This window comes from Oncorhynchus clarkii, chromosome 17, assembly GCF_045791955.1.
Source record: "Oncorhynchus clarkii lewisi isolate Uvic-CL-2024 chromosome 17, UVic_Ocla_1.0, whole genome shotgun sequence".
Lineage (NCBI taxonomy): Eukaryota > Metazoa > Chordata > Actinopteri > Salmoniformes > Salmonidae > Oncorhynchus > Oncorhynchus clarkii.
In genome coordinates this window covers 6,735,949-6,804,196 of record NC_092163.1, presented here as the reverse complement: position 1 = coordinate 6,804,196, position 68,248 = coordinate 6,735,949, and the positions used below count along the sequence as shown (strand labels likewise).

Sequence of the window (68,248 nt, the reverse complement as noted above, 5' to 3'; positions counted from 1 at the left end):
TCTCCCATCTCCACAGAGGAAGTCTTGAGCTCTGTCAGAGTGACCATCGGGTTCTCAGTAACGTCCCTGACCAAGGCCCTTCTCCCCCAATTGTTCAGTTTGGCTGGGCGGCCAGCACTAGGAAGTCTTGGTGGTTCCAAACTTTCCATTTAAGAATGATGGCGGCCACTGTGTTCTTTAAGACCTTCAATGCTGCATATTTTCTTAACACTTATTTTTCTTATCTACGTTGTTGGTTAAGGGCTTGTCAGTAAGCATTTCACGTTAAGATCTACACCTGTTGTATTCAGCGCATGTGACAAATAATATTTGATTGTAACTAAATATGAAGTATGTCAGTTTCAATGTTACGGTCTTTGATACAATTATATTTTTGAAACTCAGGCTGTGTGTGTTTATCTGCGTCATTCCTTGATCATTCCTTGTGGTCCTGTAGCTCAGTTGGTGGAGTATAGTGCTTGTAAAACCAGGGTAGTGGGTTTGATTCCTGGGACCATCCATATGATAAGTGTTTGCAAACATGACTGCAAATCCCTTTGGATAAAAGTGTCTGCTAAATGGCAGATATATCCACTGATTATACCAAACATTTCGAACACCTTCCTAATATGAAGTTGGACCCTCCCCTTTCTCCCTCAGAATAGCCTCAATTCGTCGGGGCATGGACTCTACAAGGTGTCGAAAGCTTTCCACAGGGATGCTGGCCCATGTTGACTCCAATGCTTCCTTTGGGTGCAGTGGAGGCTCCTGAGAGGAGGAAGGGGAGGCTCCTGAGAGGAGGAAGGGGAGGACCCTCCTCAGTGATTTTCATAAAAATACAAATGATAAAACATGTAAAAAAGTTTAATCCTTTTTAGATAAAACTATATTAAAAATAATCACGTCACCAAATAATTGATGAAAACATGAAGGTCTACAGTAGCCTCAGCAGCATTCTGTAGGGTAGCACCATGGTGTAGCCTGGAGAACAGCGAGTTTCCGTTTCTCCTCTAATTTGAGTAATTTGACTTCAATACAAACCTACGAGGTTTTGGAAAAGTTTTTTTTCACCTGGTCACATACAGCTGATGTGTTGTGCATTGAAGTCCAGAAGCGAAGGGAGAAGGTGAGAGGAGGAGAGAAGGAATACAACGTGGCTGTAATGAAAGTGAACTGTGTTTACACATGATCAGGGGTGTATTCATTCCGACGATTCTGTTGAAAAACATTTCTTCCCCGGAACAAAACGGGGATAAATATACCTGAATTTGTTTTTAAACAACTCTCGTTTGCAACTGCTGGACTAATGATTACATTCTAGATCAGTAGGCGAGAGTGGTATTGAATGTGTCACTGTCTGTCACCTCAAATTTTTCTCCTGTGTGCACCTACGTTGTAAACTTTCATTCATAGACTAGGTTGTAGCTACCTCATGATGGGTATAGGGAAAATTTTACTATAATGTAGTATCCTAGACCTATCGCTGTTGCATTGAACAGGGTGAATGGAATATGAATGACAGTCATCCAACATGCTGTAGTAGAAATAAGGCCATGCCCATGAAAAACAAAATGGTCCTCCCTCATCTTAAACGGCACTGACCACCACTGTTACGGTGGTGGACCATTCTTGGTACACATGGGAAGCTGTTGAGCTGGAAAAACAAATCACAAATCTGGAACCTACTACCATACCCTGTTCAAAGACACTTAAATATTTTGTCTTCCCAATTCACCCTCTGAATGGTACTCAGACACAATCCATGTCTCATTTGTCTCAAGGCTTAACAATCCTTCTTTAACCGGCCTCCTCCCTTCATCTACACGGATTGAAGTGGATTTAACTAGTGACATCAGTAAGGGATCATACCTTTAGCCTGGATTCACCTGGTCAGTCTATGTCATGGAAGGAGCAGGTGTTCTTAATGTTTTGTCTACCCAGTGTAAAGCACTACAGATAATCAAGTGCTATTTCCATGTGATGCATTTGCTCTATTGTTTACAGGATGATTTGTATCTTATAGAGCGTGGCTTTAAGGGAAGAGTATGGTCACATCTAGACAAAAACGATCGTGAAAAATGAACAGAGAAAATGTGTATTAACACACTTCCTATTCATAGAAGTATTTATTCATCATCTACATATTCATATTACGCTTCTACGTCTGTGTACAGGAAAGTAGTAGTTGTATGACGAAAGAGAAAATATATCAGCTTATTGTTAAATAATTATGACGTTCTTTCCAATACAAAAAGTGTAGTAACTATTGTTTCCAAACTGCGTTACCCACTCCAGCCAGCAGATGGCGATGAGCGTCTTTCAGGTGATGATTCTTGCGTGACGTATAATGGACTGGACGGACGCTTCTTCAGGAACAACAAGGCGCCAACTCTTTCAACCACGTCGGTAGCTTGCTAGCCAACATAAAAGTGAAAGATTGACGCTTTAGACCATCTTAATGTACATTATCTAATCTCAGTGTTTTAAACACAGTTCTGTTGACGTAGTAACTGGTTAACTGTAACCTAATTTGCAAACTTGTTAAAGATTGATGCTGAGCCTAGCACTAGGCTATTCGCTAATGCTAACTAGCTAGCTAACATCCCTGACCATGAGTTCATTAAAGTACTCATCCCCTGCTATAGAAGAGGAGGTCTGCTGTTTGGAGAAAGACGTTCTGGCGCTGAACATTGAAGAAGAGGATGAGGTTACAGTGAAAGAAGAGAAATAACCTTTTGGAATGAAAAAGGAGGAAGAGGAGACTGTTATAGTGAAGGAAGAAGATGCTGTTATAGTGGAAGAACATTTCAGAATGAAAAAGGAGGAAGAGGAGACTGTTATAGTGAAGGAAGAAGATGCTGTTATAGTGAAAGAACATTTCAGAATTAAAAAGGATGAAGAGGAGACTGTTATAGTGAAGGAAGAAGATGCTGTTATAGTGAAAGAACATTTCAGAATGAAAAAGGAGGAAGATGAGGCTGTTATAGTGAAGGAAGAAGATGCTGTTATAGTGAAAGAACATTTCAGAATGAAAAAGGAGGAAGAGGAGGCTGTTATAGTGATAGAAGAGAAAGAACCGTTTAGAGAGGAAGAGGATGCTATCTCAATAAAGGTGAAGGAGGAATACGTTTTTGGAGTGAAAGAGGAGACAGAATATCAGATTAACACCAGTGAGTACTGTCTTCAACAGGGACACAAACTATGCCGTTGTTGAACTAATGTGTGGTTTTAAAGTGGCATTCTACTGAAGTTCTACACTTGAATATGTTGTTCAGTACTGTAGGAATTGTTAAAGTGTCAATCTGCCATTGGTTCATATATTTTAGGGACTTTTCAATTCAATGTATTGATTTCTCCATGTGGTCTACATTAAAGTTCCCCTCATCTAGTATAACAGGCTTTTAAAATTCAATATTGAAGCATAATCTCTACTTAAAATATCAAAGGGACATATTCATGCCTCTTGTAAGACCCTATGATTTTATTAGACGGTTATAAGTTTACTACTCATTTTGATGTTCTCATTAACACAGGAGAGACACATGACTATAGTGGATCCTCTGGGGAGCTTCAACAACATCCTGATGCTGACGAGCCAGAGAAGAGTCTCTCCAGATCAGAACACCAGATGGTACAGCTTGGTCTGGACTAGCAAACAGCTTTCTCTCGCTTGGGGGCTGGGTTTCTGTAAAGCACTTTATGACAACAGTGACATCAGCATCCATAATGATGTGCGTCTGTGTCCCCTCTTTATGGTTACCAGGACAACACTAGCCCTTCCTCCCTCCCGGAGTCCCTGTATCGTGCCTCTCCCGGTAGCACCTTACTGCTGGGTATGAAGAGGTTGTCTGTGCTGCTGGTGGACTGCAGGAAAACAACGGGGCTGAGTGGAACTGTGAGAGGAGGAGAAGAGAAGAAAGGATCAGATTTGACACATCAAAGTAAGTGCTGTAGTTTAGTTTGAACAAATACAATAGATCTGCCCACCGGTATCTGTTACCAGGATAACCAGCAGAGTTATGTTAGTTGACAGGAAGTTAGAGTAGTGTAAATGGATGTAATGAATATCATAACACTGAAAAAGGATTCTGCCAATGAAAAGAGAGAAACCAATTGACCATATAAAACCTTGATGAAAGTTAGCTTTAGAGAGAAACCAATAGACCATATAAAACCTTGATGAAAGTTAGCTTTAGAGAGGAACCAATAGACCATATTGATGAAAGTTAGCTTTAGAGAGAACGTTTCAAGATGATCCAATGTAAGTTGCTTGTTTTACAAAAACTTTTCCTTAAAACATTATGGATGTTACATTGCCTGTCCCAGTCAACCCCCCTATCTTTACTAGACTGTAGAACAGGCAAACTAAACTCAAGACTTTGGTAATTCATTAACTAATACTGGAGGAAAGCTGTGATCAGGCTGCCTACTCAAGCAAAAGCTTCAAACTGTAACCAGTGCCGGCAACCTGGTTCAGGTTATCAATCAACCTACCAGGGTAGTGACAAACAGTAGAGGAATGAAATCATCAACATGGTTTGATCATATCTTTACTAATGCTGCAGAAATGGGTTTTAAAGCAGTATCCAGATCCATCAGATGTAGTGATCACAATATAGTAGCCATGTCTAGGAAAACCACCGTTCCAAAGGCTGGGACTAATATTGTGTATAAGAGGTCATACATTTTTTTGTAGTGATTCCTATGTTGTTGATGTAAATAATATTTGTTGGTCCGTGGTGTGTAATGAGGAGCAACCAGACACTGCCCTTGACACATTTGAAACTGCTTATCCCAGTTACTAATAAGCATGCACCCATTAAGAAAATGACTGTAAAAACGGTTGAATCCACATGAATTGATGAGGAATTAAAAAAATGGTATGATGAAGAGGGAGGCAAAAGAGATGGCATATAGGTCTGGCTGAATAACTGATTGGCAAACCTATTGCAAATTGAGACATCATTTGACTAAACTGAGTAAAAAGAAGAAAGTACACAATGAAACAAAGATAAAATACATGAAGAATGATAGTAAAAAATCTTTGGAGCATCTTCAATGAAATTTTGCGCAAATAAAATCAACAATGACAAGTCACTGGTGTCTGACAACACGGATGGAAAATTGAGGATAATAGCGGCCGATATTGCCATTCCTATTTGCCTTGTCTTTAATTTAAGCCTACTAGAAAGTGTGTGCCCTCAGGCCTGGAGGGAAGCTAAAGTCATTCCACTACCCAAGAATAGTAAAGCTCCCTTTACTGGCTTAAATAGCTGACCAATCAGCCTGTTACCGACCCTTACAATTTTGGGAAAAAAATATTTGACCAGATACAATGCTATTTTACAGTAAACAAATATAGACTTTTAGCTTATAGGGAAGTTCATTCAACAAGCACAGCACTTGCAAATGACTGATTGGCTGAGCGAAATTGATGATAAAAATGGCTTTACACCCCCTGCTATATTGTGGATAAAGAGTTCTTCTTCTTTTAAAATGTAACCTTTATTTAACTAGGCAAGTCAGTTAAGAACAAATTATTTTTTTCAATGATGGCCTAGGACTGCCTTGTTCAGGGGCAGAACGACAGAGTTTTACCTTGTCAACTCGGGGATTCGATCCAGCAATCTTTCGGTTACTGGCCTACCGCTCTAACCACTAGGCTACCTGCCGCCCCAGAGCTACCTGTCTAACGGAACACAAAGAGTGTTCTTTAATGGAAGCCTGTACAACAAAATCAAGGTAGAATCAGGAATTCCCCAGGGCAGCTGTTTGGCACTCACTTTTTTCAATCTTTACCAACAACATGCCAGTGACATTTGAGTAAAGCCCGTGTGTCTATGTATGCGGATGACTCAACACTATACACGTCAGCTACTACAGCGACTGAAATGACTGCAACACTTAACATAGAGCTGCAGTTAGTTTCAGAATGGGTGGCAAGGAATACATATTTCTGATTACCTTAAGTTACATGGCCTACTACGCTAATTCTGTAGCGGTATTGTTAGAGGGGGGTAAATATGAAGATTTTGTTGGGGCGCCAGGCAGGTATTAACACTAGTTATTAAAATTAGTTATTACCTATTATAACATTATTATTATTATTATTATTAAATATTATTAAAACCGAAAGGATGAGAGTAGAATAGATAGAGTAGCGCTTCCAGACACATTCTAAACATGATGGAGACTTAAAGGAGGACTGTAGCATCTAATGATGAAACATTATGGAGTCTTAAAGGAGGACTGTAGCACCTAATGATGAAACATTATGGAGTCTTAAAGGAGGACTGTAGCATCTAATGATGAAACATTATGGAGTCTTAAAGGAGGACTGTAGCATCTAATGATGAAACATTATGGAGTCTGAAAGGAGGACTGTAGCATCTAATGATGAAACATTATGGGGTCTTAAAGGAGGACTGTAGCATCTAATGATGAAACATGATGGAGTCTGAAAGGAGGACTGTAGCATCTAATGATGAAACATTATGGAGTCTTAAAGGAGGACTGTAGCATCATGAGGTAGTCACCGGGAATTAATTTCAATTAATTGCCTTTTTAGAAGTTAAGTTGTGGAATTTCTTTCCCTATAACCTGTTTGGGATAGGGGGCAGTATTTTCACGTCTGGATGAAAAGCGTTCCCAAAGTAAACTACCTGCTACTCAGGCCCAGAAGCTAGGATATTTATATAATTGGTAGAGTCGGATAGAGAACACTCTAATGTTTCTAAAACTGTAAAAATAATGTCTGTGTGTATATCATAACTTATTTGGCAGATGAAACCCCGAGGACAAACCATCCAGGAGGAATTTTTTGTTGTTGAGGTGACTCTGTTTTCAAATGGTTTTGTGTGGCACTTGGTTGCAGTTCCTATTGCTTCCACTAGATGTCAACAGTCTTTAGAAATTGGTTGATGTTTTTCTTTAGAGAAATGAAGAAGTTCGGCTATTCAGAACGAGGGTCCAGCCTAGTGCTCTCTAATGTTTTGATGCGCACTCCAGGTCACGCGCTTCACGTTGTTTTTATCCGGTATTGAACACAGTTTATCCCATCTTAAATTTTCTCGATTATTTACGTTTTAAAATACCTAAAGTTGGATTAGGAAAGTTGTTTGAAATGTTTGGACAGCATTTACAGGTATCGTATTAGATATTTTGTAGTCATGCTGGGCGAGTTGGAACCAGTGTTTTTTTTAAATCAAACGCGCCAAATAAATGGACATTTTGGAGATATAACAACGAAATTAATCGAACAAAAGGACCATTTGTGATGTTTATGGGACATATTGGAGTGCCAACAGAAGAAGCTCTTCAAAGGTAAGGCACGAATTATATCATTATTTCTGAGGTTTGTGTCGCGCCTGGTGGGTTGAAATATGATTGTCGTGGGTTGAAATATGATTGTCATGTGTTTGTTTGATGGGGTGCTGTCCTCAGATAATCGCATAGTTCGCTTTTGCCGTAAAGCCTTTTTGAAATCTGACACGGTGGCTAGATTAACAAGGAGATTAACAAGGAGACTGCGTGAATCAGGCCTTCATGTTCGAATTGCTGCAAGGAAACCACTACTAAAGGAGAAGAAGAAGAAGAGACTTGCTTGGGCCAAGAAACACGAACAATGGACATTAGACCGTGGATATCTGTCCTTGGGTCTGATGAGTCCAAATTTGAGATTTTTGGATCCGAGCGTCATGTCTTTGTGAGACGAGGAGTAGATGAACAGAAGTCACACTTAACCAGCATGGCTTCCACAGCATTCTACAGCTATATGCCATCCCATCTGGTTTGGGCTTAGTCCCACTGTCATTTGTTTTTCAACAGGACAATGACCCAACACACCTCCTGGCTGTGTAAGAGCTATTTGATCAAGTAGGAGAGTGATGGAGTGCTGCATCAGATGACCTGGCCTACACAATCCCCCGACACAATCCCCCACATTTCCAGAGATGGAAGTAATTTTTACTGTACTTTTTGGTACCTTTGAATCTAATGTATTGTATCAAGATGGTTTGGGATGAGTTGGATCGCAGAGGTTGTGTGAACAAACTGCACATTTTCGAGTAGCCTTTAATTATCTCCAGCACAAGGTGCACCTGTGTAATAACCAAGCTGTTCAATCAGCTTCTTGATATGCCACACCTGTCAGGTGGATGGATTATCTTGGCAAAGAATAAATGTTGACTAACAGTGATGCTCATGAAACATCCAACACTTTACATGTTGCGTTTATATTTTTGTTTTTTGTTGTTACTATCAGTTTTAGGAACATTTACCCAAAATATGACATCAGCGATAATCAAAATGTTGAACATCTGTGAATGTATAAGTAAGAAATTGGTCCATTTAAACAGCAATGTGTCGAACCCTTTCAACAACGGGGAGATGTTACTGATGTGCTTTGTATCTGCGACGTAAAAACAAGTTTTGGACTTCCACACAAAATTACTTCTTTAGTTATTTTATGTTTAAGGAAGTGTGTAGGTCACATTCTGTATCATACAGCTATGAAAGTTATATATTTAGAACCACCTGTTCAATTGGAATCCAGCGACGTCTGTGTCTTCAGTGTCCTAGAACTGTCCAGGTTTTTGTGTTCTGACTTGTAAAACAGGATGAATAAAATAAGTAATGTAAACATAGCAGTAATTACCAGGAAGCTCTACATTTGTTTTAAAATCACACTAAGATTGTTAAAACTGGCCTCGGGTTATTGAGAGATCTGATTTAGGATTTACCCTCGTAGCAAGGTTGTTTTATCATGTGGTTTCATTCGGGTCTCTATTTAAAAATAACACTGTCTTTGGCAGGAGAAAGACCAGACTCGGAGGAACCAGAGCCAGGGACGTCCAAACTAGCAAGACGACACCACTGCTCCCACTGTGGAAAGTGTTTCAACCAGAGAGTAAACATGAAACAACATGAGAGAATACACACGGGAGAGAAGCCTTACCACTGCTCCCAGTGTGGAAAGAGTTTCGTCCGTTCGGGGGAGCTGAAAATACATGAGAGAATACACACAGGAGAGAAGCCTTACCACTGCTCCCAGTGTGGAAAGTGTTTTAACCAGAGAGATCACCTGAAACGGCATGAGAGAATACACACAGGAGAGAAGCCTTACCACTGCTCCCAATGTGGAAAGTGTTTCAACCGGTCGGAGGAGCTGAAACAACATGAGAGAATACACACAGGAGAGAAGCCTTACCACTGCTCCCAATGTGGAAAGTGTTTCAACCGGTCGGGGAAGCTGAAACAACATGAGAGAATACACACAGGAGAGAAGCCTTACCACTGCTCCCAATGTGGAAAGTGTTTCAACCGGTCGGAGGAGCTGAAACAACATGAGAGAATACACACAGGAGAGAAGCCTTACCACTGCTCCCAATGTGGAAAGTGTTTCAACCGGTCGGGGGAGCTGAAACAACATGAGAGAATACACACAGGAGAGAAGCCTTACCACTGCTCCCAATGTGGAAAGTGTTTCATCCATTCAGGGGATCTGAAACGACATGAGAGAATACACACAGGAGAGAAGCCTTACCACTGCTCCCAATGTGGAAAGTGTTTCAACCAGAGAGGAAACCTGAAAAAGCATGAGAATACACACAGGGCAGAAGCTTTACCACTCCGCCCAGGTTGCAAAGCTTTTGCCCATTTAGGAAGCCTGAAAGAACACATTAGACTGCACACAGAGGAGAAGGCTTAGAAAAGCTCAGACTGTGGGAAAACATATTACTCATAAGTCACTTAAACGTCATTAGAGAATCCACACAGGAGAGAGAAATTACTTCTCTTAGCGTGTATATTGATATTTCACATCACATTGACTTAAAATTCATCAGAGAACATACACAGTGCTCCCGTTGTCTTATATTGTTGACTGACAATGTGTTTACCTGTCTTTACCAGATGAAATTAAATGGTACAGGGTATACTCAAACATATATTTGTTTGTTTTTATTAGAAAACATGAATTGAATATGGAGTCTGTCAGTTTGAAAATAGAGTAGATCAGATTCCATGTGTTTAAATGGTCCTTTTTTAAACTCTTTGTGCGTTTATCTGGGTGTGTCATTCCTCCAGCACTACAGATAATCAAGTGATATTTGGATGTGATGCATTAGTTCCATTGTTGACATTTGCATTGTAGCCCACTGATGATTTAATGAAATGAAAATGTTCAGACTCTGTAATGGAAAATGTTTGTGTGTCCACATAACTGAGTATGTGACTAACCTTGTGAAACTGTCCTATTATAAGCTCCTGTTTTTGGGACTATCATCCTGTGTTGCAAACCAATTTGCACCTGTGTCCTTGTATGAATAAAGTCCCGCCCAGGAACAGGAAACTATAAAGATATTTGCTAATCACTCAATGCTTCAGGAATTCAGACTGTCTACACTGCGCTGTGACTCTGTTATTCTCTCTGAGCTCAGAAATAAAGAATCTTGGTTTGACTTGGACTCCAGCAGATCCTTATTTTATAATATCCACCACAACTCTCCCAAGGATTGCTGTTTATCATTGTCTCAAAGAAGAGTTCCTCGTTCCACTTTCCTGGGGGAATTTACAAGCCTCCCACTGATTGAATAAACATTGTTTCCACAGGTAACATTTTGTATTTCACCCAACCAGCAACCGATATCCAATGACAGGTAACATTTAGTGTTTCACCCAACTTGCAACCTAAATCCAATGACAGGTGACATTTTGTGTTAATTTCGTGTTGAATTCACTTTAGTTGAGGACTCAAAGAAATGTAAATAGAAACTAGATGTTGAACTGACGTCTGTGCCCAGTGGGCTGGTTTGAATAAGCAGCAGGTGTTGGATCGATATCCACCTTAGTAGCTAAGTTTCCATGTCATTTGAGACAGATTTTCATGTGAATATTCTCAAATCTGCATAAAACAATATATACATTTTCCCACCAGAAATGTTTCTATCAAACAGATTTATTGCAGATTAAAGGCTTTGCGTGACAAATAAATAACTTATGCTGTTAAATTCCCAATGGTTTCCATCGCATTTTCAACTCTACTGATGGTTTAACAAAACTGTTGCATTATATAGCAAAAATTATCTTGTCCCCCCCATGCACTGTAGCCAGCAGCTCATAGATACAGTGTTGGTAGGCTACCTACATGATGAGATTATTATGGATGAGAGCGATATTATTTTATTTGTCAAATGGCAGCCAAGCATCGATCATCATGTCACCTGTCACCAGAATAAGACCATCAAAATGTATTGGAAAGGAGCATCAAGCTCATCACGTGCACTTTCACCACCCTGTGAAGTTCATAACTTATTTAATCTGTAGCCTAATAAACTACATGGGTTCCCAAGTCATAGTGGGAGGACCACACAACATAACGTGACTCCAAGTTAACTAAGATGTGATGGTTGTTATATAAATATTTGTTCATAAAGGAGTTTCCACCTCCATTTCTCGCTTATACATTTTTACTGACACAAAAAGTCCCCACCATGTCAAACAAACTAACATATAGTTTGTCGGCTTTTATAAAATTGTTCAGGCATATCCTGTTTCCATCAGCCCGGTCATTACTTTTGAAATGGTTGGATCAATATCCACCTTCATGATGTGGATGAAGCCTGATTTGGAATGTCTGAGTAGTTCTATATGATGTCATAATTCACCCCTCTGATAATCAAGTGATATTTGGAATGTCTGAGTAGTTCTATATGATGTCATAATACACCCCTCTGATAGTGATACATTTGCTCCATTGTTTCCATGTCAGTTGGTTTCCCACTCTGATGATTTATATCTGACAGAGGGAATTTAAATGAATAGTACGATGACATCTTAGTGGGGCTTGAAATAAATAGGATTATTCATCATAAACTCCTATAGCAACAATACACTGCAGCTTTGACATCAACATGAGAATGGTCTGATGGGTGGTGCTACTCTATAGGTAAGGCTGTTCAATATGAATGTTCAAATAGTCCCCTCTAGCCGGCCTCTGCCCAGTATCCTGCCCTGAACTTAGTCACTGTTACTAGCCGTCTACCACCCAGTACTCCACCCTGTATTCTAGTCAAGGCTCATCCTATATAACTACTACTGTACACACCTTTTATATTCATATACGGTCCATAATGTCTAGACACACCATCATATACATTGTAAACCAACTGTATATATTTATATTCCAGACTCTGACATTCCTCCTTCTACCATTTCTATATTTCTAAATCCTTAAAATAAATTGTAGGGAAAATCAGTAGGTCACACAAATGACTATTTCTAAACAAAGATAATAGACAAGTAGAATGGGAGAGGTTTCTTATACTATCTTCACTTACTCGGTGCAGAGACTCCAGGGGTGGTGATGAAGGCTGTAGGAATGAAGATCAGACAGTGAAGGGACTCCAGGGATGGTGATGAAGGCTGTAGGAATGAAGATCAGACAGTGAAGGGACTCCAGGGACGGTGATGAAGGCTGTGGGAATGAAGATCAGACAGTGAAGGGACTCCAGGGACGGTGATGAAGGCTGTAGGAATGAAGATCAGACAGTGAAGGGACTCCAGGGATGGTGATGAAGGCTGTAGGAATGAAGATCAGACAGCAATACTGGTCCTGTGGTCAGGTGGGTGAGTGGTCGATCCAGCCAATGATTGTGAGGAAGCATGCAGGGAACAGGCTCCTTTCTACTACCATTCTGGGGTCTGGATACATGCCAACAAAGACCACAACTGCTTCAAACAATGAGAGTGGCTGCCATTGACCACCACACTTTCTTTCATAACCAGGAAGCCCATGTTGAGTTAGCATTGTTCCCACTATGGAAGAGGGAGCAGGCAGCCGTCATCCAGTCTCTCAGAAAACCATGTTGAGCCATCAGTGTTCTCACTATGGAAGAGGGAGCAGGAAGCCGTCATCCAGGGACAAGGACAAAGGTGCAGCACTGGTGTTAGTAGCTGATGACAGAAGTGACAGCCTGGACACACAGCAAAGTTTGACGCGATCAGTGTTGTTGAGCAGAGAAACAACCAGATTGATTCACAGTCAGTGTTGTTGAGCAGAGAATCAACCAGATTGATTCACAGTCAGTGTTGTTGAGCAGAGAATCAACCAGAGAATCAACTAGATTGATTCACAGTCAGTGTTGTTGAGCAGAGAATCAACCAGAGAATCAACCAGATTGATTCACAGTCAGTGTTGTTGAGCAGATAATCAACCAGAGAATCAACCAGAGAATCAACCAGAGAATCAACCAGATAATCAACCAGAGAATCAACCAGAGAATCAACCAGAGAATCAACCAGATTGATTCACAGTCAGTGTTGTTGAGCAGAGAATCAACCAGAGAATCAACCAGATTGATTCACAGTCAGTGTTGTTGAGCAGAGAATCAACCAGAGAATCAACCAGAGAATCAACCAGATTGATTCACAGTCAGTGTTGTTGAGCAGAGAATCAACCAGAGAATCAACCAGGTTGTTGAAGTTATTCAGGTACATAATACATTTGATTTGTTTAATTCTGTTTTATTCAATTAGAATAATTTACTCTGAATGAGAACAATCACATCTGTGAGCTTTATGCATTATAACATCGATTGACTAAATGATGACGTTGTCAGATTTGTAGTAAAACCAGGGTTGGAGTCAAATCCATTTCATTTCCAGTCAATTCAGAAAGTAAACCAAATTCCACATGTTCCTCATTGAAAACCATAGAAGAGAATTGGGAATTTTCAGTTTACTTCCTGAATTTACTGGAATATTCTAAAATGGATTCAATTGGGAGGTTTTCCTCATGAATCTGCACAACAACACCCTATAATGACTAAGCAAAAACAGGATTAGAAATGTATGCAAATGCATTTTAAAATTAAAACTGAAATATCACATTTAAATAAGTATTCAGAACCTTTACTCAGTGCTTTGTTGAAGCACCTTTGGCAGTGATTATAGCCTCAAGCCGCCTTGGGTATGACACTACAATCTTGGCACACCTGTATTTGTGGAGTTTCTCCCATTCTTCTCTGCAGATCCTCTCAAGATCTGTCAGGTTGGATGGAGAGCGTCGCTGCGCAGCTATTTTCAGGATTTCTTCTGAGTTGTTCGATCGGATTAAAATCCGGATTCTGGCAGGGCCACTCAAGGACATTCAGAGACTTGTCCCAAAGCCACTTCTATGTTGTCTTCGCTGTGTGCTTAGGGTCGTTGTCCTGTTGGAAGGTAAACCTTTGCCCCAGTCTGAGGTCCTGAGTGCTCTTGAGCAGGTTTTCATCAATTATCTCTCTGTACTTTGCTCTGTTCATCTTTCCCTCGATCCTGACTAGTCTCCCAGTTCCTGCCGATGAAAAACATCCCCACACCATTTTATTTATTTATTTTATTTCACCTTTATTTAACCAGGTAGGCAAGTTGAGAACACCTTTATTTAACCAGGTAGGCAAGTTGAGAACACCTTTATTTAACCAGGTAGGCAAGTTGAGAACAAGTTCTCATTTACAATTGCGACCTGGCCAAGATAAAGCAAAGCGGTTCGACACATACAACAACACAGAGTTACACATGGAGTAAAACAAACATACAGTCAATAATACAGTATAAACAAGTCTATATACGATGTGAGCAAATGAGGTGAGATAAGGGAGGTAAAGGCAAAAAGGCCATGGTGGCAAAGTAGATACAATATAGCAAGTAAAACACTGGAATGGTAGATTTGCAATGGGAGAATGTGCAAAGTAGAAATAAAAATAATGGTGATAACCATGATGCTGCCACCACCATGCTTCACCGTAGGGATGGTGCCAGGTTTTCTCCAGACCTGACGCTTGGCATTCAGGCCAAAGAGTTTAATCTTGGTTTCATCAGATCAGAGACTCACGTCTGTAGCCATCAATTGCTTTGAAAGGCTGGTCATGGCTCACACCCCACCATTATCCAAGAAACCCTGGACCCACTCTAATTTGCACACCGCCCCAACAGATCCACAAATGATGCAATCTCTATTGCACTCAACACTGCCCTTTCACATCTGGACAAAAGGAATACCTATGTACAGTCGTGGCCAAACGTTTTGAGATTGATACAAATATATATATTCACAAAGTCTGCTGCCTCTGTTTGTACGACGGCAATTTGAAGATACTCCAGAATCTTATGAAGAGTGATCAGATGAATTGCAATTAATTGCAAAGTCCCTCTTCGTCATGCAAATGAAGTGAATCCCCCCCCAAAACGTTTCCACGGCATTTCAGCCCTGCCACAAAAGGACCAGCTGACATCATGTCAGTGATTCTCTCGTTAACACAGGTGTGAGTGTTGACGAGGACAAAGCTGGAGATCACTCTGTCATGCTGATTGAGTTCGAATTTTGTATTTTGTATTTTATTTTTTACCTTTATTTAACTAGTTAAGAACAAATTCTTCCAGAATAACAGACTGGAAGCTTCAAAAGGAGGGTGGTGCTTGGAATCATTGTTCTTCCTCTGTCAACGATGGTTACCTGCAAGGAAACACGTGCCGTCATCATTGCTTTGCACAAAAAGGGCTTCACAGGCAAGGATATTGCTGCCAGTAAGATTGCACCTAAATCAACCATTTATCGGATCATCAAGAACTTCAAGGAGAGCGGTTCAATTGTTGTGAAGAAGGCTTCAGGGCGCCCAAGAAAGTCCAGCAAGCGCCAGGACCGGCTCCTAAAGTTGATTCAGCTGCGGGATCGGGGCAACATCAGTACAGAGCTTGCTCAGGAATGGCAGCAGGCAGGTGTGAGGGCAGCAGGCAGGTGTGAGTGCATCTGCACGCACAGTGAGGCAAAGACTTTTGGAGGATGGCCTGTTGTCAAGAAGGGCAGCAAAGAAGCCCCTTCTCTCCAGGAAAAACATCAGGGACAGACTGATGTTTTGCAAAAGGTACAGGGATTGGACTGCTGAGGACTGGGGTAAAGTAATTTTCTCTCATGAATCCCATTTACGATTCTTTGGGGCATCCGGAAAAAAGCTTGTCCGGAGAAGACAAGGTGAGCGCTACCATCAACCCTGTGTCATGCCAACAGTAAAGCATCCTGAGACCATTCAAGTGTGGGGTTGCATCTCAGCCAAGGGTGTGGGCTCACTCAAAAAAATTCCTCAGAACACAGCCATGAATAAAGAATGGTACCAACACATCCTCCGAGAGCAACTTCTCCCAACTATCCAGGAACAGTTTGGTGATGAACAATGGCTTTTCCAGCATGATGGAGCACCTTACCATAAGGCAAAAGTGATATCTAAGTGGCTCGGGGAACAGAACATCAATATTTTGGGTCCATGGTCAGGAAACTCCCCAGACCTTAATCCCATTGAGCATTGGTGTTCAATCCTCAAGAGGCGGGCGGACAAACAAAAACCCACAAATTCTGACAAACTCCAAGCATTGATTATGCAAGAATGGGCTGCCACCATGTGGCCCAGAAATTAATTGACAGCATGCCAGGGTGGATTGCAGAGGTCTTGAAAAAGAAGGGTCAACACTGCAAATATTGACTCTTTGCATCAACTTCATGTAATTGTCAATAAAAGCCTTTGACACTTATGAAATGCTTGTAATTATACTTCACTATTCCATAGTAACATCTGACAAAAATATCTAAAGACACTGAAGCAGTAAACTTTGTGGAAATTAATATTTGTGTCATTCTCAAAACTTTTGGCCATGACTGTAGAGGCGGCAGGTGTTTAGAAAATTGTGCCAGTAACCGTAAAGTTGCTAGATGGAATCTCTGAGCTAACAAGGTAAAAATCTGTCTTTCTACCCGTGAACATGGCAGTTAACCCACTTTCATAGGCTGTCATTGTAAATAAGAATTTGTTCTTTAACTGACTTGCCTAGATAAAAAAAAAAAAGTGAGAATGCTATTCATTGACTACAGCTCCGCTTTCAACACCATAGTGCCCTCAAAGCTAATCTCTAATCTTAGGAACCTGGGACTAAACATCTCCCTCTGCAACTGGATCCTGGACTTCTTGATCCCCAGGTGGTAAGAGTAAGTAACATCACATCTGCCACGCTGATCCTCATCACGGGGAGCCCCTCAGGGGTGCATGCTCAGCCCCCTCCTGTCCTCCCTGTTCACTCATGACTGCATGGCCAGACACGACTCCAACGCCATCATTGAACAGTGTCATCAGGCCTGATCACTGACAACAACAACAAAGCTTACAGGGAGGAGGTCAGAGACCTGGTCGTGTGGTGCCAGGACAGCAACCGTTCCCTCAATGTGATCAAGATAAAGGAGATGATTGTGGACTACAGGAAAAGGAGGACCAAGCATGCCACATTCTCATTGACAGAGCTGTAGTGGAGCAGGTTGAGAGTTTCAAGTTCCTTGGTGTCCGCATCACCAACAAACTATCATGGTCCAAGCACACCAAGACAGTCGTGAAGAGGGCACGACAAAACCTATTCCCCCTCAGGATTCTGAAAAGATTTGTCATGGGTCCTCAGATCCTCAAAACGTTCTACAGCTGCACCATCGAGAGCATCCTGACTGATTGCATCACTGCCTGGTTTGGCAACTGCTCGGCCTCTGACCGCAAGGCACTACAGAGGGCAGTGCGTACGGCCCAGTACATCACTAGGGCCAAGCTTCCTGCCACTCAGGACTTCTATAGCAGGCGGTGTCAGAGGGACTTTTTTTGTACTTTACAAGTATTTTTCTTAACTGCATTGTTGGTGAAGGGCTTGTAAGTCAGCATTTCACTAAGGTCTACACCGGTTGTATTCGGCACGTGACAAATAATATTTAATTTGATTTTCATACTTTCTAATAAAACACTTTTCAACCCATATGATCTATTACATAATAAAAGTTTTTAAAAAAACGTATACAAATATCATGTCATAGTGAATTCATGACATGTGAACGAACAAGCCTTTTCATACTTTATAATATGGCTATACAGTGGGGAGAACAAGTATTTGATAGCCTGCAAAATCGGCAGTGTTTCCTACTTACAAAGCATGTAGAGGTCTGTCATTTTTTATCATAGATACACTTTTTTTTAAATTTATTTATTTCACCTTTATTTAACCAGGTAGGCAAGTTGAGAACACCTTTATTTAACCAGGTAGGCAAGTTGAGAACAAGTTCTCATTTACAATTGTGACCTGGCCAAGATAAAGCAAAGCAGTTCGACACATACAACGACAGAGTTACACATGGAGTAAAACAAACATACAGTCAATAATACAGTATAAACAAGTCTATATACGATGTGAGCAAATGAGATTCGAAATGGTCGGTAATCTGTTGGTTGACTTTGCTTTCGAAGACCTTAGAAAGGCAAGGTAGGATAGATATAGGTCTGTAGCAGTTTGGGTCAAGAGTGTCCCCCCCTTTGAAGAGGGGGATGACCGCAGCTACTTTCCAATCTTTGGGAATGTCAGACGACACGAAAGAGAGGTTGAACAGGCTAGTAATAGGGGTGGCAACAATTTCGGCAGATAATTTTAGAAAGAAAGGGTCCAGATTGTCTAGCCCGGGTTGATTTGTAGGGGTCCAGATTTTGCCGCTCTGTCAGAACATCAGCTGACTGGATTTGGGAGAAAGAGAAATGGGGAAGGCTTGGGCGAGTTGCTGTGGGGGGTGCAGTGCTGTTGACCGGGGTAGGAGTAGCCAGGTGGAAAGCATGGCCAGCCATAGAAAAATGCTTATTGAAATTCTCAATTATGGTGGATTTATCAGTGTTGACAGTGTTTCCTATCTTCAGTGCAGTGGGCAGCAGGGAGGAGGTGTTCTTATTCTCCATGGACTTTACAGTGTTCCAGAACTTTTTTGAGTTAGTGTTGCAGGAAGCAAATTTCTGCTTGAAAAAGCTAACCTTGGCTTTTCTAACTGCCTGTGTATAATGGTTTCTCGCTTCCCTGAACAGCTGCATATCACGGGGGCTGTTCGATGCTAATGCAGAACGCCATAGGATGTTTTTGTGTTGGTTAAGGGCAGTCAGGTCTGGGGAGAACCAAGGGCTATATCTGTTCCTGGTTCTAAATTACTTGAATGGGGCATGCTTATTTAAGATGGTTAGGAAGGCATTTTAAAAAAAATACCCAGGCATCCTCTACTGACGGGATGAGATCAATATCCTTCCAGGATACCCCGGCCAGGTCGATTAGAAAGGCCTGCTCGCTGAAGTGTTTCAGGGAGCGTTGGACAGTGATGAGTGGAGGTCGTTTGACCGCTGACCCATTACGGATGCAGGCAATGAGGCAGTGATCGCTGAGATCTTGGTTGATAACAGCAGAGGTGTATTTAGAGGGCAAGTTGGTTAGGATGATATCTATGAGGGTGCCCGTGTTTCCGGCTTTGGGGAGGTACCTGGTAGGTTCATTGATAATTTGTGTGAGATTGAGGGCATCAAGTTTAGATTGTAGGGTGGCTGGGGTGTTAAGCATGTTCCAGTTTAGGTCGCCTAGCAGCACGAGCTCTGAAGATAGATAGGGGGCAATCAGTTCACATATGGTGTCCAGAGCACAGCTGGGGGCAGAGGGTGGTCTATAGCAGGCTTCAACTATGAGAGACGGAATCTAAAACAAAAATCCAGAAAATCACATTGAATGATTTTTAAGTAATTAATTAGCATTTTATTGAGACCCAGAGTTACTTCTGCTACAGAGGATAAGTTCATTAGAGTTACCAGCCTCAGAAATTGCTGCCCAAATAAATGCTTCACAGAGTTGAATGAACAGACACATCTCAATATCAACTGTTCAGAGGAGACTGTGTGAATCAGGCCTTCATGGTTGAATTGCTGCAAAGAAACCACTACTCAAGGACAGCAAAAAGAAGAAGAGACTTGCTTGGGCCAAGAAACACGAGCAAACCTTCACATTGACCCTGTACTGGTACCTCCTGTATATAGCCTCCACATTGACTCTGTACTGGTACCTCCTGTATATAGCCTTCACATTGACTCTGTACTGGTACCTCCTGTATATAGCCTTCACATTGACCCTGTACTGGTACCTCCTGTATATAGCCTCCACATTGACTCTGTACTGGTACCCCCTGTATATAGCCTCCACGTTGACTCTATACTGGTATCTCCTGTACATAGCCTCCACATTGACTCTGTACTGGTACCTCCTGTGTATAGCCTCCACATTGACTCTGTACTGGTATCTCCTGTACATAGCCTCCACATTGACTCTGTACTGGTACCTCCTGTGTATAGCCTTCACATTGACCCTGTACTGGTACCTCCTATATATAGCCTCCACGTTGACTCTATACTGGTATCTCCTGTACATAGCCTCCACATTGACTCTGTACTGGTACCCCCTGTATATAGCCTTCACATTGACTCTGTACTGGTACCTCCTGTATATAGTCTCCACATTGACTCTGTACTGGTACCCCCTGTATATAGCCTCCACAATAACTCTGTACTGGTACCTCCTGTATATAGACTCCACATTGACTCTGTACTGGTACCCCCTGTATATAGACTCCACATTAACTCTGTACTGGTACCCCCTGTATATAGCCTCCACATTAACTATGTACTGGTACCTCCTGTATATAGCCTACACATTAACTCTGTACTGGTATCTCCTGTATATAGGCTCCACATTAACTCTGTACTGGTACCCCCTGTATATAGCCTCCACATTAACTCTGTACTAGTACCCCCTGTCTATAGCCTCCACATTGACTCTGTACTGGTACCTCCTGTATATAGCCTCCACATTGACTCTGTACTGGTACCTCCTGTATATAGTCTCCACATTGACTCTGTACTGGTATCTCCTGTATATAGCCTCCACATTAACTCTGTACTGGTATCTCCTGTATATAGTCTCCACATTGACTCTGTACTGGTATCTCCTGTATATAGCCTCCACATTAACTCTGTACTGGTATCCCCTGTATATAGTCTCCACATTGACTCTGTACTGGTATCTCCTGTATACAGCCTCCACATTAACTCTGTACTGGTACCTCCTGTATATAGACTCCACATTAACTCTGTACTGGTACCCCCTGTATATAGCCTCCACATTAACTATGTACTGGTACCTCCTGTATATAGCCTACACATTAACTCTGTACTGGTATCTCCTGTATATAGGCTCCACATTAACTCTGTACTGGTACCCCCTGTATATAGCCTCCACATTAACTCTGTACTGGTACCCCCTGTCTATAGCCTCCACATTGACTCTGTACTGGTACCTCCTGTATATAGCCTCCACATTGACTCTGTACTGGTACCTCCTGTATATAGTCTCCACATTGACTCTGTACTGGTATCTCCTGTATATAGCCTCCACATTAACTCTGTACTGGTATCTCCTGTATATAGTCTCCACATTGACTCTGTACTGGTATCTCCTGTATATAGCCTCCACATTGACTCTGTACTGGTATCCCCTGTATATAGTCTCCACATTGACTCTGTACTGGTATCCCCTGTATATAGCCTCCACATTGACTCTGTACTGGTATCCCCTGTATATAGTCTCCACATTGACTCTGTACTGGTATCCCCTGTATATAGCCTCCACATTGACTCTGTACTGGTATCCCCTGTATATAGCCTCCACATTGACTCTGTACTGGTACCCCCTGTATATAGCCTCCACATTGACTCTGTACTGGTACCTCATGTATATAGCCTCCACATTAACTCTGTACTGGTACCTCCTGTATATAGCCTCCACATTGACTCTGTACTGGTAACCCCTGTATATAGCCTCCACATTGACACTGTACTGGTACCCCCTGTATATAGTCTCCACATTGACTCTGTACAGGTACCCCCTGTATATAGTCTCCACATTGACTCGGTACTGGTACCTCCTGTATATAGCCTCCACATTGACTCTGTACTGGTACCCCCTGTATATAGTCTCCACATTGACTCTGTACTGGTACCTCCTGTATACAGCCTCCACATTAACTCTGTACTGGTACCCCCTGTATATAGTCTCCACATTGACTCTGTACTGGTACCCCCTGTATATAGTCTCCACATTGACTCTGTACTGGTACCCCCTGTATATAACCTCCACATTGACTCTGTACTGGTACCTCCTGTATATAGCCTCCACATTGACTCTGTACTGGTACCCCCTGTATATAGTCTCCACATTGACTCTGTACTGGTACCTCCTGTATATTGACTCTGTACTGGTACCTCCTGTATATAGCCTCCACATTGACTCTGTACTGGTACCTCCTGTATATAGCCTCCACATTGACTCGGTACTGGTACCTCCTGTATATAACCTCCACATTGACTCTGTACTGGTACCTCCTGTATATAGTCTCCACATTGACTCTGTACTGGTACCTCCTGTATATTGACTCTGTACTGGTACCTCCTGTATATAGCCTCCACATTGACACTGTACTGGTACCTCCTCTATATATATCCTCTGATTGAGAACCAATCTAGGCAACCATAGACTTACCTAGACACCTAACATGAACACAACCCCATAAATCTAATAAACCCCTAGACAAGACGAAACACATAAATCACCCATGTCACACCCTGGCCTAACCAAAATAATAAAGATAACAAAGATAACTAAGGACAGGGCGTGACAGTACCCCCCCCCAAAGGTGCGGACTCCCGGCTGCACACCTAAACCCATAGGAGAGGGTCTGGGTGGGCGTCTGTCCACTGTGGCGGGACGTGGACGCCACTCTGCCATAGTTTTAGTCCGCTTTCCCAGCGTCATTTGAGTGGCGACCCTCGCCGCCGACCTTGGCCTAGTAACCCTAACAAAGGGCCCACCTGGACTGAGGGCTGCCTCATTACTAAGGAAGCTCAGTACCGAGGGGTACCTCAGGCCTGAACTACCCCTCGGTACTGAGCTACTTTTTAAAACTTTTTATTTAGGGAATATTTTCTCAACCCTTATTTTTCTTATCTACGTTGTTGGTTAAGGGCTTGTCAGTAAGCATTTCACGTTAAGATCTACACCTGTTGTATTCAGCGCATGTGACAAATAATATTTGATTGTAACTAAATATGAAGTATGTCAGTTTCAATGTTACGGTCTTTGATACAATTATATTTCTGAAACTCAGGCTGTGTGTGTTTATCTGCGTCATTCCTTGATCATTCCTTGTGGTCCTGTAGCTCAGTTGGTGGAGTATAGTGCTTGTTAAACCAGGGTAGTGGGTTTGATTCCTGGGAACACCCATATGTAATGTGTTTGCACACATGACTGCAAATCCCTTTGGATAAAAGTGTCTGCTAAATTGCAGATGTATCCACTGATTATACCAAACATCTGGAACACCTTCCTAATATGGAGTTGGACCCTCCCCTTTTCCCCTCAGAACAGCCTCAATTCGTCGGGGCATGGACTCTACAAGGTGTCGAAAGCATTCCACAGGGATGCTGGCCCATGTCGACTCCAATGCTTCCCAAAATTGTGTCAAGTTGGCTGGGTGTCCTTTGGGTGCAGTGGGGTCTCCTCAGAGGAGGAAGGGGAGAACCATCGTCCTCAGTTATTTTCAGAAAAATTAAAATATTTAAAAGTGGTCCTTTTTAGATAAAACTATACTAAATATAATCACGTCACCAAATAATTTATTAAAACATACTATTTTGCATCCTCCTCTAGGTACATTGACTTCAATACAAAACCTTGGAGGATTATGGTTCTCAAGGCTTCCATAGACTTACACTGTTATTATGACAACTTCCGGAGGACATCCTCCAACCCATCAGAGCTCTTGCAGCATGAACTGACATGATGTCCAACCAATGAAAGGATCAGATAATGTATCTAGTACTGAAAGCATAAGCTACAGCTAGCTACCACTGCAGTGCATAACATGTGGTGAGTAGTTGACTAAAAGAGAGAAAAATACAATAGTTGAACAGTTTTGAACAAATTATTTTATTCCAAAATGAAGGAGAAGAGAGAGAGATATTTCGTCATTTATTTTCCACTTTCAGTTTCACTTACTTAGCTAGCAAATGCAGCTATCTAGTTTAGTCTACTCAAACACTTGGCTCAAACAGAGGCATGCTATGTTAGCTAGCTGGCTATGACTATCCAACACAACACTGGAACTTTTCCAAGTCAAGGCAAGCTTTTGGTTTTACTAATTTATTGCCACTGGGACCCGCCAAGGTAAGTGCTAAACTGTTTACTGACTGTACACTGTAACGTTACTGCATGATTGTAGCAGGTTTACTAACGAGTTAGTTCTATTAGCTCTGTTGACTATGATGTTATTTTAGCTACTGTGGTGACCAGAATGTAAGCTGTGTGTAGCAGTTATGAAATGGTTTGGCTTAGAAAGGTTTTTTCTCCTGGTGACATACAGCTGATGTGTTGTGCATTGAAGTACAGAAACAAAGGGAGAAGGTGATAAGAGGAGAGCACATAGATGCAAGAAGGAATACAACGTGTCTGTAATGAAAGTGAACTGTGTTTATGCATGATCAGGGGTGTATTCATTCCGCCGATTCTGTTGACAAACGTTTAAATGGATCAAAACGGGGATAAACATACCTGAATTTGTCCAGTAACATCTCTATTTCAGCTAGATGCAGGCGAGAGTGTGCAAGGCAGTATTGAATGTGTCACTGTCTGTCTATGTGTCACTGTCTGTTATCGCAAAATGTTCTCTCGACCTGTGTGAACCTACATTCTAAACTTTCATTCATAGGCTAGGTTGCTACCTCATGATGGGTATAGGGAGAATTAGAGTATCATGTAGTAGCCTAAACCTATTGCTGTTACATTGAACAGGGTGAGTGAAATATGAATGACAGTCGTCCAATATGCTGTAATAGAATTAAGGCCATGCTCATGAAAAAACAAATCGTCCTGCCTCATCTTAAACGGCACTGACCTCCACTGTTACGGTGGTGGACCACTCTTGGTACACATGGGAAACTGTTGAGCTGAAAAACCCAGCAGCGTTGCAGTTCTTGACACAAACCGGTGCGCCTGGCACCCACTACCATACCCCGTGCAAAGTAACTTAAATATTTTGTCTTCCCCATTAACTCTCCAAATGGCACACATGCACAATCCATGTCTCATGTCTCAAGGCTTAAAAATCCTTGTTTAACCTGTCTCCCCCCTTCATCTACACGGATTGAAGTGGATTTAACTAGTGACATCAGTAAAGGATCATAGCTTTAGCCTGGATTCACCTAGTCTTTCTAAGTCATGGAAGGAGCAGCTGTTCTTAATGTTTTGTCTACCCAGTGTAAAGCACTACAGATAATCAAGTGCTATTTGCATGTGATGCATTTGTTCTGTTGTTTACAGGATGATTTGTATCTTATAGAGCGTGGCTTTAAGGGAAGAGTATGGTCACATCTAGACAAAAACGATTGTGAAAAATTAACAGAGTAAATGTGTATAAACACACTTCCTATTCATAGAAGTATTTATTCATCATCTACATATTCATATTACGCTTTTACGTCTGTATACAGGAAATAATTAGTTGTAAGACGTAAGAGAAAATATATCAACTTATTGTTAAATAATTATGACGTTCTTTCCAATACAAAAAGTGTAGTAACTATGGTTTCCAAACTGCGTTACCCACTCCAGCCAGCAGATGGCGATGAGCGTCTTTCAGTTGACTCTTCTTTCGTGACGTATAATGGAATGGACGGACGCTTCTTCAGGAACAACAAGGCGCCAACTCTTTCAACCACCTCGATAGCTTGCTAGACAACATAAAAACTGAAAGATTGACGTTTTAGACCATGTTAATGTACATTAGCTAATCTCAGTGTTTTCAACAAGTTTCGGTTGACGTATCAACTGGTTCAATTTGCAAACGTGTTAAAGATTGATACTGAGCCTAGCACTAGGCTAGACGCTAATGCTAGCTAGCTAGATAACATCCCTGACCATGAGCTCACTAAACTACTCCTCCCTTGCTAATGAAGAGAGGGTCTGCTGTATGGAGAAAGAATCTTTCAGAATGAAAAAGGAGGAAGAGGAGGCTGTTATAGTGAAAGAAGAGAAAGAACCGTTTAGAGAGGAAGAGGATGCTGTCTCAATAAAGGTGAAGGAGGAAGACGTTTTGGGGGTGAAAGAGGAAGAGACCGAATATGAGATTAACACCAGTGAGTACTGTCTTTAACAGGGACACAAACTATGCCGTTGTTGAACTAATGTGTGGTTTTAAAGTGGCATTCTACTGAAGTTCTACACTTGAATATGTTGTTCAGTACTGTAGGAATTGTTAAAGGGTCAATCTGCCATTGGTTCATATATTTTAGGGACTTTTCAATTCGATGTATTGAATTTTCCATGTGGTCTATATTAAAGTTCCCCTCATCTAATATAACAGGTTGTTAAAATTCTATATTGGTGCATATTTTCTACTTAAAATAACAAAGGGATGCAAAAGCCACCCATTTTGTGGAACGACCCTTTTACATTTGCATCACAAACAATATTTTAGGAAATCATGATGAAAGTGGCCATTTTAGACATATGCATGCCTCTTGTAACTCTATGATTGCAATAGATGGTCATAAGTTTACGATCTGTTTGATGTCCTCGTTCACACAGGAGAGAGACATGACTATGGTGGATCCTCTGGTGAGCCTCAACATCCTGATGCTGACGAGGAAGAGAAGAGTCTCTCCAGATCAGAACATCAGATGGTACAGCTTGGTCTGGCCTAGCATACAGTTTGCTCTCTCTGGGTCTGGGATGGGTTTCTGTAAAACACTTCATGACAACAGTGACATCAGCATCCATAATGATGTGCGTCCGTGTCCCCTCTTTATGGTTACCAGGACAACGCTAGCCCTTCCTCCCTCCCGGAGTCCCTGTATCGTGCCTCTCCTGGTAGCACCTTACTGCTGGGTATGAAGAGGTTGTCTGTGCAGCTGGATGACTGCAGGAAAACAATGGGGCTGAGTGGAACTGTGAGAGGAGGAGAAGAGAAGAAAGGAGCAGATTTGACACATCAAAGTAAGTGCTGTAGTTTAGTTTGAACAAATACAATAGATCTGTTACCAGGAAGATAGACTGGTATCTGCTACCAGGATAACCAGCAGAGTTCTGTTAGTTGACAGGTATATGGATGTTATGAATATCATAACACTGAGAAAGGATTCTGCCAATGAAAAGCGAGAAACCAATTGACCATATAAAACCTTGATGAAAGTTAGCTTCGGAGAGAAAGTTTCAATGATCAAGGTGTAAGATGCTTGTTTTACAAAAACTTTTCCTTAAAACATTATGGATGTTACATTGCCTGTCCCAGTCAACCCCCCTATCTTTACAAGACTGTAGAACAGGCAAACTAAACTCAAGACTTGGTCATTAATTAACTAGTACTGAAGAAAAACTGTGATCAGGCTGCCCACTCAAACGAAAGCTTCAAACTGTAACCAGTGCCGGCAACCTTGTTCAGGTTATCAATCAACCTACCAGGGTAGTGACAAACAGTAGAGGAATGAAATCATCAACATGGTTTGATCATATCTTTACTAATGCTGCAGAAATGGGGTTTAAAGCAGCTATGAAAGTTATATACAGTATATCACAAAAGTGAGTACACCCCTCACATTTTTGTAAATATTTAGGTATATCTTTTCATGTGACAACACTGAAGAAATGACACTTTTCTACAATGTAAAGTAGTGAGTGTACAGCTTGTATAACAGTGTACATTTGCTGTCCCCTCAAAATAACTCCACACACAGCCATTAATGTCTAAACCGCTGGCAACAAAAGTGAGTACACCCCTAAGTGAAAATGTCCAAAATGGGCCCAATTAGCCATTTTCCCTCCCCGGTGTCATGTGACTCGTTAGTGTTACAAGGGCTCAGGTGTGAATGGGGAGCAGGTGTGTTAAATTTGGTGTCATCGCTCTCACACTCCCTCATACTGACTGGTCACTGGAAGTTCAACATGGCACCTCATGGCAGAGGTCTCTCTGAGGATCTGAGAAAAATAATTGTTGCTCTACATAAAGATGGCCTGGGCTATAAGAAGATTGCCAAGACCCTGAAACTGAGCAGCAGCACGGTGGCCAAGACCATACGGCGGTTTTACTGGACAGGTTCCACTCAGAACAGGCCTCGCCATGGTCGACCAAAGAAGTTGAGTGCACGTGCTCAGCGTCATATCCAGAGGTTGTGTTTGGGAAATAGACATATGAGCTGCCAGCATTGCTGCAGAGGTTGAAGGGGTGGTGGGTCAGCCTGTCAGTGCTCCGACCATACGCCGTACACTGCATCAAATTGGTCTGCATGGCTGTCGTGCCAGAAGGAAGCCTCTTCTAAAGATGATGCACAAGAAAGCCTGCAAACAGTTTGCTGAAGACAAGCAGACTAAGGACATGGATTACTGAACCATGTCCTCTGGTCTGATGAGACCAAGAAACTTATTTGGTTCAGATGGTGTCAAGCGTGTGTGGCGGCAACCAGGTGAGGAGTACAAAGACAAGTGTGTCTTGCCTACAGTCAAGCGTGGTGGTGGGAGTGTCATGGTCTGGGGCTGCATGAGTGCTGCCGGTACTGGGGAGCTACAGTTCATTGAGGGAAGCATGAATGCCAACATGTACTGTGACATACATACAACATGATAACGACCCCAAACACACCTCCAAGACGACCACTGCCTTGCTAAAGAAGCTGAGGGTAAAGGTGATGGACTGGCCAAACATGTCTCTAGACCTAAACCCTATTGAGCATCTGTGGGGCATCCTCAAATGGAAGGTGGAGGAGTGCAAGGTCTCCAACATCCACCAGCTCCGTGATGTCGTCATGGAGGAGTGGAAGAGGACTCCAGTGGCAACCTGTGAAGCTCTGGTGAACTCCATGCCCAAGAGGGTTAAGGCAGTGATGCAGAAAATGATGGTGGGTGGCCACACAAAATATTGACACTTTGGGCCCAATTTGGACATTCTCACTTTTGTTGCCAGCAGTTTAGACATTAATGTGTGTTAAGTTATTTTGAGGGGACAGCAAATTTACACTGTTAACTTCTTGAATCTACTTGAGACGCATATGTCTCAAGTAGGCACCTGGAAATGCAAATGCGCTACGCTAAATGCTAAATGTACTCGTTAAAACTCAAACCTTGATCAAAATTCACAAGCAGGGTATTGAATTAAAGCTACACTCGTTGTGAACCTAGCCAGCAAGTCAGATTTTTAAAATGCTTTTCGGCGAAAGCATCAGAAGCTATTATCTGATAGCATGCACCCCCCAAAATGCCAGCTCGACACGTAAACAACAGATTTTGCGATAGCCGGCGCTACCCAAAACGCAGAAATAAAATATAAAACATTCATTACCTTAGACGAGCTTCTTTCTTGGCACTCCTATATGCCCCATAAACATCACTATTGGGTCTTTTTTTCGTTTAAATCGGTCCATATATACCCAAAATAGCTTTGTATAGAAGTTGTGTCATTCAGAAAAAATCATCGTTTTTAAACGCTGCGTAATTTTTTAAAATTAAAAAAGTTGACGATAAACTTTCACAAAACACTTCGAAATCCTTTTGTAATCCAACTTTAGGTATTAGTAAACGTTTATAATCTATCAAAATGATTACAGGGCGATGTCTCTTCAATAGGTCCTCACTTCAAAAACAATGCAATCTGATCTCTCCCTAAACTGCATCCGGGTGAAGACTGGAAAACTGGAGGTCAGACAGATGTATTTTCCAACAATTAATTCAATTGAAAATTAGTACAATGGCGCCATCGTGCGGAATTTGTATGAGGTGCAGGCAAATTCCCATTAAATTCTGTTCTCTTTTAACAACTGGTGGAAGTGACTTATGGAAATTATTTTTTGCTTTCAGAGAGCAGTTTTTCTTGCGTTTTTCAATGAAACACACGCTCTGTTATAGTCACAGCCGTGATTTAACCAGTTTTATAAACTTCAGAGTGTTTTCTATCCACACATACTAATCATATGCATATACTATATTCCTGGCATGAGTAGCAGGACGCTGAAAAGTTGCGCGATTTTTAACAGAATTTTCAAAAAAGGTGGGGGTAGAAGTAAGAAGCTGTACACTCACTAATTTACATTGTTGCAAAGTGTCATTTCTTCAGTGTTGTCACATGAAAAGATATACTCAAATATTTACAAAAATGTGAGGGGTGTACTCACTTTTGTGATATACTGTATTTAGAACCACCTGCTTGATAGGAATCCAGCAACGTCTGTGTCTTGAGTGTCATAGAATTGTCTGTTTTTTGTGTTCTGACTTGTAAAACAGGATGAATAAAATAAGTAATGTAAACATAGCAGTAATTACCAGGAAGCTCTACATTTGTTTTAAAATCACACTAAGATTGTTAAAACTGGCCTCAGGTTATTGAGAGATCTGATTAGGATTTACTCTCGTAGCAAGGTTGTTTTATCATGTGGTTTCATTCAGGTCCCTATTTTTTTTAAACACTTGTCTTTGGCAGGAGAAAGACCAGACTCAGAGGAACCAGAGCCAGGGACGTCCAAACCAGCAAGACGACACCAGTGCTCCCACTGTGGAAAGGGTTGTAACCGGTTATGGGACGTGAAACAACATGAGAAAATACACACAGGGGAGAAGACTTACCACTGCTCCCAGTGTGGAAAGAGTTTTAACCAGAAAGCACACCTGAAAGCTCATGAGAGAATACACACAGGGGAGAAGCCTTACCACTGCTCCCAGTGTGGAAAGAGTTTTAACAATTTAGGGACCCTGAAACAACATGAGAGAATACACACAGGGGAGAAGCCTTGCCACTGCTCCCAGTGTGGAAAGAGTTTTAACAATTTAGGGAACCTAAAACAACATGAGAGAATACACACAGGGGAGAGGCCTTACCACTGCTCCCAGTGTGGAAAGTGTTTCATCCGGTCAAAGGAGCTGAAAAGACATGAGAGAATACACACAGGGGAGAAGCCTTATCACTGCTCCCAGTGTGGAAAGAGTTTTAACAATTTAGGGAACCTGAAACATCATGAGAAAATACACACAGGTGAGAAGCCTTACCACTGCTCCCAGTGTGGAAAGTGTTTCAACCGGTCAGGGGGGCTGAAACGACACGAGAGAATACACACAGGGGAGAAGCCTTTCCACTCCTCCCAGGGTGCAAAGCTTTTGCCCATTTAGGAAGCCTGAGAGAACACATGAGACTGCACACAGAGGAGAATGCTGACAAAAGGCCAGACTGTGAGAAAACATATTACTCATAACAGTCACTTAAACGTCTTTAGAGAATCCACACAGGAGAGAGAAATGACTTCTCTTAGCGTGTATATTGATATTTCACATCACATTGACTTAAAATTCATCAGAGAACACACACAGTGCTCCCGTTGTCTTATATTGTACACTGACAATGTGTTTACCTGTTTTTACCATATTAAATTGTTTCTTCCAAGTATTGATAAACATGTACCTGTTAAGAAACTGACTGTTAGAACTGTTAAGGCTCCATGGATTGATGAGGAATTTAAAAACTGTATGGTCATTGGTAAAAATAGAAAAGAGTTGAGGTCCTGGAAAGAGTTTTAACCAGAAAGGACACCTGAACCAACAGGGGAAAATACACACAGGGGAGAAGCCTTAACACTGCTTAACACTGCGATTTGGTTGGGTTGTGTATCGGAGGACGCATGACTTTGACCTTCGTCTTTCCCGAGCCCGTACGGGAGTTGTAGCGATGAGACAAGATTGTAGCTACTAACAATTAGATACCACGATATTGGGGAGAAAAAGGGAGGTAAAATTAAACATTTTAAAAATTAAAACACATGAGACTGCACACAGGGGAGAAGCTTTACCACTGCTCCCAGTGTGCAAAGCGTTTGCCCATTTAGGAAGCCTGAAAGAATACATGAGAAGGCTTACAAAATACTCAGACTGTGGGAAAACATATTACTCATCACAGTCACTTCAACGTCATGAGAGAATCCACACAAAAGAGAATAATTACTTGTAATATTGATACTTCACATCACATTGACTTAAAATGAATCAGAGAACATACACAGTGCTCCTGTTGTCTTATATTGTTGACTAAGAATGTGTTTACTTGTTTTTACCAGATGAAAGTGAATTGTACAAAGTATACTTAAACATATAGTTGTTTGTTTCTATTAGAAAACATGAATTGAATATGGAGTCTGTCAGTTTGAATATAGAGTAGATCAGATTCCATGTGTTTAAATGGTCCTTTTTTAAACTCTTTGTGCGTTTATCTGGGTGTGTCATTCCTCCAGCACTACAGATAATCAAGTGATATTTGGATGTGATGCATTAGTTCCATTGTTGACATTTGCATTGTAGCCCACTGATGATTTAATGAAATGAAAATGTTCAGACTCTGTAATGGAAAATGTTTGTGTGTCCACATAACTGAGTATGTGACTAACCTTGTGAAACTGTCCTATTATAAGCTCCTGTTTTTGGGACTATCATCCTGTGTTGCAAACCAATTTGCACCTGTGTCCTTGTATGAATAAAGTCCCGCCCAGGAACAGGAAACTATAAAGATATTTGCTAATCACTCAATGCTTCAGGAATTCAGACTGTCTACACTGCGCTGTGACTCTGTTATTCTCTCTGAGCTCAGAAATAAAGAATCTTGGTTTGACTTGGACTCCAGCAGATCCTTATTTTATAATATCCACCACAACTCTCCCAAGGATTGCTGTTTATCATTGTCTCAAAGAAGAGTTCCTCGTTCCACTTTCCTGGGGGAATTTACAAGCCTCCCACTGATTGAATAAACATTGTTTCCACAGGTAACATTTTGTATTTCACCCAACCAGCAACCGATATCCAATGACAGGTAACATTTAGTGTTTCACCCAACTTGCAACCTAAATCCAATGACAGGTGACATTTTGTGTTAATTTCGTGTTGAATTCACTTTAGTTGAGGACTCAAAGAAATGTAAATAGAAACTAGATGTTGAACTGACGTCTGTGCCCAGTGGGCTGGTTTGAATAAGCAGCAGGTGTTGGATCGATATCCACCTTAGTAGCTAAGTTTCCATGTCATTTGAGACAGATTTTCATGTGAATATTCTCAAATCTGCATAAAACAATATATACATTTTCCCACCAGAAATGTTTCTATCAAACAGATTTATTGCAGATTAAAGGCTTTGCGTGACAAATAAATAACTTATGCTGTTAAATTCCCAATGGTTTCCATCGCATTTTCAACTCTACTGATGGTTTAACAAAACTGTTGCATTATATAGCAAAAATTATCTTGTCCCCCCCATGCATTGTAGCCAGCAGCTCATAGATACAGTGTTGGTAGGCTACCTACATGATGAGATTATTATGGATGAGAGCGATATTATTTTATTTGTCAAATGGCAGCCAAGCATCGATCATCATGTCACCTGTCACCAGAATAAGACCATCAAAATGTATTGGAAAGGAGCATCAAGCTCATCACGTGCACTTTCACCACCCTGTGAAGTTCATAACTTATTTAATCTGTAGCCTAATAAACTACATGGGTTCCCAAGTCATAGTGGGAGGACCACACAACATAACGTGACTCCAAGTTAACTAAGATGTGATGGTTGTTATATAAATATTTGTTCATAAAGGAGTTTCCACCTCCATTTCTCGCTTATACATTTTTACTGACACAAAAAGTCCCCACCATGTCAAACAAACTAACATATAGTTTGTCGGCTTTTATAAAATTGTTCAGGCATATCCTGTTTCCATCAGCCCGGTCATTACTTTTGAAATGGTTGGATCAATATCCACCTTCATGATGTGGATGAAGCCTGATTTGGAATGTCTGAGTAGTTCTATATGATGTCATAATTCACCCCTCTGATAATCAAGTGATATTTGGAATGTCTGAGTAGTTCTATATGATGTCATAATACACCCCTCTGATAGTGATACATTTGCTCCATTGTTTCCATGTCAGTTGGTTTCCCACTCTGATGATTTATATCTGACAGAGGGAATTTAAATGAATAGTACGATGACATCTTAGTGGGGCTTGAAATAAATAGGATTATTCATCATAAACTCCTATAGCAACAATACACTGCAGCTTTGACATCAACATGAGAATGGTCTGATGGGTGGTGCTACTCTATAGGTAAAGCTGTTCAATATGAATGTTCAAATAGTCCCCTCTAGCCGGCCTCTGCCCAGTATCCTGCCCTGAACTTAGTCACTGTTACTAGCCGTCTACCACCCAGTACTCCACCCTGTATTCTAGTCAAGGCTCATCCTATATAACTACTACTGTACACACCTTTTATATTCATATACGGTCCATAATGTCTAGACACACCATCATATACATTGTAAACCAACTGTATATATTTATATTCCAGACTCTGACATTCCTCCTTCTACCATTTCTATATTTCTAAATCCTTAAAATAAATTGTAGGGAAAATCAGTAGGTCACACAAATGACTATTTCTAAACAAAGATAATAGACAAGTAGAATGGGAGAGGTTTCTTATACTATCTTCACTTACTCGGTGCAGAGACTCCAGGGGTGGTGATGAAGGCTGTAGGAATGAAGATCAGACAGTGAAGGGACTCCAGGGATGGTGATGAAGGCTGTAGGAATGAAGATCAGACAGTGAAGGGACTCCAGGGACGGTGATGAAGGCTGTGGGAATGAAGATCAGACAGTGAAGGGACTCCAGGGACGGTGATGAAGGCTGTAGGAATGAAGATCAGACAGTGAAGGGACTCCAGGGATGGTGATGAAGGCTGTAGGAATGAAGATCAGACAGCAATACTGGTCCTGTGGTCAGGTGGGTGAGTGGTCGATCCAGCCAATGATTGTGAGGAAGCATGCAGGGAACAGGCTCCTTTCTACTACCATTCTGGGGTCTGGATACATGCCAACAAAGACCACAACTGCTTCAAACAATGAGAGTGGCTGCCATTGACCACCACACTTTCTTTCATAACCAGGAAGCCCATGTTGAGTTAGCATTGTTCCCACTATGGAAGAGGGAGCAGGCAGCCGTCATCCAGTCTCTCAGAAAACCATGTTGAGCCATCAGTGTTCTCACTATGGAAGAGGGAGCAGGAAGCCGTCATCCAGGGACAAGGACAAAGGTGCAGCACTGGTGTTAGTAGCTGATGACAGAAGTGACAGCCTGGACACACAGCAAAGTTTGACGCGATCAGTGTTGTTGAGCAGAGAAACAACCAGATTGATTCACAGTCAGTGTTGTTGAGCAGAGAATCAACCAGATTGATTCACAGTCAGTGTTGTTGAGCAGAGAATCAACCAGAGAATCAACTAGATTGATTCACAGTCAGTGTTGTTGAGCAGAGAATCAACCAGAGAATCAACCAGATTGATTCACAGTCAGTGTTGTTGAGCAGATAATCAACCAGAGAATCAACCAGAGAATCAACCAGAGAATCAACCAGATAATCAACCAGAGAATCAACCAGAGAATCAACCAGAGAATCAACCAGATTGATTCACAGTCAGTGTTGTTGAGCAGAGAATCAACCAGAGAATCAACCAGATTGATTCACAGTCAGTGTTGTTGAGCAGAGAATCAACCAGAGAATCAACCAGAGAATCAACCAGATTGATTCACAGTCAGTGTTGTTGAGCAGAGAATCAACCAGAGAATCAACCAGGTTGTTGAAGTTATTCAGGTACATAATACATTTGATTTGTTTAATTCTGTTTTATTCAATTAGAATAATTTACTCTGAATGAGAACAATCACATCTGTGAGCTTTATGCATTATAACATCGATTGACTAAATGATGACGTTGTCAGATTTGTAGTAAAACCAGGGTTGGAGTCAAATCCATTTCATTTCCAGTCAATTCAGAAAGTAAACCAAATTCCACATGTTCCTCATTGAAAACCATAGAAGAGAATTGGGAATTTTCAGTTTACTTCCTGAATTTACTGGAATATTCTAAAATGGATTCAATTGGGAGGTTTTCCTCATGAATCTGCACAACAACACCCTATAATGACTAAGCAAAAACAGGATTAGAAATGTATGCAAATGCATTTTAAAATTAAAACTGAAATATCACATTTAAATAAGTATTCAGAACCTTTACTCAGTGCTTTGTTGAAGCACCTTTGGCAGTGATTATAGCCTCAAGCCGCCTTGGGTATGACACTACAATCTTGGCACACCTGTATTTGTGGAGTTTCTCCCATTCTTCTCTGCAGATCCTCTCAAGATCTGTCAGGTTGGATGGAGAGCGTCGCTGCGCAGCTATTTTCAGGATTTCTTCTGAGTTGTTCGATCGGATTAAAATCCGGATTCTGGCAGGGCCACTCAAGGACATTCAGAGACTTGTCCCAAAGCCACTTCTATGTTGTCTTCGCTGTGTGCTTAGGGTCGTTGTCCTGTTGGAAGGTAAACCTTTGCCCCAGTCTGAGGTCCTGAGTGCTCTTGAGCAGGTTTTCATCAATTATCTCTCTGTACTTTGCTCTGTTCATCTTTCCCTCGATCCTGACTAGTCTCCCAGTTCCTGCCGCTGAAAAACATCCCCACACCATTTTATTTATTTATTTTATTTCACCTTTATTTAACCAGGTAGGCAAGTTGAGAACACCTTTATTTAACCAGGTAGGCAAGTTGAGAACAAGTTCTCATTTACAATTGCGACCTGGCCAAGATAAAGCAAAGCGGTTCGACACATACAACAACACAGAGTTACACATGGAGTAAAACAAACATACAGTCAATAATACAGTATAAACAAGTCTATATACGATGTGAGCAAATGAGGTGAGATAAGGGAGGTAAAGGCAAAAAGGCCATGGTGGCAAAGTAGATACAATATAGCAAGTAAAACACTGGAATGGTAGATTTGCAATGGGAGAATGTGCAAAGTAGAAATAAAAATAATGGTGATAACCATGATGCTGCAACCACCACGCTTCACCGTAGGGATGGTGCCAGGTTTTCTCCAGACCTGACGCTTGGCATTCAGGCCAAAGAGTTTAATCTTGGTTTCATCAGATCAGAGACTCACGTCTGTAGCCATCAATTGCTTTGAAAGGCTGGTCATGGCTCACACCCCACCATTATCCAAGAAACCCTGGACCCACTCTAATTTGCATACCGCCCCAACAGATCCACAAATGATGCAATCTCTATTGCACTCAACACTGCCCTTTCACATCTGGACAAAAGGAATACCTATGTACAGTCGTGGCCAAACGTTTTGAGATTGATACAAATATATATATTCACAAAGTCTGCTGCCTCTGTTTGTACGACGGCAATTTGAAGATACTCCAGAATCTTATGAAGAGTGATCAGATGAATTGCAATTAATTGCAAAGTCCCTCTTCGTCATGCAAATGAAGTGAATCCCCCCCCAAAACGTTTCCACGGCATTTCAGCCCTGCCACAAAAGGACCAGCTGACATCATGTCAGTGATTCTCTCGTTAACACAGGTGTGAGTGTTGACGAGGACAAAGCTGGAGATCACTCTGTCATGCTGATTGAGTTCGAATTTTGTATTTTGTATTTTATTTTTTACCTTTATTTAACTAGTTAAGAACAAATTCTTCCAGAATAACAGACTGGAAGCTTCAAAAGGAGGGTGGTGCTTGGAATCATTGTTCTTCCTCTGTCAACGATGGTTACCTGCAAGGAAACACGTGCCGTCATCATTGCTTTGCACAAAAAGGGCTTCACAGGCAAGGATATTGCTGCCAGTAAGATTGCACCTAAATCAACCATTTATCGGATCATCAAGAACTTCAAGGAGAGCGGTTCAATTGTTGTGAAGAAGGCTTCAGGGCGCCCAAGAAAGTCCAGCAAGCGCCAGGACCGGCTCCTAAAGTTGATTCAGCTGCGGGATCGGGGCAACATCAGTACAGAGCTTGCTCAGGAATGGCAGCAGGCAGGTGTGAGGGCAGCAGGCAGGTGTGAGTGCATCTGCACGCACAGTGAGGCAAAGACTTTTGGAGGATGGCCTGTTGTCAAGAAGGGCAGCAAAGAAGCCCCTTCTCTCCAGGAAAAACATCAGGGACAGACTGATGTTTTGCAAAAGGTACAGGGATTGGACTGCTGAGGACTGGGGTAAAGTAATTTTCTCTTATGAATCCCATTTACGATTCTTTGGGGCATCCGGAAAAAAGCTTGTCCGGAGAAGACAAGGTGAGCGCTACCATCAACCCTGTGTCATGCCAACAGTAAAGCATCCTGAGACCATTCAAGTGTGGGGTTGCATCTCAGCCAAGGGTGTGGGCTCACTCAAAAAAATTCCTCAGAACACAGCCATGAATAAAGAATGGTACCAACACATCCTCCGAGAGCAACTTCTCCCAACTATCCAGGAACAGTTTGGTGATGAACAATGGCTTTTCCAGCATGATGGAGCACCTTACCATAAGGCAAAAGTGATATCTAAGTGGCTCGGGGAACAGAACATCAATATTTTGGGTCCATGGTCAGGAAACTCCCCAGACCTTAATCCCATTGAGCATTGGTGTTCAATCCTCAAGAGGCGGGCGGACAAACAAAAACCCACAAATTCTGACAAACTCCAAGCATTGATTATGCAAGAATGGGCTGCCACCATGTGGCCCAGAAATTAATTGACAGCATGCCAGGGTGGATTGCAGAGGTCTTGAAAAAGAAGGGTCAACACTGCAAATATTGACTCTTTGCATCAACTTCATGTAATTGTCAATAAAAGCCTTTGACACTTATGAAATGCTTGTAATTATACTTCACTATTCCATAGTAACATCTGACAAAAATATCTAAAGACACTGAAGCAGTAAACTTTGTGGAAATTAATATTTGTGTCATTCTCAAAACTTTTGGCCATGACTGTAGAGGCGGCAGGTGTTTAGAAAATTGTGCCAGTAACCGTAAAGTTGCTAGATGGAATCTCTGAGCTAACAAGGTAAAAATCTGTCTTTCTACCCGTGAACATGGCAGTTAACCCACTTTCATAGGCTGTCATTGTAAATAAGAATTTGTTCTTTAACTGACTTGCCTAGATAAAAAAAAAAAAAAGTGAGAATGCTATTCATTGACTACAGCTCCGCTTTCAACACCATAGTGCCCTCAAAGCTAATCTCTAATCTTAGGAACCTGGGACTAAACATCTCCCTCTGCAACTGGATCCTGGACTTCTTGATCCCCAGGTGGTAGGAGTAAGTAACATCACATCTGCCACGCTGATCCTCATCACGGGGAGCCCCTCAGGGGTGCATGCTCAGCCCCCTCCTGTCCTCCCTGTTCACTCATGACTGCATGGCCAGACACGACTCCAACGCCATCATTGAACAGTGTCATCAGGCCTGATCACTGACAACAACAACAAAGCTTACAGGGAGGAGGTCAGAGACCTGGTCGTGTGGTGCCAGGACAGCAACCGTTCCCTCAATGTGATCAAGATAAAGGAGATGATTGTGGACTACAGGAAAAGGAGGACCAAGCATGCCACATTCTCATTGACAGAGCTGTAGTGGAGCAGGTTGAGAGTTTCAAGTTCCTTGGTGTCCGCATCACCAACAAACTATCATGGTCCAAGCACACCAAGACAGTCGTGAAGAGGGCACGACAAAACCTATTCCCCCTCAGGATTCTGAAAAGATTTGTCATGGGTCCTCAGATCCTCAAAACGTTCTACAGCTGCACCATCGAGAGCATCCTGACTGATTGCATCACTGCCTGGTTTGGCAACTGCTCGGCCTCTGACCGCAAGGCACTACAGAGGGCAGTGCGTACGGCCCAGTACATCACTAGGGCCAAGCTTCCTGCCACTCAGGACTTCTATAGCAGGCGGTGTCAGAGGGACTTTTTTTGTACTTTACAAGTATTTTTCTTAACTGCATTGTTGGTGAAGGGCTTGTAAGTCAGCATTTCACTAAGGTCTACACCGGTTGTATTCGGCACGTGACAAATAATATTTAATTTGATTTTCATACTTTTCTAATAAAACACTTTTCAACCCATATGATCTATTACATAATAAAAGTTTTTTAAAAAACGTATACAAATATCATGTCATAGTGAATTCATGACATGTGAACGAACAAGCCTTTTCATACTTTATAATATGGCTATACAGTGGGGAGAACAAGTATTTGATAGCCTGCAAAATCGGCAGTGTTTCCTACTTACAAAGCATGTAGAGGTCTGTCATTTTTTATCATAGATACACTTTTTTAAAATTGATTTATTTCACCTTTATTTAACCAGGTAGGCAAGTTGAGAACACCTTTATTTAACCAGGTAGGCAAGTTGAGAACAAGTTCTCATTTACAATTGTGACCTGGCCAAGATAAAGCAAAGCAGTTCGACACATACAACGACAGAGTTACACATGGAGTAAAACAAACATACAGTCAATAATACAGTATAAACAAGTCTATATACGATGTGAGCAAATGAGATGAGATAAGGGAGGTGAAGGCAAAAAAAAGGCCATGGTGGCGAAGTAAATACAATATAGCAAGTAAAACACTGGAATGGTAGATTTGCAGTGGAAGAATGTGCAAAGTAGAAATAAAAATAATGGGGTGCAAAGGAGCAAAATAAATAAAATAAATACAGTAGGGAAAGAGGTAGTTGTTTGGGCTTAAATTATAGGTGGGCTATGTACAGGTGCAGTAATCTGTGAGCTGCTCTGACAGTTGGTGCTTAAAGCTAGTGAGGGAGATAAGTGTTTCCAGTTTCAGAGATTTTTGTAGTTCGTTCCAGTCATTGGTAGCAGAGAACTGGAAGGAGAGGCAGCCAAAGAAAGAATTGGTTTTGGGGGTGACCAGAGAGATATACCTGCTGGAGGGCATGCTACAGTTGGGTGATGCTATGGTGACCAGCGAGCTGAGATAAGGGGGGACTTTACCTAGCAGGGTCTTGTAGATGACATGGAGCCAGTGGGTTTGGCGACGAGTATGAAGCGAGGGCCAGCCAACGAGAGCGTACAGGTCGCAATGGTGGGTAGTATATGGGGCTTTGGTGACAAAACGGATTGCACTGTGATAGACTGCATCCAATTAGTTGAGTAGGGTATTGGAGGCTATTTTGTAAATGACATCACCGAAGTCGAGGATTGGTAGGATGGTCAGTTTTACAAGGGTATGTTTGGCAGCATGAGTGAAGGATGCTTTGTTGCGAAATAGGAAGCCAATTCTAGATTTAACTCTGGATTGGAGATGTTTGATGTGGGTCTGGAGGGAGAGTTTACAGTCTAACCAGACACCTAGGTATTTGTAATTGTCCACGTATTCTAAGTCAGAGCCGTCCAGAGTAGTGATGTTGGACAGGCGGGCAGGTGCAGGCAGCGATCGGTTGAAGAGCATGCATTTAGTTTTACTTGTATTTAAGAGCAATTGGAGGCCACGGAAGGAGAGTTGTATGGCATTGAAACTTGCCTGGAGGGTTGTTAACACAGTGTCCTAAGAAGGGCCAGAAGTATACAGAATGATGTTGTCTGCGTAGAGGTGGATCAGAGACTCACCAGCAGCAAGAGCGACATCATTGATGTATACAGAGAAGAGAGTCGGTCCAACAATTGAACCCTGTGGCACCCCCATAGAGACTGCCAGAGGTCCGGACAGCAGACCCTCCGATTTTACACATTGAACTCTATCAGAGAATTAGTTGGTGAACCAGGCGAGGCAATCATTTGAGAAACCAAGGCTGTTGAGTCTGCCGATGAGGATGTGGTGATTGACAGAGTTGAAAGCCTTGGCCAGATCAATGAATACGGCTGCACAGTAATGTTTCTTATCGATGGCGGTTAAGATATCGTTTAGGATCTTGAGCGTGGCTGAGGTGCACCCATGACCAGCTCTGAAACCAGATTGCATAGCAGAGAAGGTATGGTGAGATTCGAAATGGTCGGTAATCTGTTGGTTGACTTTGCTTTCGAAGACCTTAGAAAGGCAAGGTAGGATAGATATAGGTCTGTAGCAGTTTGGGTCAAGAGTGTCCCCCCCTTTGAAGAGGGGGATGACCGCAGCTACTTTCCAATCTTTGGGAATGTCAGACGACACGAAAGAGAGGTTGAACAGGCTAGTAATAGGGGTGGCAACAATTTCGGCAGATAATTTTAGAAAGAAAGGGTCCAGATTGTCTAGCCCGGGTTGATTTGTAGGGGTCCAGATTTTGCCGCTCTGTCAGAACATCAGCTGACTGGATTTGGGAGAAAGAGAAATGGGGAAGGCTTGGGCGAGTTGCTGTGGGGGGTGCAGTGCTGTTGACCGGGGTAGGAGTAGCCAGGTGGAAAGCATGGCCAGCCATAGAAAAATGCTTATTGAAATTCTCAATTATGGTGGATTTATCAGTGTTGACAGTGTTTCCTATCTTCAGTGCAGTGGGCAGCAGGGAGGAGGTGTTCTTATTCTCCATGGACTTTACAGTGTTCCAGAACTTTTTTGAGTTAGTGTTGCAGGAAGCAAATTTCTGCTTGAAAAAGCTAACCTTGGCTTTTCTAACTGCCTGTGTATAATGGTTTCTCGCTTCCCTGAACAGCTGCATATCACGGGGGCTGTTCGATGCTAATGCAGAACGCCATAGGATGTTTTTGTGTTGGTTAAGGGCAGTCAGGTCTGGGGAGAACCAAGGGCTATATCTGTTCCTGGTTCTAAATTACTTGAATGGGGCATGCTTATTTAAGATGGTTAGGAAGGCATTTTAAAAAAAATACCCAGGCATCCTCTACTGACGGGATGAGATCAATATCCTTCCAGGATACCCCGGCCAGGTCGATTAGAAAGGCCTGCTCGCTGAAGTGTTTCAGGGAGCGTTGGACAGTGATGAGTGGAGGTCGTTTGACCGCTGACCCATTACGGATGCAGGCAATGAGGCAGTGATCGCTGAGATCTTGGTTGATAACAGCAGAGGTGTATTTAGAGGGCAAGTTGGTTAGGATGATATCTATGAGGGTGCCCGTGTTTCCGGCTTTGGGGAGGTACCTGGTAGGTTCATTGATAATTTGTGTGAGATTGAGGGCATCAAGTTTAGATTGTAGGGTGGCTGGGGTGTTAAGCATGTTCCAGTTTAGGTCGCCTAGCAGCACGAGCTCTGAAGATAGATAGGGGGCAATCAGTTCACATATGGTGTCCAGAGCACAGCTGGGGGCAGAGGGTGGTCTATAGCAGGCTTCAACCATGAGAGACGGAATCTAAAACAAAAATCCAGAAAATCACATTGAATGATTTTTAAGTAATTAATTAGCATTTTATTGAGACCCAGAGTTACTTCTGCTACAGAGGATAAGTTCATTAGAGTTACCAGCCTCAGAAATTGCTGCCCAAATAAATGCTTCACAGAGTTGAATGAACAGACACATCTCAATATCAACTGTTCAGAGGAGACTGTGTGAATCAGGCCTTCATGGTTGAATTGCTGCAAAGAAACCACTACTCAAGGACAGCAAAAAGAAGAAGAGACTTGCTTGGGCCAAGAAACACGAGCAAACCTTCACATTGACCCTGTACTGGTACCTCCTGTATATAGCCTCCACATTGACTCTGTACTGGTACCTCCTGTATATAGCCTTCACATTGACTCTGTACTGGTACCTCCTGTATATAGCCTTCACATTGACCCTGTACTGGTACCTCCTGTATATAGCCTCCACATTGACTCTGTACTGGTACCCCCTGTATATAGCCTCCACGTTGACTCTATACTGGTATCTCCTGTACATAGCCTCCACATTGACTCTGTACTGGTACCTCCTGTGTATAGCCTCCACATTGACTCTGTACTGGTATCTCCTGTACATAGCCTCCACATTGACTCTGTACTGGTACCTCCTGTGTATAGCCTTCACATTGACCCTGTACTGGTACCTCCTTAATATAGCCTCCACGTTGACTCTATACTGGTATCTCCTGTACATAGCCTCCACATTGACTCTGTACTGGTACCCCCTGTATATAGCCTTCACATTGACTCTGTACTGGTACCTCCTGTATATAGTCTCCACATTGACTCTGTACTGGTACCCCCTGTATATAGCCTCCACAATAACTCTGTACTGGTACCTCCTGTATATAGACTCCACATTAACTCTGTACTGGTACCCCCTGTATATAGCCTCCACATTAACTATGTACTGGTACCTCCTGTATATAGCCTACACATTAACTCTGTACTGGTATCTCCTGTATATAGGCTCCACATTAACTCTGTACTGGTACCCCCTGTATATAGCCTCCACATTAACTCTGTACTAGTACCCCCTGTCTATAGCCTCCACATTGACTCTGTACTGGTACCTCCTGTATATAGCCTCCACATTGACTCTGTACTGGTACCTCCTGTATATAGTCTCCACATTGACTCTGTACTGGTATCTCCTGTATATAGCCTCCACATTAACTCTGTACTGGTATCTCCTGTATATAGTCTCCACATTGACTCTGTACTGGTATCTCCTGTATATAGCCTCCACATTAACTCTGTACTGGTATCCCCTGTATATAGTCTCCACATTGACTCTGTACTGGTATCTCCTGTATACAGCCTCCACATTAACTCTGTACTGGTACCTCCTGTATATAGACTCCACATTAACTCTGTACTGGTACCCCCTGTATATAGCCTCCACATTAACTATGTACTGGTACCTCCTGTATATAGCCTACACATTAACTCTGTACTGGTATCTCCTGTATATAGGCTCCACATTAACTCTGTACTGGTACCCCCTGTATATAGCCTCCACATTAACTCTGTACTGGTACCCCCTGTCTATAGCCTCCACATTGACTCTGTACTGGTACCTCCTGTATATAGCCTCCACATTGACTCTGTACTGGTACCTCCTGTATATAGTCTCCACATTGACTCTGTACTGGTATCTCCTGTATACAGCCTCCACATTAACTCTGTACTGGTACCTCCTGTATATAGCCTCCACATTGACTCTGTACTGGTATCTCCTGTATATAGCCTCCACATTGACTCTGTACTGGTATCCCCTGTATATAGTCTCCACATTGACTCTGTACTGGTATCCCCTGTATATAGCCTCCACATTGACTCTGTACTGGTATCCCCTGTATATAGTCTCCACATTGACTCTGTACTGGTATCCCCTGTATATAGCCTCCACATTGACTCTGTACTGGTATCCCCTGTATATAGTCTCCACATTGACTCTGTACTGGTATCCCCTGTATATAGCCTCCACATTGACTCTGTACTGGTATCTCCTGTATACAGCCTCCACATTGACTCTGTACTGGTATCTCCTGTATATAGCCTCCACATTAACTCTGTACTGGTATCCCCTGTATATAGTCTCCACATTGACTCTGTACTGGTATCTCCTGTATATAGCCTCCACATTAACTCTGTACTGGTATCCCCTGTATATAGTCTCCACATTGACTCTGTACTGGTATCTCCTGTATATAGCCTCCACATTAACTCTGTACTGGTATCCCCTGTATATAGTCTCCACATTGACTCTGTACTGGTACCTCCTGTATACAGCCTCCACATTAACTCTGTACTGGTACCTCCTGTATATAGCCTCCACATTGACTCTGTACTGGTATCTCCTGTATATAGCCTCCACATTGACTCTGTACTGGTACCTCCTGTATATAGTCTCCACATTGACTCGGTACTGGTACCTCCTGTATATAGTCTCCACATTGACTCTGTACTGGTACCCCCTGTATATAGTCTCCACATTGACTCTGTACTGGTACCCCCTGTATATAGCCTCCACATTGACTCTGTACTGGTACCCCCTATATATAGCCTCCACATTGACTCTGTACTGGTACCTCCTGTATATAGCCTCCACATTGACTATGTACTGGTATCTCCTGTATATAGCCTCCACATTGACTCTGTACTGGTACTCCCTGTATATAGCCTCCACATTGACTCTGTACCGGTACCCCCTGTATATAGTCTCCACATTGACTCTGTACTGGTACCCCCTGTATATAGCCTCCACATTGACTCTGTACTGGTACCCCCTGTATATAGTCTCCACATTGACTCTGTACTGGTACCTCCTGTATATAGCCTCCACATTAACTCTGTACTGGTATCCCCTGTATATAGCCTCCACATTAACTCTGTACTGGTACCCCCTGTATATAGCCTCCACATTGACTCTGTACTGGTATCTCCTGTATACAGCCTCCACATTGACTCTGTACTGGTACCCCCTGTATATAGTCTCCACATTGACTCTGTACTGGTACCTCCTGTATATAGCCTCCACATTAACTCTGTACTGGTACCCCCTGTATATAGCCTCCACATTGACTCTGTACTGGTACCCCCTGTATATAGCCTCCACATTGATTCTGTACTGGTATCCCCTGTATATAGCCTCCACATTAACTCTGTACTGGTATCCCCTGTATATAGCCTCCACATTGACTCTGTACTGGTACCCCCTGTATATAGCCTCCACACTGACTCTGTACTGGTATCTCCTGTATATAGCCTCCACATTGACTCTGTACTGGTACCCCCTGTATATAGTCTCCACATTGACTCTGTACTGGTACCCCCTGTATATAGCCTCCACATTGACTCTGTACTGGTATCTCCTGTATATAGCCTCCACATTGACTCTGTACTGGTACCTCCTGTATATAGCCTCCACATTGACTCTGTACTGGTACCCCCTGTATATAGCCTCCACATTGACTCTGTACTGGTACCTCCTGTATATAGCCTCCACATTAACTCTGTACTGGTACCCCCTGTATATAACCTCCACATTGACTCTGTACTGGTACCCCCTGTATATAGCCTCCACATTGACTCTGTACTGGTAACCCCTGTATATAGCCTCCACATTAACTCTGTACTGGTATCCCCTGTATATAGCCTCCACATTGACTCTGTACTGTTACCCCCTGTATATAGCCTCCACATTGACTCTGTACTGGTATCTCCTGTATATAGCCTCCACATTGACTCTGTACTGGTACCCCCTGTATATAGTCTCCACATTGACTCTGTGCTGGTATCTCCTGTATATAGCCTCCACATTGACTCTGTACTGGTACCCCCTGTATATAGCCTCCACATTGACTCTGTACTGGTATCTCCTGTATATAGCCTCCACATTGACTCTGTACTGGTACCCCCTGTATATAGTCTCCACATTGACTCTGTGCTGGTATCTCCTGTATATAGTCTCCACATTGACTATGTACTGGTACCTCCTGTATATAGTCTCCACATTGACTCTGTACTGGTATCTCCTGTATATAGCCTCCACATTAACTCTGTACTGGTATCTCCTGTATATAGTCTCCACATTGACTCTGTACTGGTACCCCTGTATACAGCCTCCACATTAACTCTGTACTGGTACCCCCTGTATACAGCCTCCACATTGACTCTGTACTGGTAACCCCTGTATATAGTCTCCACATTGACTCTGTACTGGTACCTCCTGTATATAGCCTCCACATTAACTCTGTACTGGTTTAAATAGTAGAGTAGAGAGAGAGATTAGAGTTCGACCGATTATGATTTTTCAACGCTGATACCGATTATTAGAGCGATTAATTGGACAATTTTTTTGTTTGTTTTTCTAATAATGACAATTACAACAATACTGAATGAACACTTATTTAACTTAATATAATACATCAATAAAAATCAATTTAGCCTCAAATAAATTATGAAACATGTTCAATTTGGTTAAAATAATGCAAAAACAAAGTGTCGGAGAAGTAAATAAATGGCAATATGTGCCATGTAAAAAAGCTAACGTTTGAGTTCCTTGCTCAGAACATGAGAACATATGAAAGCTGGTGGTTCCTTTTAACATGAGACTTAAATATTCCCAAGTAAGAGGTTTTAGGTTGTAGTTAATATAGTATTTATAGAACTATTTCTCTCTATACCATTTGTATTTCATATACCTTTGACTATTGGATGTTCTTATAGGCACTCTAGTATTGCCTGTGTAACAGTATAGCTTCCGTCCCTCTCCTCGCCCCTACCTGGGCTCGAACCAGGAACACATCGACAACAGCCACACTCGAAGCAGCGTTACCCATTACTCCACAAAAGCCGCAGGCCCTTGCAGAGCAAGGGGAATAACTACTCCAAGTCTCAGAGAGAGTGAAATTTGAAACGCTATTAGCGTGCGCCCGCTAACTAGCTAGCCTTTGGTCATTAATATGGTCGAATGCGGAAACTATCATTTTGAAAACAAAATGTTTATTATTTCAGTGAAATACGGAACCGTTCGGTATTTTATCTAAAGGGTGGCATCCCCAAGTCTAAATATACTTGTTACATTGCACAACCTTCAATGTTATGTCATAATTACGTAAAGTCCTGGCAAATTAGTTCGCAATGAGCCAGGCGGCCCAAACTGTTGCATCTACCCTGACTCTGCGTGCAATGAACGCAAGAGAAGTGACACAATTTCACCTGGTTAATATTGCCTGCTAACCTGGATTGCTTCTAGCTAAATATGCAGGTTTAAAAATATATACTTCTGTGTATTGATTTTAAGAAAGGCATTGGTGTTTATGGTTAGGTACACATTGGAGCAACGATACGCACCGCATCGACAGGACATGCTAGATAAACTAGTAATATCATCACCCATGTGTAGTTAGTTATAAGTGATTATGATTGATTGATTGTTTTTATAAGAAGTTTAATGCTAGCTAGCAACTTCTACTACATTCGTGTAATAGGCAGGATCCTCGTGGAGTGTAATGAGGCAGGTGGTTAGAGCGCTGGACGAGTTAACTGTAAGGTTGCAAGTTTGATTCCCCCGAGCTGACAAGGTGAAATTCTAGCGTTCTACCCCTGGACAAGGCAGTTAGCCCACCGTTCCAAGGCCGTCATTGAAAATAAGAATGTGTTCTTAACTGACTTGCCGAGTTAAATAAAGATTAAATAAAGGTGTACAATTTTTTACATTTTGTATAAATTGTTTATACAAACTTGAAATCGGCCCTAATTAATCGGTCTACGTCTAATATGAAGTATGTCAGTTTCAATGTTAAGGTCTTTGATTTAATTATATTTCTGAAACTCAGGCTGTGTGTGTTTATCTGCGTCATTCCTTGATCATTCCTTGTGGTCCTGTTGCTCAGTTGGTGGAGTATAGTGCTTGTTAAACCAGGGTAGTGGGTTTGATTCCTGGGACCATCCATATGCTAATTGTTTGCAAACATGACTGCAAATCCCTTTAGATAAAAGTGTCTGCTAAATGGCAGATATATCCACTGATTATACCAAACATTTCGAACACCTTCCTAATATGAAGTTGGACCCTCCTCTTTCTCCCTCAGATAAGCCTCAATTCGTCGGGGCATGGACTCTACAAGGTGTCGAAAGCTTTCCACAGGGATGCTGGCCCATGTTGACTCCAATGCTTCCCACACAAGTTGGCTGGATGTCCTTTGGGTGCAGGGGAGGCTCCTCAGAGGAGGAAGGGGACGCTCCTGAGAAGAGGAAGGGGAGCTTCCTCAAAGGAGAAAGGGGAGGCTCCTCAGAGGAGGAAGTGGAGGCTCCTGAGAGGAGGAAGGGGAGGACCCTCCTCAGTGATTTTCATAAAAATAAAAATGATAAAACATGTAAAAAAGTTTAATCCTTTTTAGATATCTTTCCAATACAAAAGTGTAGTGTAGTGTAGTGTATTGTTTCCAAACTGCGTTACCCACTCCAGACAGCAGACGGCGATGAGCGTCTTTCAGGTGATGATTCTTCCGTGACGTATAATGGACTGGACGGACGCTTCTTCAGGAACAACAACGCGGCTACTCTTTCAACCACCTCGGTAGCTTGCTAGCCAACATAAAAGTGAAAGATTGACGATTTAGACCATCTTAATGTACATTATCTAATCTCAGTGTTTTAAACACAGTTCTGTTGACGTATTAACTGGTTAACTGTAACCTAATTTGCAAACTTGTTAAAGATTGATGCTGAGACTAGCACTAGGCTATTCGCTAATGCTAACGAGCTAGCTAACATCCCTGACCATGAGTTCATTAAAGTACTCATCCCCTGCTATAGAAGAGGAGGTCTGCTGTTTGCAGAAAGAAGCTCTGGCAATGAACATTGAAGAAGAGGTTACAGTGAAAGAAGAGAAAGAACCTTTTAGAATGAAAAAGGAGGAAGAGGAGACTGTTATAGTGAAGGAAGAGGATGCTGTTATAGTGGAAAAACATTTCCGAATGAAAAAGGAGGAAGAGGAGACTGTTATAGTGAAAGAAGAAGATGCTGTTATAGTGAAAGAACCTTTTAGAATGAAAAAGGAGGAAGAGGAGACTGTTATAGTGAAGGAAGAAGATGCTGTTATAGTGAAAGAACATTTCAGAATGAAAAAGAAGGAAGAGGAGGCTGTTATAGTGATAGAAGAGAATGAACCTTTTAGAGAGGAAGAGGATGCTGTCTCAATAAAGGTGAAGGAGGAAGACGTTTTGGGAGTGAAAGAGGAGGAGACAGAATATCCGATTACCATCAGTGAGTACTGTCTTAAAAACAGGGGCACAAACTATGCAGTTGTTGAACTAATGTGTGGTTTTTAAGGGGCATTCTACTGAAGTTCTACACTTGAATATGTTGTTCAGTACTATATCAATTGTTAAAGGGTCAATCTGCCATTGGTTCATATATTTTAGGGACTTTTCAATTAGATGTATTGCATTCTCCATGTTGTCTATATTAAAGTTCCCCTCATCTAGTATAACAGGCTTTTAAAATTCAATATTGAAGCATATGTTCTACTTAAAATATCAAAGGGAGTTTACTACTCATTTTGATGTTCTCGTTCACACAGGAGAGAGACATGACTATGGTGGATCCTCTGGGGAGCCTCAACAACATCCTGATGCTGACGATGCAGAGAAGAGTCTCTCCAGATCAGAACACCAGATGGTACAGCTTGGTCTGGTCTAGCATACAGCTTGGTTTGGTCTAGCATACAGCTTGATCTGGTCTAGCATACAGCTTGGTCTGGTCTAGCATACAGCTTGCTCTATCTGGGTCTGGGCTGGGTTTCTGTAAAGCACATAATGACATGTGTCTGTGTCCCCTCTTTATGGTTACTAGGACAATGCTAGCCCTTCCTCCCTCCCGGAGTCCCCGCGTCGTGCCTCTCCCGGTAGCACCTTACTGCTGGGTATGAAGAGGTTGTCTGTGCTGCTGGTGGACTGCAGGAAAAAAATGGGGCTGAGTGGAACTGTGAGAGGAGGAGAAGAGAAGAAAGGATCAGATTTGACTCATCAAAGTAAGTGCTGTAGTTTAGTTTGAACAAATACAATAGATCTGCCCACCGGTATCTGTTACCAGGATAACCAGTAGAGTTCTGTTAGTTGACAGGAAGATAGAGTGGATGTTATGAATATCATAACACTGAAAAAGGATTCTGCCAATGAAAAGAGAGGAACCAATAGACCATATAAAACCTTGATGAAAGGTAGCTTTGGAGAGAAAGTTTCAAGATGATCCAATGTAAGGTGCTTGTTTTACAAAAACTTTTCCTTAAAACATTATGGATGTTACATTGCCTGTCGCAGTCAACGCCCCTATCTTTAAAAGACTGTAGAACAGGAAAACTAAACTCAAGACTTTGGTCATTAATTAACTAGTACTGAAGAAAAGCTGTGATCAGGCTGCCCACTCAAGCAAAAGCTTCAAACTGTAACCAGTGCCGGCAACCTTGTTCAGGTTATCAATCAACCTACCAGGGTAGTTACAAACAGTAGAGGAATGAAATCATCAACATGGTTTGATCATATCTTTACTAATGCTGCAGAAATGGGTTTTAAAGCAGTGTCCAGATCCATCAGATGTAGTGATCACAATATAGTAGCCATGTCTAGGAAAAGCACCGTTCCAAAGGCTGGGACTAATATTGTGTACCGTAATTTCCGGACTATAAGCCGCTACTTTATTCCCAACCTTTGAACCTCGCGGTTTATACAATGACGCGGCTAATTTATGGATTTTTCCCGCTTTCACAAGATTCATGCCGCCAAAAAACTGAGCACCGTCACATAATGTGACGTAAATCGAGCGCGCTCAAACTTCCCATCATTCTGATTACGGTAGTAATTTTTGTCACCCTCATCATAGCAAAGACACGGAGAAATGCATATGATGCAGCTTTCAAGTTGAAGGCGATCGATCTGGCTGTTGGAAAAGGAAATAGAGCTGCTGCACGGGAGCTTGGCCTTAATGAGTCGATGATAAGACGTTGGAAACAGCAGCGTGAGGAACTGACTCAGTGCAAAAAGACAACAAAAGCTTTCAGAGGGAAGAAAAGCAGATGGCCCAAAGTATTTGCAGCCACTCGACATCAGTGTAAATCGTGCATTTAAGGTGGCGCTCCTTGTTCAGTGGGAGGCTTGGATGACAAGTGGGTAGAAATCCTTCACTAAAATGGGCCGCATGCGAAGAGCAACTTATGGTCAAGTCTGCCAGTGGGTCCTGACTGCGTGGAGCATTGTCAAAAAATCCACTATCATCAACGGGTTTCGAAAGGCTGGACTGCTGCGTGTTGAAGGGGCAGCATGAGCTCAGCGGGGTATTTGCCTCCGGATGAAAGTGACGAGAGCGACAATGAAAACGATCCAACATCGGATGAAGAAATTCTGAGGCTATTCATCTCCGACACCGAAGGAGATGACTTCAGTGGTTTCAGTGCACAGGAGGAGGAAGATAGTGACCAAGTTAATTTGTTTCAATGTACCGGTAAGCACCTGCGGCTTATAGACATGTGCGGCTTATTTATGTACAAAATACATATTTTTTAATAATTCAGTGGGTGCGGTTTATATTCAAGTGCGCTTAATAGTCCAGCAATTACGGTATATGAGGTCATACATTTTTTTGTAGTGATTCCTATGTTGTTGATGTAAATAATATTTGTTGGTCCGTGGTGTGTAATGAGGAGCAACCAGACACTGCCCTTGACACGTTTGAAACTGCTTATACCAGCTACTAATAAGCAGCACCCATTAAGAAAATGACTGCAAAAACTGTTAAATCCACGTGGATTGATGAGGAATTTAAAAATGGTATGATGAAGAGGGAGGCAAAAGAGATGGCATATAGGTCTGGCTGAATAACTGATTGGCAAACCTATTGCAAATTGAGACATCATTTGACTAAACTGAATAAAAAGAAGAAAGTACACAATGAAACAAAGATAAATGACATGAAGAATGATAGTAAAAAGCTTTGGAGCATCTTCAATGAAATTTTGCGCAAATAAAATCTACAATGACAAGTCACTGGTGTCTGACAACGTGGATGGAAAATTGAGGATAATAGCGGCCGATATTGCCATTCCTATTTGCCTTGTCTTTATTTTAAGCCTACTAGAAAGTGTGTGCCCTCAGGCCTGGAGGGAAGCTAAAGTCATTCCACTACCCAAGAATAGTAAAGCTCCATTTGACATTATCGATCAAAGTCTGCTGCTGAAAAAACGTATGGCTTTACACCCCCTGCTATATTGTGGATAAAGAGTTTTTCTTTTAAAATGTAACCTTTATTTAACTAGGCAAGTCAGTTAAGAACAAATTATTATTTTCAATTATTTTTTTCAATTATTTTTTTTCAATTACGACAGAGTTTTTTACCTTGTCAACTCGGGGATTCGATCCAGCAATCTTTCGGTTACTGGCCTAAATCTCCAACCACTAGGCTACCTGCCGCCCCAGAGCTACAAAATCAAGTTTGAATCAGGAATTCCCCAGGGCAGCTGTTTGGCACCTACTTTTTTCAATCTTTACCAACAACATGCCAATGACATTTGAGTAAAGCCAGTGAGTCTATGTATGCGGATGACTCAACACTGTACACGTCAGCTACTACAGCGACTGAAATGACTGCAACACTTAACATAGAGCTGCAGTTAGTTTCAGAATGGGTGGCAAGGAATAAGTTAGTCCTAAATATTTCTGATTACCTTAAGTTACATGGCCTACTACGCTAATTCTGTAGCGGTATTGTTAGAGGGGGGTAAATATGAAGATTTTGTTGGTAAATATTAATAAAACCGAAAGGATGAGAGTATAATATATAGATAGAGTAGCGCTTCCAGACACATTCTAAACATTATGGAGACTTAAAGGAGGACTGTAACAGCTAATGATTAAGCATTATGGAGTCTTAAAGGAGGACTGTACCATCAAATGATGAAACATTATGGAGTCTTAAAGGAGGACTGTAGCATCATGAGGTAATCACCGGGAATTAATTTCAATTAACATGTGTGCCTTTTTAGAAGTTAAGTTGTGGAATTTCATTCCTTATAACCTGTTTGGGATAGGGGGCAGTATTTTCACGTCCGGATGAAAAGCGTTCCCAAAGTAAACTACCTGCTACCTGCCCAGAAGCTAGGGTATTCATAGAATTGGTAGGTTTGGATAGAAAACACTCTAAAGTTTCTAAAACTGTTAAAATAATGTCTGTGCGTATAACATAACTTATTTGGCAGGTGAAACCCCGAGGACAAACCATCCAGGAGGAATTTGTTGTTGTTGAGGTGACTCTGTTTTCAAATGGTTTTCTGTGGCACTTGGTTGCAGTTCCTATTGCTTCCACTAGTTGTCAACAGTCTTTAGAAATTGGTTGATGTTTTTCGGTAGAGAAATGAAGAAGTTCGGCTATTCAGAACGAGGGTCCAGCCTAGTGCTCTCTAATGTTTTGATGCGCGCTCCAGGTCACGCGCTTCACGTTGTTTTTATCCGGTATTGAACACAGTTTATCCCATCTTAAATTTTCTCTATTATTTACGTTTTAAAATACCTAAAGTTGGATTAGGAAAGTTGTTTCAAATGTTTGGACAGCATTTACAGGTATCGTATTAGATATTTTGTAGTCATGCTGGGCGAGTTGGAACCAGTGTTTTTTTTTAAATCAAATGCACCAAATAAATGGACATTTTGGAGATATAATGACGGAATTAATCGAACAAAAGGACCATTTGTGATGTTTATGGGACATATTGGAGTGCCAACAGAAGAAGCTCTTCAAAGGTAAGGCACAAATTATATTGTTATTTCTGAGGTTTGTGTCGCGCCTGGCGGGTTGAAATATGATTGTCGTGTGTTTGTTTGATGGGGTGCTGTCCTCAGATAATCGCATGGTTTGCTTTTGCCGTAAAGCCTTTTTGAAATCTGACACGGTGGCTAGATTAACAAGAAGTTAAGCTTTGCTCTTGTGAATGCATGAAAGTTAAATATTTCGAATAAATAAAAAAATACTTTGCACTCTGCAATTTCACCGGATGTTGTCAACGTTCCGCTAGCGGAATCCCTAGCCAAACAGGTGTCAACGGACAAAAAATCTTAATATAAAATATTCATATTCATGAAATCACAAGTGAAATATAGTGAAACACAGCTTAGCCTTTTGTTAATCACCCTGTCATCTCAGATTTTGAAATTATGCTTTACAGCCAAAGCAAGACAAGCATTTGTGTAAGTTTATCGATAGCCTAGCATAGCATTATGTCCAGCTAGCAGCAGGGAGCTTGGTCACGAAAATCAGAAAAGCAATCAAATTAAATTGTTTACCTTTGATGAGCTTTGGATGTTTTCACCCACGAGACTCCCAGTTAGACAGCGAATGTTAATTTTGTTCCATAAAGATAATTTTTTTATAGCCAAAATACCTTCATTTTGTTGAGAAATCCACCGGAAGTTGCGGTCACGACAACGAAAAAAACTCAAAATTTGATCCATAATATCGACAGAAACATGGCAAACCTTTTTTATAATCAATCCTCTAGGTGTTTTTCAAATATCTATTCGATAATATATCAACCGGGACAATTGGCTTTTCACTAGGAGCGAGAGGCACAATGGCCGCTTTTGTCTATTACGGACAAATCACTCTGAGAGCCACCACCTGACCACTGATGCAATGTTGTCGTTCACGCTAATTTTTCTAAATAAAAGCCTGAAACTATGTCTAGTGACTGTAGACACATTAGGGAAGCCATAGAAAAAGGAAGCTGGTTGATATCCCTCTCAATGGTAAATAGGGATGCATAGGAACGCAGAGGTTTCAAAATAAGAGTCACTTCCTGATTGGATTTTTCTCAGGCTTTCGCCTGCAATATCAGTTCTGTTATATTCACAGACAATATTGAGTGTTTTCTATCCTAAGCTGTCAATTATATGCATATTCTAGCACCTGGTCCTGAGAAATAGCCTGTTTACTTTGGGAACGTTATTTTTCCATAAATTAAAATAGTGCCCCCTAGTTTCAAGAGTTAATGTGCCATAACAGGTTTTAATGTGTTTGAGCCAATCAGTTGTGTTGTGACAAGGTATGGGGGTATACAGAAGATAACCCTATTGGGTAAAAGGTGAAGTCCATATTATGTCAAGAACAGCTCAAATAAGCAAAGAGAAACAACAGTCCATCATTACTTTAAGGACCACCACAAGAATGGAAGATCCAGAGTTACTTCTGATGCATAAGTTCATTAGAGTTACCAGACTTAGAAATTGCAGCCCAAATAAATGCTTCACAAAGTTCAAGCAAGAGACACATCTCAACATCATCGGTTCAGAGGAGACTGCGTGAATCAGGCCTTCATGGTCAAATTTCTGCAAGGAAACCACTACTAAAGGACACCAATAAGAAGAAGAGACTTGCTTGGGCCAAAGAAACATGAGCAATGGACATTAGACCGGTGGATATCTGTCCTTGGGTCTGATGAGTCCAAATGTGAGATTTTTGGTTCCGAGCGTCATGTCTTTGTGAGACGAGGAGTAGATGAACAGATTATCTCCGCATATGTGGTTCCCACCGTGAAGCATCGAGGAGGAGATGTGATGGTGTGCGGGTGCTTTGCTATTGACAATGTCAGTGATTTATTTATTCAAGTCACACTTAACCAGCATGACTACCACAGCATTCTGCAGTGATATGCCATCCCATCTGGTTTGGGCTTAGTCCCACTGTCATTTGTTTTTCAACAGGACAATGACCCAACACACTTCCAGGCCGTATAAGAGCTATTTGACCAAGAAGGAGAGTGATGGAGTGCTGCATCAGATGACCTGGCCTACACAATCCCCCGACCTCAACCAAATCGAGATAGTTTGGGATGAGTTGGATCGCAGAGTAAAGGAAAAGCAGCCTACAAGTTCTCAGCATATGTGGGAACTCCTACAAGACTGTTGGAAAAGGATTCCAGGTGAAGCTGGTTGAGAGAAAGCAAGGGTGGCAACTTTTGAAGAATAAAATATATATTTTGAATCAACACTTGTGGTTACTACATGATTCCATGTGTTTTTAATAACTTTGATGTCTTCTCTATTATTCTACTATGTAGAAAATAGTCAAAATAAAGAAAAACCCTTGAATGAGTAGGTGAGTCCAAACTTTTGACTGGTACTGTACATTCAATTCCCTGACAACAGCTCCAGTGGACATTCCTGCAGTCAGCATGCCAATTGCCCGCTCCCTCAGAGATCTGTGGCATTGTTGTGTGACCAAACTGCACATTTTCGAGTAGCCTTTTATTATCCCCAGCACAAGGTGGACCTGTGTAATAATCAAGCTATTCCATCAGCTTCTTGATATGCCACACCTGTCAGGTGGATGGATTGGCAAAGAATAAATGTTGACTAACAGGGATGTAAAAAATTCTGCAATCTTTTTTTTCAGCTCATGAAACATCCAACACTTTACATGTTGCGTTTATATTTTTTGTTTATTGTAGTTACTATCAGTTTTAGGAACATTTACCCAAATATTTCACCTTATTTTTTACTTTACCCAAAATATGACATCAGCGATAATCAAAATGTTGAAAATCTGTGAATGTCTAAATAAGAAATTGGTCCAATTAAACAGCAATGTGTCGAACCCTTTCAACAACGGGGAGATGTTACTGATGTGCTTTGTATCTGTGACGTAAAAACAAGTTTTGGACTTCCACACAAAATTACTTCTTTAGTTATTTTATGTTTAAGGAAGTGTGTAGGTCACATTCTGTATCATACAGCTATGAATGTTATATATTTAGAACCACCTGTTCAATTGGAATCCAGTGATGTCTGTGTCTTCAGTGTCCTAGAACTGTCTAGGTTTTTGTGTTCTGACTTGTAAAACAGGATGAATAAAATAAGTGATGTAAACATAGCAGTAATTACCAGGAAGCTCTACATTTGTTTTAAAATCACACTAAGATTGTTAAAACTGGCCTCAGGTTATTGAGAGATCTGATTTAGGATTTACCCTCGTAGCAAGGTTGTTTTATCATGTGGTTTCATTCGGGTCTCTATTTAAAAATAACACTGTCTTTGGCAGGAGAAAGACCAGAACCAGAGCCAGGGACGTCCAAACCAGCAAGACGACACCAGTTCTCCCACTGTGGAAAGAGTTGTAACCAGAAAGCACAACTGAAAGCTCATGAGAGAATACACACAGGAGAGAAGCCTTACCACTGCTCCCAATGTGGAAAGTGTTTCACCCTGAGAGGACACCTGAAACAACACGATAAAATACACACAGGAGAGAAGCCTTACCACTGCTCCCAATGTGGAAAGTTTTTCACCCTGAGAGGACACCTGAAACAACATGAGAAAATACACACAGGAGAGAAGCCTTACTACTGCTCCCAATGTGGAAAGTGTTTCGTCCGTTTGTGGGACCTGAAACTACATGAGAGAATACACACAGGAGAGAAGCCTTACCACTGCTCCCAATGTGGAAAGTGTTTCGTCCGTTCGGTGGAGCTGAAACGGCACGAGAGAATACACACGGGAGAGAAGCCTTACCACTGCTCCCAATGTGGAAAGTGTTTCGCCCGGTCGGGGATGCTGAAACAACATGAGAGAATACACACAGGAGAGAAGCCTTACCACTGCTCCCAATGTGGAAAGTGTTTTGTCCGTTCGGTGGAGCTGAAACGGCATGAGAGAATACACACGGGAGAGAAGCCTTACCACTGCTCCCAATGTGGAAAGTGTTTCAACCAGTCGGGGGAGCTGAAACGGCATGAGAGAATACACACAGGAGAGAAGCCTTACCACTGCTTCCAGTGTGGAAAGAGTTTCAACCGGAAAGAGACCCTGAAAGCTCATGAGAGAATACACACAGGAGAGAAGCCTTACCACTGCTCCCAATGTGGAAAGTGTTTCGTCCGTTCGGTGGAGCTGAAACAACATGAGAGAATACACACAGGAGAGAAGCCTTACCACTGCTCCCAGGGTGCAAAGCTTTTGCCCATTTAGGAAGCCTGAAAGAACACATTAGACTGCACACAGAGGAGAAGGCTTAGAAAAGCTCAGACTGTGGGAAAACATATTACTCATAACAGTCATTAAAACGTCATTAGAGAATCCACACAGGAGAGAGAAATTACTTCTCTTAGCGTGTATGTTGATATTTCACATCACATTGACTTAAAATTCATCAGAGAACATACACAGTGCTCCCGTTGTCTTATATTGTTGACTGACAATGTGTTTACCTGTCTTTACCATATGAAATTAAATGGTACAGGGTATACTCAAACATATATTTGTTTGTTTTTATTAGAAAACATGAATTGAATATGGACTCTGTCAGTTTGAATATAAAGAAGATCAGGTTCCTTCTTTTAAATTGTCCTTTTTTAAAACTCTGTGTGTTTATCTGGGTGTGTCATTCCTCCAGCACTACAGATAATCAAGTGATATTTGGATGTGATGCATTAGTTCCATTGTTGACATTTGCATTGTTGGCCCACTGATGATTTAATGAAATGAAAATGTTCAGACTCTGTAATGGAAAATGTTAATTGTTTGTGTTTCCACATAACTGAGTATGTGACTAACCTTGTGAAACTGTCCTATTATAATCTCCTGTTCTTGGGAGTATCATCCTGTGTTGCAAACCAGCTGCACCTGCATCCTTGTATGAATAAAGTCCCACCCAGGAACAGGAAACTATAAAGATATGTGCTCATCACCCAATGCTTCAGGAATTCAGACTGTCTACACTGCTCTGTGTAACTCTGTTATTCTCTCTGAGCTCAGAAATAAAGAATCTTGGTTTGACTTGGACTCCAGCAGATCCTTATTTTATAATATCCACCACAACTCTCCCACAGATTGCTGTGTATAATTGTCTCAATGAAGAGTTCCTCTTTCGACTTTCCTGGTGGCATTTACAAGCCGAATGATGAGATTATTATTTTATTTGTCAAATGGCAACCAAGCAACGATCATCATGTCACCAGAATAAGAACCTCAAAATGTATTGGAAAGGAGCATCAAGCTCATCACATGCACTTTCAGCACACAAGTTCATAACTTATTTCATCTGTAGCCTAATAAACTACATGGTTTCTCAAGTCATAGTGGGAGGACCACGCAACATATGTGACTCCAAGTTAACTAAGATGTGGTTGTTATCATTAAGGAGTTTCCACAGCCATTTCTCACTTAGACATTTTTACTGACACAAATATACAAACAAATTGTCAAACGAAGTAACAAATCGTCTGTCAGCATTTATAAAAGTGTACAGGCATATCCTGTTTCCATCAGCCCGGTCATTACTTTTGAAATGGTTGGATCAATATCCACCTTCATGATATGGATGAAGCCTGATTTGGAATGTCTGAGTAGTTCTATATGATGTCATAATTCACCCCTCTGATAGTGATACATTTGCTCCATTGTTTCCATGTCAGTTGGTTTCCCACTCTGATGGTTTATATCTGACAGAGGGGCTTTAAATGAATAGTATGGTGACATCTTAGTGTGTCTTGAAATAGGATTATTAATCATAAACTCCTATAGCAACAATAGGCTGTAGGAATGAAGATCAGTCAGTGAAGAGACTCCAGGGACGGTGATGAAGGCTGTAGGAATGAAGATCAGACAGTGAAGAGACTCCAGGGATGGAGATGAAGGCTGTAGGAATGAAGATCAGACAGTGAAGAGACTCCAGGGGCGGTGATGAAGGCTGTAGGAATGAAGATCAGACAGTGAAGAGACTCCAGGGACGGAGATGAAGGCTGTAGGAATGAAGATCAGACAGCAATACTGGTCCTGTGGTCAGGTGGGGGAGTGGTCGATCCAGACAATGATTGTGAGGAAGCATGCGGGGAACAGGCTCCTTTCTACTACCATTCTGGGGTCTGGATACATGCCAACAAAGACCACAGTAGCTGAAAGTTTGACGCGATCAGTGTTGTTGAGCAGAGAATCAACCAGATTGATTCACAGTCAGTGTTGTTGAGCAGAGAATCAACCAGATTGATTCACAGTCAGTGTTGTTGAGCAGAGAATCAACCAGAGAATCAACCAGATTGATTCACAGTCAGTGTTGTTGAGCAGAGAATCAACCAGAGAATCAACCAGATTGATTCACAGTCAGTGTTGTTGAGCAAAGAATCAACCAGATCTATTCACAGTCAGTGTTGTTGAGCAGAGAATCAACCAGAGAATCAACTAGATTGATTCACAGTCAGTGTTGTTGAGCAGATAATCAACCAGAAAATCAACCAGAGAATCAACCAGAGAATCAACCAGAGAATCAACCAGAGAATCAACCAGATTGATTCACAGTCAGTGTTGTTGAGCAGAGAATCAACCAGAGAATCAACCAGAGAATCAACCAGATTGATTCACAGTCAGTGTTGTTGAGCAGAGAATCAAGCAGAGAATCAACCAGAGAATCAACCAGAGAATCAACCAGAGAATCAACCAGAGAATCAACCAGGTTATTCACAGTCAGTGTTGTTGAGCAGAGAATCAACCAGAGAATCAACCAGGTTGTTGAAGTTATTCAGGTACATAATACATTTGATTTGTTTAATTCTGTTTTATTCAATTAGAATAATTTACTCTGAATGAGAACAATCACATCTGTGAGCTTTATGCATTATAACATTGATTGACTAAATTATGACGTTGACAGATTTGTAGTAAAACCATTTCATTTCCAGTCAATTCAGAAAGTAAACCAAATTCCACATTTTCCTCATTGAAAACCATAGAAGAGAATTGGGAATTTTCAGTTTACTTCCTGAATTTACTGGAATATTCTAAAATGGATTCAATTGGTAGGTTTTCCTCATGAATCTGCACAACAACACCCTATAATGACTAAGCAAAAACAGGATTAGAAATGTATGCAAATGCATTTTAAAATGAAAACTGAAATATCACATTTAAATAAGTATTCAGAAACTTAACTCAGTGCTTTGTTGAAGCACCTTTGGCAGTGATTATAGCCTCAAGCCACCTTGGGTATGACACTACAATCTTGGCACACCTGTATTTGTGGAGTTTCTCCCATTCTTCTCTGCAGATCCTCTCAAGATCTGTCAGGTTGGATGGAGAGCGTCGCTGTGCAGCTATTTTCAGGATTTCTTCAGAGTTGTTCGGTCGGGTTCAAATCCGGGCTCTGGCTGGGCCACTCAAGGACAATCAGACTTGTCCCAAAGCCACTTCTATGTTGTCTTCGCTGTGTGCTTAGGGTCGTTGTCCTGTTGGAAGATGAACCTTTGCCCCAGTCTGAGGTCCTGAGTGCTCTTGAGCAGGTTTTCATCAATTATCTCTCTGTACTTTGCTCCGTTCATCTTTCCCTCGATCCTGACTAGTCTCCCAGTCCCTGCCGCTGAAAAACATCCCCACACCATGATGCTGCCACCACCATGCTTCACCGTAGGAATCGTGCCAGGTTTCTTCCAGACCTGACGCTTGGCATTCAGGCCAAAGAGTTTAATCTTGGTTTCATCAGATCAGAGACTCACGTCTGTAGCCATCAATTGCTTTGAAAGGCTGGTCATGGCTCACACCCCACCATTATCCAAGAAACCCTGGACCCACTCTAATTTGCATACCGCCCCAACAGATCCACAAATGATGCAATCTCTATTGCACTCAACACTGCCCTTTCACATCTGGACAAAAGGAATACCTATGTACAGTCGTGGCAAAATTTTTTGAGATTGATACAAATATATATGTTCACAAAGTCTGCTGCTTCTGTTTGTATGACGGCAATTTGAAGATACTCCAGAATCTTATGAAGAGTGATCAGATGAATTGCAATTAATTGCAAAGTCCCTCTTTGCCATTCAAATGAACTGAATCCCCCCAAAACTTTTCCACTGCATTTCAGCCCTGCCACAAAAGGACCAGCTGACATCATGTCAGTGATTCTCTCGTTAACACAGGTGTGAGTGTTGACGAGGACAAAGCTGGAGATCACTCTGTCATGCTGATTGAGTTGGATTTTTTTATTTTATTTTTTACCTTTATTTAACTAGGCAAGTCAGTTAAGAACAAATTCTTCCAGAATAACAGACTGGAAGCTTCAAAAGGAGGGTGGTGCTTGGAATCATTGTTCTTCCTCTGTCAACGATGGTTACCTGCAAGGAAACACGTGCCGTCATCATTGCTTTGCACAAAAAGGGCTTCACAGGCAAGGATATTGCTGTCAGTAAGATTGCACCTAAATCAACCATTTATCGGATCATCAAGAACTTCAAGGAGAGCGGTTCAATTGTTGTGAAGAAGGCTTCAGGGCGCCCAAGAAAGTCCAGCAAGCGCCAGGACCGGCTCCTAAAGTTGATTCAGCTGCGGGATCGGGGCAACATCAGTACAGAGCTTGCTCAGGAATGGCAGCAGGCAGGTGTGAGGGCAGCAGACAGGTGTGAGTGCATCTGCATGCACAGTGAGGCGAAGACTTTTGGAGGATGGCCTGTTGTCAAGAAGGGCAGCAAAGAAGCCCCTTCTCTCCAGGAAAAACATCAGGGACAGACTGATGTTTTGCAAAAGGTACAGGGATTGGACTGCTGAGGACTGGGGTAAAGTCATTTTCTCTCATGAATCCCATTTACGATTCTTTGGGGCATCCGGAAAAAAGCTTGTCCGGAGAAGACAAGGTGAGCGCTACCATCAACCCTGTGTCATGCCAACAGTAAAGCATCCTGAGACCATTCAAGTGTGGGGTTGCTTCTCAGCCAAGGGTGTGGGCTCACTCAAAAAAAATCCTCAGAACACAGCCATGAATAAAGAATGGTACCAACACATCCTCCGAGAGCAACTTCTCCCAACCATCCAGGAACAGTTTGGTGATGAACAATGGCTTTTCCAGCATGATGGAGCACCTTGCCATAAGGCAAAAGTGATATCTAAGTGGCTCGGGGAACAAAACATCGATATTTTGGGTCCATGGTCAGGAAACTCCCCAGACCGTAATTGAGCATTGGTGTTCAATCCTCAAGAGGCGGGTGGACAAACGAAAACCCACAAATTCTGACAAACTCCAAGCATTGATTATGCAAGAATGGGCTGCCATCAGTCAGGATGTGGCCCAGAAGTTAATTGACAGCATGCCAGGGTGGATTGCAGAGGTCTTGAAAAAGAAGGGTCAACACTGCAAATATTGACTCTTTGCATCAACTTCAAGTAATTGTCAATAAAAGCCTTTGACACTTATGAAATGCGTGTAATTATACTTCAGTATTCCATAGTAACATCTGACAAAAATATCTAAAGACACTGAAGCAGCAAACTTTGTGGAAATTAATATTTGTGTCATTCTCAAAACTTTTGGCCATGACTGTAGAGGCGGCAGGTGGTTAGAAAATTGTGCCAGTAACCGTAAAGGTGCTAGATCGAATCTCTGAGCTAACAAGGTAAAAATCTGTCTTTCTACCCGTGAACATGGCAGTTATGTTACGGCTTCTAGGAATGTTGGGTGGAGGAGTCAAGCGCAGAGAGCAGGTTAGTTCCGAACGTGGATCTTTATTCCAAAGACAGCGAAAACGGACATGCAAAACACAAGGGCGCATGAAACAACCCGTCCAAACAAACAGGACTAAACTGTCTGGAAAAATAGAGACCACAAAATAAACCAACACCATAAAACAGAGAACAAGCCCGCACAATAGCCAGCAGGCCTAGTGCCCTTAAATAGCCTACAAACAAAACTAAACTCAAAACAGGTGTTACCAATTAGACCCAACTAACAGAAACAAAAAGGAAAGGGAATCGATGGCAGCTAGTAGGCCGGCGAGCGCCGCCCGAACAGGAAGAGGCACCATCTTCGACGTGATTCATGACAAGTTAACCCACTTTCATAGGCTGTCATTGTAAATAAGAATTTGTTCTTTAACTGACTTGCCTAGATAAAAAATAAAAAAGCTGAGAATGCTATTCAATGACTACAGCTCCGCTTTCAACACCATAGTGCCCTCAAAGCTCATCTCTAAGCTTAGGAACCTGGTAACTGGATCCTGGACTTCCTGACAGGCCACCCCCAGGTGGTAGGAGTAAGTAACAACACATCTGCCACGCTGATCCTCATCACAGGGGGCCCCTCAGGGGTGCATGCTCAGCCCCCTCCTGTACTCCCTGTTCACTCATGACTGCATGGCCAGACACGACTCCAACGCCATCATTGAACAGTGTCATCAGGCCTGATCACTGACAACAACAACAAAGCCTACAGGGAGGAGGTCAGAGACCTGGTTGTGTGGTGCCAGGACAGCAACCATTCCCTCAATGTGATCAAGATAAAGGAGATGATTGTGGACTACAGGAAAAGGAGGACCAAGCACACCCCATTCTCATTGACAGAGCTGTAGTGGAGCAGGTTGAGAGTTTCAAGTTCCTTGGTGTCCGCATCACCAACAAACTATCATGGTCCAAGCACACCAAGACAGTCGTGAAGAGGGCACGACAAAACCTATTCCCCCTCAGGATACTGAAAAGATTTGTCATGGGTCCTCAGATCCTCAAAACGTTCTACAGCTGCACCATCGAGAGCATCCTGATTGCCTCACTGCCTGGTTTGGCAACTGCTCGGCCTCTGACCGCAAGGCACTACAGAGGGCAGTGCGTACGGCCCAGTACATCACTAGGGCCAAGCTTCCTGCCACTCAGGACTTCTATACCAGGCGGTGTCAGAGGGACTTTTTTTGTACTTTACAAGTATTGTTCTTAACTGCATTGTTGGTGAAGGGCTTGTAAGTAAGCATTTCACTAAGGTCTACACCGGTTGTATTCGGCACGTGAATAATAATATTTAATTTGATTTTCATACTTTTCTAATAAAACACTTTTCAACCCATATGATCTATTACATAATAAAAGTTTTTAAAAAACGTATACAAATATCATGTCATAGTGAATTCATGACATGTGAACGAACAAGCCTTTTCATACTTTATAATATGGCTATACAGTGGGGAGAACAAGTATTTGATAACCTGCAAAATCGGCAGTGTTTCCTACTTACAAAGCATGTAGAGGTCTGTCATTTTTTATCATGGATACACTTTTATTTTATTTATTTATTTCACCTTTATTTAACCAGGGAGGCAAGTTGAGAACACCTTTATTTAACCAGGTGGCAAGTTGAGAACACCTTTATTTAACCAGGTGGCAAGTTGAGAACACCTTTATTTAACCAGGTAGGCAAGTTGAGAACACCTTTATTTAACCAGGTAGGCTAGTTGAGAACACCTTTATTTAACCAGGTAGGCAAGTTGAGAACACCTTTATTTAACCAGGTAGGCAAGTTGAGACCACCTTTATTTAACCAGGTAGGCAAGTTGAGACCACCTTTATTTAACCAGGTGGCAAGTTGAGACCTGGCCAAGATAAAGCAAAGCAGTTCGACACATACAACGACAGAGTTACACATGGAGTAAAACAAACATACAGTCAATAATACAGTATAAACAAGTCTATATACGATGTGAGCAAATGAGGTGAGATAAGGGAGGTAAAGGCAAAAAAAAAAGGCCATGGTGGCAAAGTAAATGTACAGGTACAGTAATCTGTGAGCTGCTCTGACAGTTGGTGCTTAAAGCTAGTGAGGGAGATAAGTGTTTCCAGTTTCAGAGATTTTTGTAGTTCGTTCCAGTCATTGGCAGCAGAGAACTGGAAGGAGATGCAGCCAAAGAAAGAATTGGTTTTGGGGGTGACCAGAGAGATATACCTGCTGGAGGGCGTGCTACAGGTGGGTGGTGCTATGGTGACCAGCGAGCTGAGATAAGGTGGGACTTTACCTAGCAGGGTCTTGTAGATGACATGGAGCCAGTGGGTTTGGCGACGAGTATGAAGCGAGGGCCAGCCAACGAGAGCGTACAGGTCGCAATGGTGGGTAGTATATGGGGCTTTGGTGACAAAACGGATTGCACTGTGATAGACTGCATCCAATTTGTTGAGTAGCGTATTGGAGGCTATTTTGTAAATGACATCGCCGAAGTCGAGGATTGGTAGGATGGTCAGTTTTACAAGGGTATGTTTGGCAGCATGAGTGAAGGATGCTTTGTTGCGAAATAGGAAGCCAATTCTAGATTTAACTCTGGATTGGAGATGTTTGATGTGGGTCTGGAAGGAGAGTTTACAGTCTAACCAGACACTTAGGTATTTGTAGTTGTCCACGTATTCTAAGTCAGAGCCGTCCAGAGTAGTGATGTTGGACAGGCGGGCAGGTGCAGGCAGCGATCGGTTGAAGAGCATGCATTTAGCTTTACTTGTATTTAAGAGCAATTGGAGGCCACGGAAGGAGAGTTGTATGGCATTGAAGCTTGCCTGGAGGGTTGTTAACACAGTGTCCAAAAAAGGGCCAGAAGTATACAGAATGGTGTTGTCTGCGTAGAGGTGGATCAGAGACTCACCAGCAGCAAGAGCGACATCATTGATGTATACAGAGAAGAGAGCCGGTCCAACAATTGAACCCTGTGGCACCCCCATAGAGACTGCCAGAGGTCCGGACAGCAGACCCTCTGATTTGACACACTGAACTCTATCAGAGAAGTAGTTGGTGAACCAGGCGAGGCAATCATTTGAGAAACCAAGGCTGTTGAGTCTGCCGATGAGGATGTGGTGATTGACAGAGTTGAAAGCCTTGGCCAGATCAATGAATACGGCTGCACAGTAATGTTTCTTATCGATGGCGGTTAAGATATCGTTTAGGATCTTGAGCGTGGCTGAGGTACACCCATGACCAGCAGAGAAGGTATGGTGAGATTCGAAATGGTCGGTAATCTGTTGGTTGACTTTGCTTTCGAAGACCTTAGAAAGGCAAGGTAGGATAGATATAGGTCTGTAGCAGTTTGGGTCAAGAGTGTGTCCCCCTTTGAAGAGGGGGATGACCGCAGCTGCTTTCCAATCTTTGGGAATCTCAGACGACACGAAAGAGAGGTTGAACAGGCTAGTAATAGGGGTGGCAACAATTTCGGCAGATAATTTTAGAAGGAAAGGGTCCAGATATTCTAGCCCGGGTTGATTTGTAGGGGTCCAGATTTTGCCGCTCTGTCAGAACATCAGCTGACTGGATTTGGGAGAAAGAGAAATGGGGAAGGCTTGGGCGAGTTGCTGTGGGGGGGTGCAGTGCT

General features: G+C 42.0%; 1 protein-coding gene across 2 annotated transcripts; it reads left to right on the top strand.

Annotated features, from left to right (window-relative positions):
* The first annotated feature begins 25,858 nt into the window (after positions 1-25,858).
* LOC139370091 (zinc finger protein ZFP2-like) lies at positions 25,859-59,933 on the top strand. 2 transcript variants are annotated; one of them, XM_071109408.1, is made up of 6 exons: positions 25,859-26,075; positions 26,527-26,621; positions 26,757-26,934; positions 50,702-50,799; positions 50,974-51,151; positions 58,201-59,314. In XM_071109408.1, the coding sequence occupies exons 1-6, from the start codon at positions 25,859-25,861 to the stop codon at positions 59,124-59,126; spliced, it is 1,692 nt and encodes a 563-aa protein (XP_070965509.1). In that variant the 3' UTR covers positions 59,127-59,314. The 2 variants fall into 2 exon arrangements, with proteins under 2 accessions (XP_070965509.1, XP_070965510.1); XM_071109409.1 differs by lacking the exons at positions 25,859-26,075; positions 26,527-26,621; positions 26,757-26,934 and adding an exon at positions 49,661-50,385 and having other exon boundaries at positions 58,201-59,933.
* Positions 59,934-68,248: the final 8,315 nt, after the last annotated feature.

What these genes read in the sequence shown, in the direction of transcription:
- LOC139370091 (XM_071109408.1), top strand. Translation starts at nt 25,859, where the DNA reads ATGAGCTCACTAAACTACTCCTCCCTTGCTAATGAAGAGAGGGTCTGC. An exon ending in AGCAGATTTGACACATCAAA is followed by an intron (nt 26,935 to 50,701) that starts GTAAGTGCTGTA and finishes TCGTTCACACAG; the next exon opens with GAGAGAGACATGACTATGGT. An exon ending in ATCAGATTTGACTCATCAAA is followed by an intron (nt 51,152 to 58,200) that starts GTAAGTGCTGTA and finishes TGTCTTTGGCAG; the next exon opens with GAGAAAGACCAGAACCAGAG.